Source organism: Urocitellus parryii, chromosome 10, assembly GCF_045843805.1.
Source record: "Urocitellus parryii isolate mUroPar1 chromosome 10, mUroPar1.hap1, whole genome shotgun sequence".
In the NCBI taxonomy this organism is placed as follows: domain Eukaryota; kingdom Metazoa; phylum Chordata; class Mammalia; order Rodentia; family Sciuridae; genus Urocitellus; species Urocitellus parryii.
Genome location: NC_135540.1, coordinates 104,134,394 through 104,206,482, shown reverse-complemented (window position 1 = coordinate 104,206,482; position 72,089 = coordinate 104,134,394). Strand labels below are relative to the sequence as shown.

Here is a 72,089-nt window from a genome sequence, read left to right as displayed (position 1 = left end):
AAATAAGTACAAATATTACATGTTAATTAAAATTAATTTTTAAAAAACTTTAGTTCCCTAATTATCTTCCCTGGCCCACTTTGCTCTTTAGGGGAGTCATCACCTAGCAAAGTCCTATATTAAGGAACACATGATCCAATTATTCTGTACCTAGGCAAGCAAACCATGTGAGGCAGGAATAGAAAAGAGGGATAAGGCATGAATGGATGACATAGATGAATTGGAGAATAAATGGATGTATAGATGGATGGATGCATGGGTGAATGGGTGGATGGATGCATGGATGGATGGATGGATGGATGGGTGGGTGGGTGGATGTGGTCCTATCTCCCAGTTTTACATTTAAACATCAGAGCAGGTGTCATGACTCCAGAAGCTTTTCCCCCTGGCACCTTAGAGGAAGTTGAGCAGGACTTTTCCTGTTGTCCTGAAACAGGAACTAGGGCTCTGGCTGAGGACAAAGAGGACCTAGCTACACCACACTATAAGAGGAGCCGCAACAAAGGCCCCTCCCCTAGGGCTTCCTAATCATCACCGCCACTCCAACCTCCCCCCACAAACACATGCAAACCCTTTTACAGTGTAATCTATGAAGAAAGGAGAGGGGATAGAACTTGCGGGTCCTTGGTGAGGGACATTCCTATACAAGATGAGAGAGGGATGAATGACATGCTTAGAACCACATGATCTATACAGAGACTACCACCCAGCAGCAGAGAGAGCCAAATGAAACCAGACCCAACCAAAAGACAATCAGAGATTTCTTCCTCCCACTGACTCAGACCCAGAAATCTCAGGCCTTGCCCCTCCAGCCCGCCTCTCTGAACCAACCCAGGAAGATTCCAATGGATCTCAACCAGGGCAGAATGCCCCTATCCCAGGAGGCAAATGGAAAAGTGGAGGGTGCTGGGAAAAGACTGAAGAGTAATATGGGGCTGTGTATAGGGAGTAGAGGGGGAAGAAATATTAAATATTCTGAATTATGCAAAACAGCTCACCCAAAATGACATTGGCTAAAGAAACATATTGTTAGATCCAAGAGAGGGAGGAGGTGTGTATCTCAGGGCAGACTATTTCTCCATATCCCAACCCTGACTCTTATCTTCCACCACCTTCTCTATCCCCACCTGGCAGATTGCAGGAAGAGTGAAAAATCAGTTTTGACACTTGTGCCCCAAATCTTCCAGGCCTCAGCTCCCACCTGCAGTGGAAGAAGGCGATTAGTCTCAAATTGAATCTTGAGATTGATGCTATAAACCAAAATGGATTGAATTCTTTATAACTGAAAAAAAGAGCAAAAAGATATGGAATCTGCCAAAGACATTAAAGAGAGGGAAGGGGCATTCAACTGAACGTGATAGAAGTTAATAATGGAAAAAATATGAACTTTTCATGTTTCTACCCCACTGAGTTAAAACCCGGTTTGCTCCCCCATAAAAGGGAGCAGGGTCATGGTTTTCAAAACACAGAGGAAGGAAGGTCACCCAGAATGTTTCTGTCTGCCTTACTGACCACTGGCAGATAAGCAGCTGCTCCTCACCCCACTTGGAAACTACATCCTGTTGCCACTGAGGGCCCTGGGTGGAGCCCCCGTGCCTGCAGCCCTGGGGCTCTGACAGTTGGATGGAAAGCTCACAGGAGCCTTATACTGTGTCCCTGCTAAAGGATGACAATGGGAAAGTGACAATCAATCGTGAGGTGAGTTTTTCCCCTTCCACAGACAGGTGCTTGATAACAACGCCCAATGTCAAATGACCACAAAGGGAAACTGCCCAGCTCAGAGTAAGCTGGGCTGGGATGAGGCAGCCTGGACAGCATCCACTTCTGATACAGATCAGAATTTCTTCTGAGACTCCATGTCTCCACCCCGCTCAGGGCTGCCTCGGTTCACACAAACTGTATAACTTTGAATCATGTCTTACCTTAGTATTTTTCCTATCTGCCTCTCTTCCATTCCCTACATCCACACTTAGAGAAAAAAGTGATGGAAAGTGCCCCTATGAACACCATGTCAAAATGCCCCTCCAAGAGAAAATGCCAACTGGCACAGACTTTTGGAGAATAATTTGACAATATCTATTAAAATTTTAAAAATGCTTGTCCTCGGACTAAGCAATTCTCCTGAGCAGCTTAATTCATAATTATCAAACTTGGAAGCCATCAAGGTGTCTTTAAGTAGACAAATGGATAAATAAACTTGGTACCTAGACATTGAAATGCTATTTAAATATATAGTGAGAAAAAGAAATGAGCTATCAAGCCATGGAAGAAAGTTACTGCATATTACTAAATGAAAGAAGCTAATCTGAAAAGACTGTGTACTGTACGATTTAAAATATATGGCACTCTGGAAAAGGAAAAACTATGGAGACAGTAGGAAGATCGGTGTTTGCCAGGAGCTGAGGGAGAGAAGGGAAAAGTACAGAGGATTTTTTGGGCAGTGAAAACAATTCATTTGATATTATAATGGTGGATATAAGTCATAACTATTTCCAGTGCCTAGAGTCCTGAAATTTCACCAGGTATCTAGAGGGTGCCCAAAAACAAATATTACAAACTTAAATTACCAAATATATATTTTTAAAAGATAAATCAGCAAGCAAATCAACACATGAGTTATGATTTCATCTAGGCTTATAAAAAGCATGAATTATATTTTTCTGCTATTAGAAAACATATTTCAAGTCAGGCATGGTGGTGCATGCTTATAATCCCAGCTACTCAGGAGGCTGAGGAAGGAGAATCCCAAGTTCAAGGGCAGCCTCAGAATGTTAGTGAGACCCTCAGTAACCACATGAGACCCTGTCTCAAATTTAAAAAATAAAATAAAATAAAAAGGGTTGGGGATATAGCTCAGTGGTAAAGCACCCTAAGGTTCAATCCCCAGTATGGGGTGAGGGGATACTCTACATGATAAACCTTTTCAGTTCTCAGCACATTATTGTAGATACAGAAGTCAGCATGCTGGCTACGCAAGGCCCCTCTCTTTTCTTATTTTATTCTATTGTACCTCCCTTTCCCTTTCATATCCTGCATATCCTCACTTCCATTTCCTGCCCCATTCTGATTTTTAATAACATGTATCCTTGCATCTGTATGTAATATTGAAAGGTAAATGTTTATGCATTTTTACTTTATATCAGTAATATTGCATAAAATTTCATGGCTTTGCTCTTTCCACTATTTTTTTTTTGTAAGATCAATCTGGGTTAAACTGTGAATATGTCTAGTCTAGTTTATTGAATTTTGATTGCTGTGTACTATTCTAATGAGATGATCACATGATTTACTTGGCCATTCTCATTGTGATGAACAAATTTCTTTCTTTTCTTTTTTTTTTTTTTTTTCTTTTTTTGTACCCAGGATTGAACCCAGGGGCACTTAACCACTAAGCCACATCCCCAGTCCTTTTTATATTTTATTTTGAAACAGGGTCTTTCTTGGTAAGTTTCTTAGGACCTTGCTAAGTTGCTGAGGCTGCTTTTGAACTTGCAATCCTCCTGCATTAGCCTCTCGAGTCTCTGGGATTGCAGCCATGCACCATTCTGCCCAGCTGTGATGAAGAAGTTTCTTGCAACTCTCTGTCACCACAAATGATGCCACACACACACAAAAAAAATTATTCTAAGTGATCTCTTATACAGCTCTGCAAAAATGTCTCTGGGCCATGTTACTAGGAAAGGGATATGGGTCAGAAGGAATATTCATTCCTCCTCACTTCCCTAAGAAACGTCAGGTTGCTCAATGGGTTGTGCCAGCACACAGGTTCACCAGAAGGACATGGGGTTTCTCATTCCCCATGAAATAAATTCTAAACACAACCAAATACAGTGATCTCCCCAGAATTTTGTTAATGCAAACTAAGCGTATTCTCTCTTCTGAGTAGCAGGAGTCATCTAATCAACCCATAACAACAACAACAACAAAAGTATTTGACCCAAGCTTGGACTTATTTGGCCAACACTTACAAATATTGACCCTTGTGATTTTTTGTTAATCATCATAAAGTGGTATCTCATTGCCTAATGCGCAGTTGATTTCAACATTATTCATGTTTATTGTATGTATTCTGATTTTTCTTTCTGGATATTTTAAAACTTTCTAATCTTTGTCTTAAGAATCCCTATTTTTATCCCAGTATATCTAATTTATAAGTGTCCTAATCTCAGGGCCTTGAAGAATGGGTAAATGGCCAATATTGTCCATGTATTTATAATGGCGAATAGATTGAGAAGTCATTTGTCTTCTACTCAAATCTTTCATTAATGCTAAAATCTTTCCTACAATATCTCTCTACAGCATTAATTCAGTCTGCTTTAAAATACCCACTTCTTTATTATATGAGAAAATTTATAATATTAATGGGCATTTCCACTTGTTAATATCCCTATGTTAAGAGCACTTAAATTGTCCTTGCCACACCAATTGACACACAGTAGGTCTTGATAAATAAGTGGATTTTCCCTTCCTATTCATTCCAGTTCCACTGTCTTGGGCTATAAATCCTCATTTGCTCATTAAATACCTGAAAGTAACCATTATACTTCTCTCAGTGTTCCCTTCCTCTGGCTTAGTATCTCAGGTCCACAATTCACCCCATACCCCAGATTTTCCAAACCCACTCAATTTCCAATTGGTCCTTTCAGCAAACACTCTGATCTGACAGTCCAGTAGTGTCCCTTAAAATATGGTGAACAAAAGTGGACCTCCAGATGAATTCCAAACAGAACAAAGCTCAGTGGGCCCATTACATCTGTGTCTCTCCATAATTCTATTAATGAAGACTGAGGATGCTTCACCTCCTTAGCAGAAGCCACCACCTGACAGCTCACTGAACTTGTGGCCAACTAAATACCCAGGGCCTTTTCCACACAAATGGTTGCTTATACCTGTGGAACTAATCTTGGGGACTGGTTAGACAGTTCAGAGTGCAAAATTAAATTAAAAATTTTGGCTCAATCTGCCTTTCAAATGTTCTCCTCTAGTTAATTAACATTATTTTTCTCCCTTCTTCCCACATTCTGTTGCTATGTGATCAGTTGAACTTTGGAACTGAGTAGACCCGAATTCAAATCCCACCTCTGCCTCTGTCACCCGGGAAAAATTATTTATTCTTTCTGTACTTGCATTGCTTTGGAAATAGTAGTTTTTACTTTATAGTAATGTGAAGTAAACGTATCGAAGATTAAATGAAATGTAACTTTATGAAATGCCCAACATGCAGGAAGAAGCCCCTGAGCATGCTAGTTCTCTTCTCCTGATTCTTTTCCTTTTCTGCCTAGATCTCAGAAGGGAAAAGAAAATAATTCCTCCCAGGTATGACTAGACTCCTAACTCTCACAATAAAGTCTACCCATCTGCTCTCATATTTCCTCAATTTGGTGCTCTCTTTTATAAAACACATCAACTGATCCAAGGCAGTGCAGGAATAAGTCACAGTGGATCAAGGTGTTCCTCTCCCGGGCAACATCTTCAGCTTCCCAAAAGTTTCCCAGACTCTCCGTGCCTCCATGCTTTAGGATCAAAGTCAGAGTGTATGATACACAGATAAAAGGGATTCTCCTCGCCTTAATGGTTTGATGTTAGCACGGTGTGGCTGTGATATGCATCAGTAGGAATGGCAGAGATGATCATCAGAGAGAGAAAGCCACACTACTCTGACGGCACCATGGCAGTGAGGAGTTTTATAGGACCAGAAGGGTCCCAGAGTCTTTAGCATCAGACACAGTTGCACAGAGCTGCAGCCACATGTTTACAATCACCTGAGATCCCTTTGCACATTTGCAAAACTTATTGAAGGAAAGATGAGGTCTGCATCAAACAGTTTTTGTGCCCCTGCCCATTCCCATCAGCCCTCCTGATTTCATTCAGCACAGCCATGGTGCGCAGCTTTGTGTGCTGTACTGGATTCCAACTCAAGTTCCTCACAAAGTCCAGCAATCCTTCTACAAGGAATATGTTCCAAGGCCCACCCACTCGGGTGCCTGGAACTATGGGTAGGTCTGAACTCTATAGATGCTATATGTTTTCCTACACATACATCCTTGTGACAAACTTTCTCCTTTTCACCTAAAGAAAGCATTTCATAGGGGCTGAGGATGTAGCTTGGAGGTGGAGCACTTGCCTAGCATATGCAAGGGCCTGGATTCAATCCCCGGCAATACAAGAGGGAAGGGAGAGAGAGAGAGAGAAATAACTTTATGGCTTCTCTTTGGCATATCTGAATTCCCAGCATCACTACTCTTGCACTCCGGGGCCATCGTTAAGTAAAACAAGAGACACATGAACACAAGCACTGTGATACCATGACTATCAACCCAATAATCAATATGGCTACTAAGTGACTAATAGGCAGGTAGCAGATACAGCATGGATACAGTGGACAAAAAGCTATTTCATGTCCCTGGAGGGATGGAGTGGAATAACATTTCTTCATATTACTCAGGCTTACAATTTGAAATTTATGAATTGTTTGTTTCTGGAGCTTTCCATCTAATATTTTTGGACCAGAGTTGATCGAGATAAATAAAATTGCAGAAAATAAACAATGGGTGAGGGTTATTACTGTATCTCCAGCTTTTCTGCTGGGGTATTTTCTCTGAAGGCAAGGAAGGCCACTGAGCCCATATGTAGCCACAGTCTTAAAGAGGATAATTAACATCCCCCCATAGGTGACTATCAACCAATGGAACATGAAAGTATGTAGGTAAATACCCCAGCTGCCTGCCCATTAGAAGAATAATCCTGAGGTATCTTCTACAAAGTTCTTCAAAACATTTCTAGTGGGATCAAGTCCCAGTTGCCCACTGAGGCAACCAGTTCAATGGTGTACCTTTACTGAATTTTCTTACTTCCTTGTCTCCTCCTCCCTAATCCCTCATTGTGCTCCCTGGAATGATCTTCCCACTACTACTTGCACCTGGTACATATCCCAGACTCTACCTCTATCAGCTAGAGAAATTAGAGGGTTCTTTTGTCTCTATTCATATGACACTACTTTATCTTCAGATAGCTATGGCTTGAGAAAGAGAATTCTTAAATGTTACCTGGGAAAAACACTTGGTTATTTTCCAACACCCCCACACATACTTCTACTGCCAAAAGAATTAATTGTTCTTTCTTCTGTCATCCTTTAGCGTCTCGTACATGCTCATATTTCATCATTTCTAACATTGCAATCCAATTATTTGTTAAACATCTGTCTCCCGCTAGATCATAAAAAGCTATGACTAATTCAATTTTGTATCTTCACTTCAATAGACCCAGTAATAGTATTCAGTGAGCACTGGTGAATAAGTCAATTCCAAACGATAGTGAATTGACTGCCAGTTCATGCTGACAGACTGAAAATATTTATTTCCTTTTACTTCTAAACTCCACTCAAACCATAGAAAAACAAAATGATATGAACTCACAATAACCAAGGAAACATTTCAGGGATCACACATGCCCAAGAAAGTCTGACATATTTTTGGAAGATGAAAAACATATGAAAGTCCAGTGACTGATGAAAGAGAAAAAGAAGCCACTTCTTGGGATTTAACTTTAGCGAGGGTTAGATATCATAGACTGAAGCAAAAGGAAATAAATATACTCAGCCAATCAGCCTGAACTGGAAATTGCTTCACCACCTTTTGGGATTTACTGATCCACCAATATTTATTGAATATGTACTATATACAAGGTGCTGGAGTAGGCAGTGGAGCTACAAAATCAAATTCAGTTTGATAGTATTGGGTTGAGAATTTCTGTTCATCAAGAACATTGGCCTGAAATTTTCTTTTCTTGTAGTGGCCTTGTCTGGCTCTGGCATAAGTATAATGCTGGCCTCATAAAGTCAGTTTGGAAGTGTTAACTTCTCTTCATAACTTTGGGAAAATTTTGAGAAATATTGGTATTAGTTCTTCTTTATGTTTGATAGAATTCACCAGTGAAACCATTGGGTCCTGAACTTTTCTTTATTGGGAGGTTATTGATTACCGATTCAATCATTGGTTGTTCGAAAGTGCATTGTTTTGTTTCCATGTTCATCACTTTCTAATTTTTTCTTTTTACTCATTTCTAATTTCATACTATTGTGGTGGGAAGAAAATGACTGATATGATTTCAATCAAAAAGAAACCAAAATGTCCAGGAATACAAATCATATTTCAATAATAACCCTGAATGTGAATGGCCTGAACTCATCAATTAAAAGCCATAGGCTGGCAGATTGGATTTAAAAAAAAAAAAAGACCCAACAATACGTTGCCTTCAAGAGACTCATTTCACAGGAAAAGACATCCACAGAGTGAAGGTGAAAAGGTGGGAAAAAAACTTTCCACTCACATGGACCATGTAAACAAGCAGGGGTTTCCATCCTCATATCAGATAAAGTGGACTTCAAATCAAAGCTAGTGAAAAGGGATAAAGAAGGACATTTCATACTGCTAAGGGATTCCTACATCAGTAAGACATAACAATCATAAATATCTATGACCCAAACAATGGGGCTTCTATGTTATGCCAAACAAACCTTCTCAACTAAAAGAACCAAATAGAACACAATACAATAATACTGGATGACTTTAATATAACTCTTTTATTAAGTGCTGTTTTGTGGTCCAGAGTATGATCTAGTAACATTTTGTTTGTACTTGAGGAGAATGAGTGTTTTGCTGCTGTTAAATGGAATGCTCTATATATGTCTGTTTGGTCCATTTGGTCTACAGGTTCATTCAAGTGCACTGTTTCTTTATTGGTTTTCTGTCTGGATGATCTGTCCATCACTCAACATGGGGTATTGAAGTTCCTACTGCTATTGTTTTACTCTCTATTTCTCCCCACAGATTTGTGAATATTTGCTATATATATATATATAGTATGTGCTCCAATGTTGGGTTCATATATATTTTCAATTATTATGTCCTCTTAAAGAACTGAACCTTTTAGGCAACTAAAGGCAGGGAAGGGGGCTGGGAAGGGGGGAAGAAAAAGGGGAGGATAAGAATGGATAGCAGAAGGAAAGGTAGAAATGAGGAATGTCCAATATACATGCATGTATATATATGAAGCACATTAATTTGTACAGTTAATGTATGTGTTCATAAATAATAAAAAGAAAAAAGAATTGACCCCTTTATCATTATAATACAATAAAATTGCTTCTTTCTTATGATGGTGTTTTATTTAAAGTACATTCTCTCTGATTTAAGTATAGCCACTCATGTTGTCTTTTGGTTTTCATTTGCATAGAATATCTTTTTCTACCCCTTTTCATCTTATGTGTTTTCAAAGCTAAAGAATATCTCTTACAGACAGCATAGTGTTAAATCTTGTTTTTTTTAATTTATTAATTCATTCAACCACTCTTATGTCCTTTACTGGATAATTTAAACTATTTACATTTAAAATAATTACTGACAGGTAAGGACATACTCTTACTCTTGCCATGATGTTAATTGTTTTCTGACTGTTTGTAGCTCCTTTGTTTCTTTTCTCAACTCTGGCTATTTGTCTTCATGGTCTTCTTTTTTTATAGCACCATACTTTGACTCCTATCTCTTTCTTATGTGTACTCGAGGTTTTTTCTTTGTGGTTATCCTAAGGCTTTTATAAAACATTTTATAGTTATAACAGTCTATTCTAAGTTCATAGCAACTTAACCTCCATTATACACAAACTCTACATTTTTACTTCCCCACATATTAGTTATGTTAGAGATTCATGATTTACACCTTATAGTATGTATCTATTAACTAATTATTTTACCTATACAATCATCTATCACACAACAATAGGGATATATTCTGAGAAACGTGTCATTAGGCAATTTTATTGTGCTAGATAAATTTTTTTCTTGTGAAAACATCATAAAGTGTTCTCATATAAGCTGAGATGGCTACAACATCACTAGACAATATAATTTTATGGAACCACTGTTGTATATGCAGTCTATCAGTGACTATATAATGATGTATAGTCATGTACATCATTATATCGTACATGACTGTGATTATTTTTAATATTTTTTTCTTTCAATTTTAGTACTATAATTAAAAGTGACTTATACACCACCATTAAAATATTTGAGAATTCTGAATCTGGCTATATATTTACTTCTAACAATAGATTTATGCTTTTGTTTCTTTTCATGTCACTAATTAACATATTTTGGTTTCAACTTGAAGTATTCACTTTAACCTTTCTTGTAAGAAAGAAAGATTAATGGGGATGAAATCCCTCAGCTTTTCACTGTCTGGGAAAGCCTTTATTTCTTCTCCATTTCTAAAGGGCAACTTTGCCAGTCATAGTATTCTTCGTTGGCAATTTTTGCTTCTTTTTTTCAACATTTGAACATAGCATTCCATTTTCTCTTGTCCTGAAAGTTTTCTGCTGAGAAATTCATGTAAAGATTGATGGAGGGAAGTTCCCTCATATAGTACAAGTTTCTTTCTCTTCCTTCTTTCAAAATTCTGTCTTAACTTTTGATGATTTGCTTATAATACATCTCAGTGTGATCTTTTGGGGGATCATCCTACTTAGGGTTATTTGAGCTTAGTGTGCCATTTCATCTCTATGAGAAATTCATGCCTCTTTCAAAATCTGAGACATTTTCATTCATTATTTTTTGAAATAGGATTTCTTCTCTCTCTCTCTCTCTCTCTCTCTCTTTCTCCTTCTTTTGAGACTCTCATAATGTATATATTAGTTCACTTCATAAATCCCATAGAATTTCTTCACTTTTTTCATTATTTATTATTGTTCTCCTCTGATTATGTTATTTTAGTCAGCTTTTTTACTTCTGTGACCAAAAGTTCTGACAAGAACAATTGAGAAGAGGAAAAGTTTTATTTGGTGCTCATGGTTTCAGAGGTCTCACTCCACAGTTGGCCAACACCATTGCTCTGTGTTTGGAGTAAGGCAGAACATCAGGGCAAAAGGGCATGACAAAGGAAAGCAGCTCAAGACAGGACAGTCAAGAACCAGAAAGAGAGAGCTCCACTTACCCGGAACAAACTATATACCTCCAAGGCACACCCCCAGCAACCCATCTCCTCCAACCGTATCCTACCTGCCTACAGTTATCACACCGTGAATCCCTATTAGTAGATTAATGTACTAAATAGGTTAAAGTTCTCATAACTCAATCATTTTACTTCTGAACCTTTTTGCATTGTCTCACACATGAACTTTTGGGGGACAACTTATATCTAAACTATAATACTATGATTTTAAATACTCCACAAATTCTTTCTCTGCTTAATCAGTTCTACTTTTGAAGACTTCTATTACATTTTTTATATCACTCATTTCATTTTCCAGTATCAGATTCTGTTTGATTATTTTTGGTGATTTCTGTCTCTTGGTTGATCTTTTAGTTTTGTTTAGGAACTCTTTTCCTGGTTTTGATGAGTTTTCTTCATCCTCTTATAGCTTACTGATCTTTTTTAAAAATATTTTTTTATTCTTTGCCATGTAATATGTAGATCTCCATTTCTTTCAGGTTGATTACTAGAAAATTATTGTGTTCTTTCAATAATGTCATGTCTTCTTGATTTTTTTTTTTTGTGTGTGTGTGCTCCCTAAAAAAATTGCATTGCTGTCTTTGCATTTGAAGAAGCAGCCACCTCGTCTAATCTTTATTAACTGGCTTCAAGAAAGACGGGTCTTCACCAGCCAGCCCAGCTAGGTATTCTGAGGGTCTCTCAGATCTTTTCTTTAGGTACATCTGCCCCATTCCTCTTGTTCCTTCTTCAGAGGCATCTTAGGATTGTATACGTTCTTTCAATTGCTCAAAACTAGGCTAGGTCCTGTGAGACTCCTGTTTATTTTCTATAGGACAGTGCCCTGAAATGTTCAAGATTAAATGGCTTCTCCCAATCCTGCAGAGTTGACCCCTGTCTGCGTATTCTTTCACATGATCTACAAAAGCTTGCACACATTATCTGTTGGGACACAAAAGGGATGCCAGCTTTAGCAAGAAGGAAGTATAGCGTGCTTGGGTACATGGTGGCCAGTTGAGAAGGGGCTTCATGATGCATCCTATGAGGTTTGAGGCAAAACCTCTTGGTGGATTTCATGAGGCAAATAGTAGAAACAATGGCCTTTTGTTGAATTCCACTCCTTGTTTGCTCTGAGACCCAACCCTTTTCCCTGCTCCTAGCTACTTCCAGATATTCAGCTATGCTGATTCTCTCAGTGATCTGGGTGAAAAAAAAGATAAAGTGGGGGGCCCCTAGGGCAGCACCCTGCATGCTTGGGAAGCCAGGTGCTCACTTTACTCTCACTTTCCCCTATAGGAGAAATTGCAGTCCTGGGGGTCTCTTGGCACTAAAGTGTGCTGCCTTAGTGTAGGGGTGATGTGGGTACAATGAGACTTGGTTTTGTTTGTTTGTTTTCCACCCTCTTCAATATGTCTACTCATGGGTTTTGTGCCACAGAATGTGCTAGAATCTTACCACTGTATTCTCTGGGCTCCCACAAAGGTTCTCTAATGCACGGGTGGTTGTCAAAATATGTGTATGGGAGGTGAGGGCTAAAAATCCTATTTCTATATTGCAAACATCACCTTATGCCTTCAAATTTGAGAAGGAAGATCATTTTCAGTGTAGAATTTGATAGCATGTAAGCAATTACAAAAGAACTACAAAAGTCATCTAAAGATACATCAAAGAGAAGGTATGCTTAAGAAGTTACATGAGCATATACTTAAGCAAAAAAGGGAATAAAAAAAAGAAATGGAAGTTTAAATTCATTTTTAAGGTTAGATATAGAGATGTAACTATGTTGAGAGGAGAATCACAAATAAGTTAAGGATGTAAGTGAACTAAATTAATGTTGACATCAATAGCAAATTTCTAAATTGGATATATTAAGAGCAATTTCTATTAAGTACATTTTCTAGATTAAGACAGGTCCCTCAAAAGAATCCAAAGTGGAAAATGTCCAAAGTGGTTTCTTCTGGAGAGGGGATTCTGAGTATGAAGCAGTGGATCCAAGAGCTGTGTCTTCTAATCACAAGCCCCTTGTACTACTTTATTCATTTAGCATGTGCATCAATCACTTTAATTAATTTTATGTTTAAATATTTGACAAGATTTAAGAATGCCTCAGATTATGAGCATTATTTACCAACGCACTGATACATAGCTGAAGTACAAGTTAATGAGTCATTCAGATAATTAGAGTGCCTCAGTCTTTCATCTCTAAAGTGGAGACATTCTGGCCTGCTTCAGGGAGGCTGTGGGTTAATGTGTGAACCACACTTACCATGTTGCCTGTCTGTCCTCAGCTCCCGTGAGTGGAAGCTCTTGTTCCCAGAAGACAGAAGATAGAATTGTTGATATGAATCTTAGCTCTGCCACTTACTACCTCCTGTTCAGGCTTAAATAAGTCCTATTTTTCTCATCTGTAACTTGGAAATAATATTAAACCTGCCTTTAAGTTAAAGCACATAAATGCTTATCACAATACACATTCTTAGTAGAATCTTAATAAAGGGTGAATACTAATCATCCATAAATCTTTATGTGATTATTTTATTTTGATATTTTCTTGATTAGATATGTCTTAGATGACAGGGCATTTCCAGATTCATTCAGATCCACGAGAAGTACCTCCTCTCTACATTTCCTTATGTTCTATATACTTCTTAGAATTATCACCACACTTAATATTCATTTATCAGTGTTTCCTGTTCCAAATTTAACAATGAACTAAAATGAAAACTAAAATTCTCTCCTGTGAAACTCAGGAGTGAGGAAGATAAGAAGAAAGGAAGAAAAAAGAAACTATATTACTTCTGTTATCAAGGATGAGAAAAGGGGACCAACTGGTATAAAATGACATTTCTAAATATACACTGCTGTGGGAAATACTGCTGTAATGCATGTGACATATTTGATAAATGATTTCATACAATATATTAAAAGGCCCTGATAACATGCAACAGACATTCATGAACGTTTTCCTCAGCTTCTGAGCAGGATTTTTGCTCGTTCTGATTGTTCCCGAATGAGCAAGATCCATTCTCTGTCAGAGAGAGTACCATGTGGTTACTAACCAGAGCAGGAGGCAGGGAGCATAGACGTTTCTTGGGTGCCCTGTGCCAGACACTTATAATTAACTCATTTAAAGCTCACAACAAACTTTTGATAGACTGTGCTTGTCCAATGAGGTCAACAGTCTCAGACATCAATCATAGCACTTGTCTAAGTTCAGGCAGTTAGTAAGGGGCAGAGCCCAGATTTGAACTCATGACTCTAAAGTCAATGCTCCTTCTACCAGACCTCCCAGGATGTCAGCAAGATCTCTAACACCTCCCAGGGTGCCCCGGTCTGGTCGGGGAGTCTGGAGACAAGGCTTTAATTCCTGGTTTTCCCACTGAGTAATTTAGGCCAATTTACCCTTTTAAGGGTTTTACTGACTCCACTCAAAATATAACTCTACTTTGCATAGCATCACAAGAACCAGAAAGAATGAACTCATGTTTATAAACGACTATGTAAAGCCTAAATATACTTTTATTTTTTAAATATCCTTAGATACAGATAAAAGTTAGACTCTCCAAAAGGCGTTCTAGAATCCCAAATTAAGATCAGATTTCAATGTTTCCATTTCTTAACTCACCAGACACCAAATGATGTCTTTCCAAACAGCATAGATAATGTTTTCTTGGAGACTAGAAAATAAATGTTCATACTTGTGGTAGTTTCTGAGGATTTAAAAGTGCTAGTCCCAAATAATATATACTGGGGTGAAAGGCAATACGGCCCAGACCAATAAATATTCATCAAAAATCTTCACATAGAAAACATGTGGGAATATAAGTGTGTTGAGTCAGAAGGAAGAAAGTAACCTGATGCTAAGATGGAGCTGTGCTGTAACTCCAACTTGGGGCTCTCCTGGCTGCCTGGGATGTTCATGACTCCCGGAGAAGCCGGGGTCAGGCGGAGCACACATGCTCCCAGGGGGACCGACCCTCACTCCACACATCTACCTTTTACTACCATGATACATTGAGAACTGGCTGCATGAATACAGATGCTTCAACTACACTTATTTCTATATTCCTAGAAATATTAAATAGACCCAGAAATTATAATTTTAATCCATAGGTTCTCCCACCAAAATGACGCAGCATCAAACCTTTACTAGATGTCTAGAGACGGTCAGTGTGGGTAATGCAAGCAAACACTTTTTAAATCTCCAAGCTGTGATCCAGGCTTCGATCTTACTTCAGCCAGGGTGACTGCAGTGTAGGCTCAGTTCCTGCCTCAATTCCTGTTTTCTGAGCCCTAGTATGATGGTTAAATAATTTTATGTGTCAACTTGACTAGGTCATTGTACCCAGTTATTTGGTCACACATTATTCCAGATGTTTCTGTGAACGCATTTTTTTTTTTTAGATGAGTTTAACATTTCAGTCAGTAGACTCAGGAAAGCAGATTGACCTCCGCAACAGAGGTGGGCCTTGTCCAATCCGTTGAAGGCCTTAGCAGAAAAAGACTTGGAAATAGAGGGGATTCTTCCTGGGCCTCTGGCCCGCCAAGCTCACCCTGCAGATATGAGGCTTGACAGTCCCCACAGGGACATAAGTCAGATCCTTAAAATTGATCTCTCTCTCCCTCTCTCCCCTCTAACCTATAATACCTAATGTCACACAGACCTATAAACGTATCCTGTACATACAGATGACCCTCAACCTAGAATAGTTGGACTTATACGATTATTTTTATGATGGTGTAAAAGTGACAAAAAGTTTAGTGTAAACTTTGCTTTGAATGTTGAACTCTGATCTTTTCCTGGGCTGGCAATATTGAAAGGATACTTCCTGGTGACGCTGGGCAGTGGCAGTGAGCCTCAGCTCCCAAACAGCCACATGACCACGAGGAAAAACAACCAGTCCCCTGCCGCGTGCTGTGTTGATAAGCTGTGGTGGTAGTAGGTTAGGTGTATGGAATGCATTTTCAACTTGCCGCACCCTAAACTGAGGAGCACCTGTATTTATATTTTGTTCTGTTTCTCTGGAAACCCTGACTAATATACCTAGTTGGAACTACAGAGCTGAAAGAGAAACCAGAGGACCTAGAGCATCTGCAAAACAGCAGGTGACTGCCTCCCCAGGCCACTTGACTGCAGGTACTTCACAATATGTCAAACACAACAGATCCCAAACCAAGAGGCAAGGGTTCCAATTTTAATGGTGCCACATGTTAGCTGTGTGACATCAGAAAGTTATATGACCCTCCTCTGCCTCCGTGTTCTCATCTGTCAAAGAACAATACTACCTAGTGCATAAGGTTATCATATGGGTAAAATAAACAACTATGCATGAAGTATTTAGAATCACACCCGGTGTAGAGCAAGTTGGAAGTTGGCACACTTGTCTCTCAAATGCCACCACTTTAGCTTTCCTCTGTGCTCCTGTACACACAGTACTCCAAACCTCCCCTCATCTTCATCTTCTTGCTTGCTCTCACTAACCCCCAGGCTTGGGACCCACAGTCCCCAAGGTCTTCTCTATCTCCTTTATTTACCCAGTCACTCTGCTTACTTACCACTTATTCTGGGCATGACACTGGGTTTAGACATAAAATTAAGTAAGCCAAGGCCAAGTGCGGCTCAGGGATGAGGTGGGGTGGGGGGTGCCTTGCAGTCCATTGTTCTGCCTTTGGACATCCTCAACTCTCCCCCTGGATTATTGATGGGGCTTCCTAAGTAATTTTCTCCCTCTCCCCCTTGAGCCCCATCCTTCACAGTGACACTTCCCTGAACTCAGGTCAAGTTACTTTGATGTCAGACAGATGAGGCTGGACACCCAAAGAATTTTCAGAAAGCAGGTTTATTTAGGCTATAGCGGTTCAGAGGGGCTAATACCTTAAAAATCTCTGGACCCTGAGTCTGGACATTTTTTATACTCAGTGGGGTGGTTCCATGTCAGTGTCTGTGTATGTGACAGTTACTCTTTGTCCCATCTTCTTAGTCTAGACAGAGGTTTGACAAGTTTTCACCAAGAAAACAAAGTTACTATCTTTTGCATAGTAGCAAGCTCTCTTTGAAATCCACTCTATCACACCTTTTTCCTGCAAACCTGGCACTTACAAGAAAGAAGAAGCTTCAAACCACCGTGCCCTCTGCAGAAACCCTGCTGACCTTCTGTTGACACTCTTTGTAAAATCTTGATGACAAGAAGCATAAATATGGGGAGGGTCTTTGGAGAAGTTTTAATTATGGTAAGGATCTTTTTGGTGGGGGTACCTGGTCTGCTTCAGTTTCTCTTGGCCTCTAGATTAAAGTCCACAATTGGTCCCCAAGCCATCTTTATTCTGTGGTCTCCCAATATCGTTCTCCCCAGTGGGCGTCTGACCCCTCTCCTGGAGCTCTGCACCCCTGTCTTCCTGCAGCTCCTCCCTCACTCTCTCACCTGCCTGATGGCTTCCTTGACTTTCTCAGTCAGAAGAAAGTGTTCTTCCCTCTCCTAGCTCTTGCCCTTGTGTTTGACATTCAAGCTGTCCCTGGCTTGAGCCCAGGCCATCTTCACTCCAGACAGGACCGAGGCAAGCCTGGAGGATAACTGGGGTGGGCCTGCCAAGGTTCTACTCACATGAGGGTCTGAGAAGCCTCCTGGGAGATGAACTCATCCTGAGGCGGGAGAGGGCCAAGTCACACAAACGTGTTCCAAGGACAGTCAGTCAATGTCAAAGGAAGGGATAATTTTGAGTATAGTTTGGTGTCTGCCACTCAGCTTGTCCTTGGCCAAGCTCACAGGGACACAGCCTGAATCATGCAGTCCTGGTTTGCTTTCTACAAGACATTTGTTGACTGCCTACAATCGGGTCAGGCTCTGTACTGGGCACTGGGGATAGGAGAATAAGCAAGACCCGTTTTCTGAAACTGAGGAACTTAAAATCTAGTGGGAGTTCTCAAAGGATAGGAGTTGCAATCCTAAAAGTGAGTTCTGTTTCCTTTGATTATTTATTTACTTTTTTACTATTTTGATCATTTTAAATTGTACAATTTGAAACACTCCTATAAGATATGGAGAAGTCAAGGTAACTCTGCTTTGTGGTCTATAGATGAAAGGGTAATGGGATTAGGAATAAAGAGGCTTTTCTGTCCTGATGTAAAAGTTGACAGTAACTGAGGCAAAAAAAAATAGATCAACCATGTGAGCAGTGAGCTGGACCAGATGGAAGAGGAACAGGAGCTGGTATCAGGGTCCATAGTCAGGATTCAGATGAGCAGCAACCGGGGCCGGGGCGGCTGGGCACCCCAGGGGCTGGTGGGGCACTCCAGCTCTGGGTGTTAGGACCTAATTCTGCCTCAGTAGAATGTCTTGGGGAAGCCGGCATTTTTCATTTGCCCTCACCAATTTGACAGGTATTCTGAGGGTAGGCGCTTTGTCTTATAGTTTCCGGAACCAAATCAGGAACAAGGCAAAAGTTGGCAGACAACAAAGTTTCGTTGAATCAAAGTAAATATAAAGGACTTCTTTTCTTTTAAGTAAAACAGCCAGAGTATACCAATGCATAAAAGAAGAAGTGTAAAGAATCTTTAGGTGGTTTTTTCCTCTCTCCTTCAAAGCAAATTTCATCATTCACTCTTCATTCTGCTTTAGAGGCTTCAGTTAGAATTAAAGCAGACTCAGTCTGTTGCTGGCCATTTTATGTAAGAAAAATATATCCCCATGATGAGAAAAAAAATGAAGTCTGGGGAAGGATAGAAAGGGGAAAGGAAGAGAAGATACCCCACAAACACATGATGCAATGTGCAATGGTGAGATGGAATGCAGCTGCATCCTTTGGAAGTTCTAGAACATTCTTTCTCCTCCTCCTTTCTTCTATTTCAAATATAAGTAATGCCCCCATCACCTGGACAGAGATGGGCATGGGAATTAAGCAATAAGGTGACTGTCATAGTCGCACAAGCCAATTGGCTTCAATAATCCAGACCGACAGGAGAGCCCGATCTCCAGTCAAAATGATTCAATAATTGGTTCAGCACCAGAAGCCTTGACCCCACTGGAGTCCTGCGTCACTATCACCAGCCCTGACACACTGGAATCTGTCAGCAAAAGGGACAACACAAGCAAATGGTAAACAGGGACCGTCAAGTTTCATTTTTTATTGGTTGTTTTCTGGGGAAGCCACAAAAGTAACATTGAACTGAGGAAGGCAGAGGATGCTAGTTACTATTCGTCATCTGCTCACACAGTCAGAGAGGACCCCAGAACTCTGGGGAAATGGAAGAAGAAGCGGCAAACCCACTTCCCTGTTCAGTGACAGGGAGACCTACAAGACATCATTTCACTTTCTGAGCTTCTGTTTTCTCTTCAGCAAAAAAAGAAGCAACACTTCTTACTGTGCCTGACTCACAAAGCTGTGGTAAAGCTAAAAGAGTTCCTATTTTCATAAATTTTAAAGAACAAGAGTAACAGAAGTGGAAAATCTGAGCACTACACACTCCAGTGTTAGAGCAGAAAGGCTCGGGCTTTTTCTCCCTGTATTTCTTCCCATGGACTCTTCCAGGCAGCACCCTCACCTAACCCTCCTACTCTCCATCATCCTCCCTCTAGAAGGATTCTCTTATTACTGGGAAGAGTGCGCAGTATCCAAGCATCACGCAGCACAAGGTCAAGAGCTGACTGTCAGCAAGAATGAAGGGCAGACTAAAGGAATGAAGATGGTGAAAGGGAAACATTTTGCTTTCATGACTCTGCCTATGAGGACTCTGTAAAGGTGGGTGTACCTTAAAAACCCTCGGGCAGCCAGAATGGCAGAGGATTGGAGATATCTGCTAAAGTATCACACAGAGAAGGAAGTTATCCCAAGAAAAATCCAGGTGGGTGCAATGAATTGGAGCTGGATTACAGAGGTCAATTGGTAGTAATGGAACTCTGAGCAAATGGGAGACATTTCCTCATCTGCAACAAGAAGATTATGATGACACCTACTTCCTAGGTGGATGTGAGGATCCAGCGAATGAAGAGGGAGGGAGTACTTAGCTCAGTAGCTGAAGCTGCAAAGTGCCATGGAACACTGACGGCCATGATGGTGACTTTGACTACACCTTCCACTGCTCCCAGATAAAGCTAAGAAACCAAACAGAGTAGTGAAAGGCCCTTTGAAGAAAACCAAGCTTCTTCAAGTTCAGACTCTGCACAGTTCTTTCAATCACAAATTTGAACAGTTAAGAGCCTGGGTTATCAAAATAGGGTCATCTCTTGCCAATTCACAATAAGGCGGGGGGGGGGCACCAGAGAAGAATAGCATTACCTTAGATTAGGTAGAGGGAAGTGAAGGGAGGGGAAAGGTAAGGATATGGGGATAGGAAAGATAGTAGAACGAAACAGACATTCTTACTTTATATATGTATATGACTGCATGATCAATGTGATTCTACAACATGTACACTCAGAAAAATGAGAAATTAAATCCCATCTATGTATGATATATCAAAGTGCATAAAAGCATTCTACTGTCATATATAACTAATTAAAATAAATTTAAATTAGGATCATCTTTAGACTAGGAACTTTGTGCAATTTTTTTTCAGATAGACTGAGAAGTTCTAGGAATTTCCAGAGAAACCCTGATCAAGGGAGGAACCTGTTCTGGTGTAAACAAACATAGGGCTCAGAGAACTGTGGCACAAAACCAGAGCCAAGAAAGAAAATGAGGCAGGGCAGAGTGAATTCCCCTCCCCTCCTTCCACTGACCGGGTTGCTAATTTCATAGTAAAGAAAGACCAGTTAATACCAGACCCAGACCGACTCTCCATAAACTTAATATTTGGGCTTTTGTTTTTTAAGGCATTTCCTTAAACTGTTTAGTAAAGTGGGTATACCTCATTCCAGGGCTTGGTTCATCAATAAATTCTTTTTTTTGCACATTGATCCATTCATCAGATATTTATAGATTGCCACCAAATACCATCCTCTGTGCTCAGGAATGGGTCCAGAGGATCCATTCTTAGTGGAGGAAACAGAACGGTAAACAAATGGTACTGCAAACTCTACATGACTGGTAAGTACCCAGGACTAGAGGAACACCAGAGTGGTTATCAGGATGGACCATAAGGGCCTTAAAATCTTGTTAAAGGGTTTGACTTTTACTCTGAAGTCAGAGGGAGCTATTGAAGGAGAGACCCTCTTAAATGCTCCACCAGTATGGTTACAAATGCTTACTCCAGGCGAACCCCCAAACTCATCCAGAGTACGGCACCCAGAATGAACCAAATTAAAAGCTCCCTTGAAAAATCATCACCCACAAGGATTCTTCCTTTTGAGGGCAGCTCTGGGTTACACTTTCTCCTCCAGACAGCAGCACAATCAGGCAATGGCTTCCCTGGGACCCAGAAACCTCTCTGTTGTTAAAAATACACAAATCATATTCAGGCAAGCAGCTCTTTCATTTACTGTAACATTTCATATGTTATCCAAGTCATAAGATTGAGGATGCCCAAAGCCAGGGCTTTGTCAGTCCACTATTAAAATCTTAAAGTTAGAAAGGAAGGAATTTGAGTCATTCTAGTGGTTAAAAGAGTCTGCTGGATGGGGGGCAGTCACCCATCGTAATACCCAGGACACTACTCTTGCTATGTTTAAGGAATAATGTCAAAATCCATACTAGGAATGTTCAATTTCTAAAACTTTTGTGAGGTTTCTCAATGGACCTACAGAGTTTCTGCAAGGAGAGGCTTAAACTAGCAGTAGCCTGGTTGGAAGCAATTTCTCATGAACCTCTGTTTGTATAACTAGTACACATCCAGGTGGGATGCACTTAGAGATTAAAGAGAGGGGATTAAAATTCTCCTAAACTACCCTTTTCTCATGCCACCACTGTCCCAACAACAAATGTGATATATATCACTGAGGGAAATTAACCTACAAATACAGCTGATGAGGAAATGGAGTCCCAGTTGCTAGAAGAAATGTAATTATACCTAAGTCATTTTGTCCATTGACAACTTCTTGCCCTTCAATGGAGATAGATAATCTCTGCAACTGGGAATGAAATGAAAGAATAAATGTCTTTACCTGTGGGCATGTGACACTTGTCTACACTGAATGCCAGGTCTCGTTTAAGGAGCATTGGGAGCTGGCTTCATTTCTCTCCACCTCCAAGCCCTGCCAGAGTACTGAAAATTCCCACATTTTAAAATTCTTTTAGTTAAGACTTAAACTATGCTACTATGAATTGCACATTTTATCTTGGAGGGGTAGCACACTGAGTCATTTATAACAACAATTACTGAAATGACTTCATCAAGTTATCAGGCCGGTCACTGGGCAGTTTCCAGAGTAGGAGGAAAGATGCTTTTGATCCTGGGGAGAAAGCCAAGGATATCTGAAGGCAAATTCTGGGTGTGGGTCCAGGAAGATACTAAAAAGAGCCTTACTACTTCCCCATTTTTCTGGGACTAGCCTGGTCTTATTGTTTGCGTGATTTGGCCTGAGATCATGGGAATTATTCTGGCTGAAGTTAATTGCTTTATTATAAAGTTCAAGCCATGCATATAGAGTAGGTTGACAGCCTGCATTACACACTCCCCAACTATGTGAATTTGCATATTTCACTTAAACTCTTGAAACCTCAACTTTGCTTCTGTTTCTGTAAAGTGGGAATAATAACACATGCCTCACTTATCTCAGAGAGCTCCTGTGAAAGTCAATTACTGAAAGTGAAAGTGCTCTACAGATAAAATAGGGATATTCCAGGGACCATACTTGATCCAGCAACTACAGCTTCTAGAATTTATCCAAAAGAAATGAAAGGCGATGTTCACACAAAAACCTGCACACATATATTTAGAGCAACTTTGTTCATAATTTCCAATACATGGAAGCAAACAAGATGTCTTTCAATAAATAGATTGATAAACAAACCCCAGTACATCCACACAATGGAATACTATTGATGATTGATTGATTGATTGATTGGATGTCCATAAAAAGACACAGAGGAAACATAAATGCATATGGCTAAGTGAAAGAAGCCAATCTAAAAAGGCTAATATAATATGGGATTCCCACTATATGACATTGGGGAAGAAGCAAAACTAGGAAGAAAGTTAAAAGACCAGTGGTTGCTAGAGGTTTGGAGGGAGGGACAGATGAATAAGTGGATTTTAGGGGTTTTAGGGCAGAGAAGCTATTCTGTACGATACTGTAGCAGTGGATATGTGACATCATCCATTTATTAAAACCCATACAATGTGCAACACAGAATGAAACCCAAACTGTGTACTTCAGTTAATAATAGTATGTCAAAGAGTCATGTTACCCTATTAAGGCCCTTCAGTGACACTCTGTAAAATCCACCAAATAAGTTTACACTCTACATAGTAGCGTCCAAATCTTTCCATCTTCTAGTTTTTTGCTCTACTTCTTGTATTACTAGCAGTTCTCTAAATAAACTATCCTTCTCTGCTAATATCACCCATTTTCCTTCAGGAAGTATCATCCAATCGACCTTCAGTTTATGTGGATGGCTTGGAGGTGTCCTTTGGACCCACGTTCATGGTCAGGCATGTGATTTATGCCAGTCCAATCGGAGGTAATCTAGAAACTCTAACTGGAACCATTAGGAAGAATAAACTCTTTCTATTTTGTATCTCAGAGACTGTATTTAAACTTGAGGGTCTGTGGCCATCTCTTTCACCTACTGAAATGAAACTCACAGAGAAGAAGACAGGAAGCCAGGGCCTACACATTGAATGCCTGTGTCAGGCTGACTCTGAAGCTGGACTGCACTTCCCAGCCCTCAGACTTTTCAATAACGTGACCCACAAATCTGTTCTTCATGTGTAAGCCAGTCGAAATTGCCCTACTGTTATCTGATGGCCACGCTCCACACAAGGAAGATGATTTTCCATATTTCCTTCTGTCTCTCCTCCTTACCACCCCCTGTCAATCTCATAAACACCTCCTCATTCTTCAAGATTTAGTCTAGTACCTCCCTCTATATGAAAGAGGTCCTCTCTGGACCCTTCCTCAGCTCCATGCTACTTAGAAAAGGCCCGTCCTTCACTGGAGCTCCCACAAGACTCCCAGCAGAGCATGAATGTACTGACACTACGCCATTGTTCATGTGTCTGTCTCAGCACTCACTCTGTGCCTCCCAGCCACTCAGTGAGAGGACCCATCACTTGGCATCTCCAGCACTTTCTGAATGTTTGCTGAGTGAAAAGGGTATTATCAAAACAGAGGGACTTTGTGAGTCGAGGAGTGATACCAAGGAGGGGGCAAGAAAGAGCAGGAGACACTATGCTAACTAGCTAGGTTAGAGCATAAGCTAAAGATGGCGGAGGGTAGACACACAGTGTTGGTGTAATGGGTACTCCACATGCTCCTGTTGTTCTGGCAGCAGTACTTTCTCAGAGCCTATTACCCACCCCTGTGGATTATCCCAGGTTTCCTTTTTATATTAAAAATCTTCTGTGGCAGAGAAAGCAAGTTGACCCTCAGGATCCGTTCTCCTCTCCTCCTAGGGAATTAGAACTCTTGATTTTTTTTTTTTCTGGTTACAAGGATTCCCAGAATTAAAACTGCATCTCCCAGTCTCCCTTGCAGCTTGGTGTGGTCATGATTCATTTCTAGCCAATGAAACAGGAACTGAAGTGTTTTCTGCAGCTTCTTAAGAGGTTGACAACTGCTTTCTTCCCCATTTTCCTCTTCCCACCAGCCAGGTGGGTGAGCCATCTGGACTAGGTGGGAGGACAAGATGAAAGGAGGCTGGGTCTCCAAAGCCACCACACCAGCCCTGAACTATTGTAGCAGAGCTGTCACATGAAAGGAAAGTAATGATCTAATTTATTTCGGCTGCTGTGATTTGGAACCTCTGTTTCATCAGGCAAACTCACATACTTACAGAACTAAGGCACCCTCTGCTTCTTGGTCTCACTTCTCCCCTCACCTTGTCACTTTGAGTTGAAACTACTAGAATTTGGGAGTTTCCAAGAAGCAAAAGAAGTCCCAGGTAAAATTCATGATGGTTTTCCATCTTCCAGAACTATCTTCAAGAAATCGCATATAGCCACTACAAAAATCCCCCTACCCTACATAGATTTTTATGTAGCATATATTTCACCTAAAATATGTTAACGGAACCATCTGATTTGAGTGCTAAGAAACCAGCAAATCCAACCTTGTTTATGAGAACACTCATTTTTAATAGTTAAAAATTGAAGATATGCTCAATATCCAAGAATTCCCAAGTAAATGAGTGTATCCCCTGTATTTGATATAATGTAACTATTGAAACAAAATTTTCAATGAGTATGTAATATGGGAATTATTACATAGGAATGGTTGGAATTAGAAAACAATAATGTGACAAAGCATTATCATTTATTAAGCACTTACTGAATACTGGACACTGTGCTAAGCACTTAATCTTCAAGAACCTTATGATGTAAATACAATTGGTTATTTGTTTTGTTGTGGTTTTTTTTGTTGTTTATTTGTTTGTTTTTGGCAGTACTGGGGATTGAACCCACTGCCACGAGCGTGCTAGGTAAGCAGTTTACCCTTGACCTACATCCCACGCCTTTATTTTTTTCCTTCACTTTTTAAAATTTTAACACAGGGGCTTGCTAAATGGCCAAGACTGGCCACAACTTGAGATTCTCCTTCCTCGGCCTCCCATATGGCTAGGATTACAGGTGTCAGTCATCACACCCAGTTTATTATCTCAATTTTTTTAATGAGAAGACAGACTTAAAAAGATTAATCAACTTTCCCTAAATTTCCCAGAACACCAGCTCAGATGTATCTGAAATCAAAGCCTGAATTCAATATACTATGCTGCCAGTGAACTCTTTCCTAAGGTTTTTTAATGATTTTTTTTAAACATCTTTCTATTTTTCTTTAGTTTCTAGCTTTTCTAAAAGCAGTGTGATCATCTTTCTAATTTAAAACATACATAAAAAATAAGCTGTATGTTTTTAATAAAGGAACAAGTACTACCACTCAAACTATGCATTTTGCTTCTTTCTAAAATGTAAATGTTAGAACAGCCCAACAGAGCCTCGGAGATAAGCTAGTGCAGTGAGCTAACAACTGAGTGGGGTTAGAATTCTCCAGTTTCCTCATGCACCTTTCAGCAAAGTCCCATCATTTCAAACACTGTAAGTCAGTAATACTGAACCTTTAGGATGGTTATCCCCTAGAGAATCTGTGGAACGCCATAGATTCTTTTCCCAGAACAATATGAGAAGCACAACATGCACATAAACACACACACACACACACACTACACACTCACTCACTCACTTTGTGTACAATTTCAGAACAGATGCAACATGTCTATCAATGTGTCCCAGGCAAAAGGGCCCTGATGTAAGGTAACGTAAGAAGTCCATTTTTGTCTAACTTGTTGAAGCTCAACGACATCTCCTGCATCATTGTCTACACGATAACCACAGATGGCAGCACTGTTTGCCAAGATTCCTTGCCATCAGCAGGGACATGCTCTGCAGTCTTTGATGGCGGGAAGATGGGTTCAGCAGATTCATCTACACTCTTGACTGATTCCCTGATGATCAGTAGCATCTGGGGATGATGCACAGGGGAAACCCACATGCATATGAATTCACAAAGAGAGTCCTGAAAACAACACTAGGGCAACTCCCAGGGGAGTATCCCTCCCACAAAGAATTCTCAAATCCTTGATCCTAGTTGACCCTCCTGGCCCTATGAAGACAGACCCATCTCCCTTATTGTACATGTAACCCAGACTCATCTACAAAAACTGATACGATTTTGGCTAAGCCCCAAACATGATGCAAGCAATGAGAAGTCCAACTGACTTAATTAAGCATGTTGTCATTTTTCTAGTTTTATTGAATATGCATGGAGTCCCATGGAGGGATCACCTCAAACAAAACACAGCTCCCCAAATCCCATCAGACCTCTCCAAGCCTCCCCTCCTGCCCCACTCACCAGCTCCCCTCCCCACCACAACCCTCCTGGATTACCTAGTGGCTTTCTTCTGTATCATATGAGCAGATGTCTTATCCACAAAGCCCATAAACTAGACATCTATAAATTTGTTTTCTGATTTGTTTCTCTTGCTTTGTCACCCACATTCCAGTTCCCTTTCTAGAACACTCCTCAAGGTTCTGAGGGAGTCATTCCTCCCTCATTCCTAGTCCATTGATGAACTTTTAGTGGACATGTGAGAGAAACAAGCATCTCATGCCCTATTATACAGTAGATGATAAAGTGCACATACCAAATGTAATTTTATATTATAAAATTTATATTATAAATAATGATTTATATTATTTCAGTCATATTCTTGAATTCCCATATGTTAGATACACCACTATATTGATATGGTTACTACCTTATGCCGTCGTGAGTGTCTGTGCTTATGAGGAAGTTTGCTACTATTGACACAACTTTAAAGATCTGATTCCTCCCAAAAGATAAGACCAAGACTACACAGTTTTTAAAGGGCCTCCAAACATGCCTTTAAGCTTTGTTTTAATCCTCATATTTCCCACTTTCAGGCAATGAAGATGAAACTCAGAAAGTATAAGGAAGCTATCCAACCCTCCTACTAGGACACAATCCAAGTTTTCTGGAGCTAGAAGCTCATTGGATAGGTTGACCATAAGTCTTGATCCAGAGGCCCAGAATGTAATATTTGCTGTTTAAGAGGTCCTTCCATATCCCTTCAGGTGTGATGACCCTCAATTCAAGTGTCCGTGTGTTTGCTTCATTACCTGTGATAGAAAAATAGATCTTCTCTGAGCTCTGGCCACTTTCTGGTTCCATGAAGGGACTCTGTAATGAAATCCTCAGAGTCCACTTTTAGCGGGTCGGGGCCCCTCCCACCAGTACTATGCCAGCACAGGTGGCACTTCTTGGAGAATTAGGAAAGCTCTTAGGGAGTGTGTTTGCCCCGTGTCTTGGTGAGTTGGTGAGTGAAAACAGGCAACTTCAGAGCCCACTTGTCCCAGCCAGAGGACTTTGCTGGTGTTCCCACGGTACAGCCCAAGAGGCAGCCCCACCCCATAGCTCTAAGGCTTAGGCAGCCTCCCTTGGGCAGGAAGCCAGCCATTGATGTTGACCTTCCCCACCCTGAGCCCCTTTCTTTCTCTTCCTCCTCCCTGTGAGACCCCTTCCTCCTTTCTCCTCTCATTGTTTCTCCTCTCTTATGTCCACAGCTGCCTAAGGACAGCCGTTCCACGGCCACAGCCAGGAGTGGCCTCCAGGCAGACACTAACTTTCCCACCCTGCTAACCTCTCACCTAGAACTTGGAGTGTCCTTCTGAAGGCCGGAATCCCAGCATGAGCATTTCAGACCAGAACATTTCGTCCTCCCTCGAGAACACCATAAACATTATAAGCAAGGTAAGAACCTTCACCAATGTTGCCAAGAGCCAGCTCCTAACCTGTACAACCAACCTCCATTCTTGATGGCATGAATTAGGTCTAAACCAGCCAAGGGACACTACTCTGAGCCAAGCAATCCAGCAATGGAATGGCACTTTTAAACATCCATCAGCCTTGGGAAATCAGTCTTTATTGTTAAAATATGTGAAGTGAAATAAGGCAATTACAGAAGGGCAATGACATGATTCTACTTATAGGAAATATCTAAAACAGTGAAATTCATAGAAGCAGATGGTAAAATCGTGATTGCCAGGGACTGGTAAGAGAGGGAAATGGTGAATTGCTAATCAACGTACATAAAGTTTCAGTTATACAACATGAATAAATTCTAGCGATCTGCTGTGAAACACTGTGCCTATGGTTAACAATATTGTATTTTACACTTAAGAATGTGTTAAGGGGGCAGATCTCATGTTAAGTGTTCCTACCACCATGAAAAAAAAAAAAAATAGGACTTCCAGAAATCCCAGGACGATCTCACAAAGCAGGGGATGTCAGAAAGTACTTCCTGCAGAATACTATGAAACCATCTGCTCTGAAGCAAACCATTTCAATCACTGCTTAATGTTCAGAGTCAATGAAATAAACTGTGGAGCAGAAAAGAAAATCAGTAGTAAGCAACAAACAATTTTCACAGTAGAACTGGAATGATCCAAAACATTTCATTCAACATTCCTCCTAACTAATTGTGGAAAATTATGCAGCTTTGTGTATTTATTTTGGCCATGGAAAATAATATCCTCTTGTGCTTATGAAAAAAAAAAAACTTTTTCCAAGAAGGTAGTGTGCAAAATCAACAGTGATTGATTTGGGCTGCATTAGAGATGTGGGAGGCAAAAAGGTACCTTTGTCTCCTCAGCTGGATGACCCAGGACCTCAAGACTAGAGCTAGATGCTGAGCAGACACAGGCTCACATGCAGCCTACAGCCAGTCTACCCACACTGTAGACCTTCCTGAGCACCTGAGGAAGAACTAGTTCCCAACATCGACTGTAAAGAGGGCTTATGTTCTTTCCTGGTTCCTAGGCCTTATGCAAATTCCAGGGTGGCCCTGAGCATGATCTGAGACAATTATGAAGTTATACTGTCCCTCCAAGGTAGTTTAAGAGGCTTGTCTACCTGGGAAGACTCAGCACCTCAGAATCTGAAGTCTTCTTCATAGCTCTGCGGATTAATAAAGCCAATGAAGTTTTAGTAGACGTGTAAGAAAAGCAACCATCTCGACTAGGTTTAAACAGTAAAATGAGTATCAGATATATTCCAAGTGAGCAATGCTCAAACACATAAAATATGCAATAAATTTTTAAAATGGCCTTTTTGTGTGTACAAAATGTATATAGCAGACACTTGTAAAGTGGGGAGAGCAGGCAGATACGCCTGTACCTGCAAATGCATTTCTTCAAAACATCTATTTGTATCTCAACAATGGTCGCCTCTAAATAGAAGATAATTTTCTCCTTTTTTATACTTCTTTCAGCTTTGCAAGTTTTGAATAATATACATGTAGTACTTTCATAATCACAAGACATGAATATATTTTTAGGTTGTTATGGTTCAGATATGAGGTGTCCCCCAAAAGCTCATGTGTGAAACATTACAAGAGGGTTTAGAGGTGAGATGATTGGATTATGAGAGTCTTAATCACTGCATGAATCTGATGTTGGGGATTAACTGAGTGGTGACTATAGGCAGGTAGGATGTGTCTGGAGGAGGTGGGTTCCTGAGGGTATCCTTTGGGGCTGATATTTTGTCCTTGTTAAGCAGAAATCTCTATCTCTATCCCTCTCTCTCTCTCCCTCCTCCCCCACTCTCTCTCTTTCTCTCCTGTCCCTGGTGCCAAGTTCCCAACTGCCTTCTTCTTTTCCTCTGCTTCACCCACGTCTCAAATAATGTAGGTGGTTTTCCGTAGACTAAGACCTCTGAAACCATGAGCCCCAAAGTAAGCTTTTCCTCCTCTAATGGTTCTTATCAAGTCTTTTGTTCACTGCAGCAAAAAAGGCTAACTAAACATAAGCGTAAAATATAACGCTTATACTTAGGAAAACAACAAAGGGAAAAGGAGCATATGGATCATTTTCCAGCATCTCTGAAGAATTTCTAAATGTAACCCAAAGGTCTAGAGCTGGATCGTAGAAAGGCATGCTCTGAGAATGTCCAAAACAGGCCCAGGCCTGGGAGCTGTGCTAGTGGTGCTCTACACACAACATACTCTTGCTACATCATGGTCTTCTCGCCCAAGCTGGGAGTGCTGGAATGGAACAGATCTGGCAAAGGGACTCCCCACTACTCAATGAGGACATAAGAACTCCCAATGGAGCACATTTTTGCCATAGAAGAAGAAAATCAGGATAAAATACCCATTAAAACAGCCATGAAATGTCACCTTCCCCATCCCATCCGATGGGAAAAGTGTTTTGTGTTTGAAAACATCAGGTGTTGGCGGGGGTTTGAGGGAATGTGTTCTCACAGACAGTGGTGACAGGAGCATAAATTAGCATGCCACTTAGGAGGGCAATTCAGATGGCACTATTAATCCACTAACTACACGCCTACTTCAACCATGTCAAGTGCAGGGTTGATTATTGCAAGAGTAGCAGGAACCATATTTTTTATTCAGTTTGTACTGTCACAAAAGCACAAAAATAAAGATCATGAAAATTATAATGTATACACTAACAATTTGTTGAAATGAGAAAACCCCAAGTGATTATCAGAAGAGATCTTTAGCTAACTGTCCTTTGAGAGTAGGGGTTAAGTGGAGGATGGGAGCCAATCAACTGATTTCATTGCATCCAGGTTCACAAGACCATAGCATCTACCCTTGACAGACAGGGGTAGAAGAATGTTCATTGATGGGCTGGGGGTGGAGCTCAGTGCATGCACAGGCCATGGGTTCAATCCCCACACCTCAAAATAAAACAATACCCTCCAAAAAAGATTGCTTATTGGAGCACTGTTTGCAATAGAACGAAACCACCCAAAAGTTCATCAACAGGACCAATACAGAATGCTTAAGTCACAACGGCTTCACTCAAAACAGCAAAGAGTGAGTCCAGGTGTGCATGTCCACATATAGGAATATCTCCTGTCCAGTAATGAGACAGGTCATTGAATAAAAATTTTAAAACCAACTACAGAATGATAAGTGCAATCGATATCATCCATATAAAAATTAAATATATTTACTTATCTTGCTTTAGATAAATGTGTATAAATTAATTTTTAAAGTGCCAGAAAAATACATACCAAAGTGATAGCAATAGCTATCTCTGGGGAAAGGACTGAGATAAGAGGGTCATGAAGGACTCCAATTTCATCTATAGTGTTCAATTTTTAAAATTTTACAGGGGAAATGCATTTGGGTGTTTCCTGTGCAATTAGAACATTAAAAACTTTTTTCTTTAATTTTATAACAAAGGGAGAGACGTATAAACTCATATGGGCTTTCAACGTTTGCTCATTGTGTTTTCATTCCCTTTTCAATTTCCCCTGATTCTCTAGTAAAGAAAGCTTCAAACCTTAAGGAGAGGAAAGAAGGGAGGAAGAGAGGGAGTATGGAGGGGGGCAAGGAGGATAAAGGTCGTGTGGGGAGAACCAGGGAGAGACGCACTCAGCCCTACACCCTGTTCGGGAAAAGACCCCCACCTTGGAATCCTGACCTCACTCCTTAACAGTGGCGGTGAACTTGAACTTGTTCGTTTTTGGATCCCCCAAGTCGAGATAAGTTGTTAGGCTTGGTGAGAAGAGCAGAGTGGGGAGTAATTTCAATGAGGCTCTGATCAGGGCTACTGGGAACCCAGGCGCCCAGGGCATGGCGCTGGCTCTTCTATGTTGGAATGTGATTAACTCCATCAAATGGAGGCTGAGCAAGTCTTCCCATAAGTTCTATAACAAAGAGAAGGAAAGGCCGTCTCAGCAGCAAACCAAAGTCCACAGAAGCAAGATTCATCCACTCACAAGGTTATCATCATCATTAGACTTCACATTTGCTGCACCCAACAGTTTGCAAAGTGTGGCCCTCCCTGGCCATCCCCTAAGGTGATTCTCACTACATCTTTGCTAGGTTATCGAGGCAGATCATATTTGTATTTCTAGAGGAGGAATCCAAGCTGAGAATTGCCAGGGTCACTTAGAAGTTCAGCAGGGATTCATTCAGTTTCCTGTGGTTGCAAAGCCTGCTCTTTCCACCCTAGCTCTGGGCTGTACCTACCACAGGTCACTTCAAATGACTCCAGGTGGAGCAGGATGGGACAGGATAGAGCCCCCAACCAAGGAAGAGGGCAAGGACAGTCTTTGCTGATTTCCACACTCACTACCAGCTTTAACACAATACAGTCCATTTTGTATCTGTTCCGTAGAAAGGGCAACAAATTCGAACTTTTGATAAAGCTCTCTCTTAATCCAACCTTGTATATAGTCCAAAACCAGCACGCTTGAAGGGCTCTTACCACTGAGTTTAGATATCACTCTTGTCAAGCCTCTGTCTGATGTTCTTCTTGATGAAATTGTCCCTCTTTTTCCAACTCTCCACTTCTTTTTCAAACACATGATCCAGGGAAATTGTTATACTCTATATGTTTTGGGGCTTCTCCAAGTCCTGGGAGAATATTGCGAGATCATATTCTCCCCCACGAAAATAGATTTTCCTTCTTCTTCTGTGTGAAGTGAACCGTGATCTCTTGGCCTAGGTGGCTTTGTCCGGAGCCAACAACAAATGAGGGGATTTGATAAGGAAAAATCATTTGGACTGGTTTTCAAGAACCTGGTGAAAACAGGATCAAAAGTTGCCTGTTCTCAGATGTCGTCACACATGACTAAAAAAAAGGAGGAGGAGGAAGAAGAGGAGAAAAAGGAAGTGAGGATATTTTTTTAAACAATGTGTTTTTTTCCACCTGTGACCCTCAAGCAATGCATCCAAATCAGGACCCATAAAAATCAGCCCATAGTCACATTTCCTTAGTGTCTTTTGCTTCAATAATATGCTAAAGTCATTATAAAGCCTTTGTCTGAAAGATAGAATGAAAAATTTTCATCCAGGCAACTTGGATAAAATAGGGAGCCAAATACTACATCTTCAAGAAGCCTTTTTCTAATGAGATTATCATAAAAATGACTTTCACTGCCCAGCAAAGAAAGAACTGAGGCAGTTTGCTGCAGAATTTGGATGCACTTGGCCCAAATTCATCAAGATACTAAGAATTTAGGGGAAAGGAAAGAGTTTGCTTTCTTTGCCTGGGTAGTAGCCTCACCTTTCACCTTCCTTTGTTACTAGTTGTCAAGTTCTCAAAAAGCTCAAGTACTGAGGTACAGAAGTAGCTTATTGAGATGTCTATACCATTGCCCTCCAAAATTAACATTTATTAACCACGTCCTACACTAAGTGCTAGAGATTTTGCATATATCATCTCATTTAATTTTTATACCACATCCTCAGAAAAAATGTGTATCAACCCTGACTTTTCAGTTAAGGACACTTATCTTTCAAAATTCTATATACTGCCAAGGCAACAGATCCAGTGGGTAACAACAGATTTAAGCTCAGTTTCAGCCCATAACACACACTATTTTGTATTGCATGCATCAAAAAGGAGTACATAAAAACTTCTAGGAAACCTATGTGTGATAAAATATAATGAGAATGCTTTTACAATTGTTATGCAGGAGGAATATATATTTGTCAAGTGAAATGTCATGAAATCATGTCACGAATTCAACCTATCCAATCATGAAAGAGATTTCCTGTTCACTCTTTTTTGTAGACAGAGTAGAAAATAGAGTTTCATCTAGATAGGGCAGAGGGGTGCGAGGGGAAGGGAGGGGGCAGGGGTTTAGAAATGATAGTAGAATGTGATAAACATTATCCAAAGTACAGGTATGAAGACACAAATTGGTGTAAATATACTTTATATAAAACCAGATATATGAAAAAATGTGCTCTATATGTATAATATGAATTGGAATGCATTCCACTGTCATATATGAAAAAAATCTATAAAAAATAGAAAATAGAGTTTCAGAAATTTGGCTTATAGCAACTTAATTTCCCTTTAATAAAATGAGAACTAAAATCCAAAGATAACCAAGCTTTCAGGCCTCAGGCCTTGTTTTAAGCCAGTTACACCTTATCATTATAAAAGACATCTTTGCCCCATCATGGACATCATGTATGGATTGTACTTTTTGTTGACTATTTTATTGGCTGGTTAGCAAATTCAACTTAAAGAGAGGGAGGGAGGGAGAGATTCCTCAATGTAGTGCAGTAGATAAGAGAATGAACTCCAGGGTCAAACAGATGGGGTGTGAATTCATGTTCTACCTCTTAATGGCCATGTGTCCAGGACAAGTTAGTTATCTCTAGAACATCCATTTCCTCATTTGAAATGTGGAGATAATAAAATTATCTACTGCGTTGTTTTACTCTAGGGGTGAATTAACTCATATAAGCCAATTTTTCACATTAGCAGACATATTTTAGCTATCATTAATATATCATTAATAGGGCTGGGGATGTGGCTCAAGCGGTAACGCGCTCATCTAGAATGTGCAGGGCGCTGGGTTCGATCCTCAGCACCGCATTAAAAAAAATAAAGATGTTGGGTCCACGGAAAACTGAAAAATAAATATTAAAAAATTCTCTCTTCTCTCTCTCTTTAAAAAATATATATATATATCATTAATAACACATTTTAGTTATTTCTCAGACAAAAGAAATAATGTCAAGTTTTTTTTAAAAAAAATAGTAATTAGGTCTGCTTTCTTAAACTTAAGTCTGAGTATTAAATATGATTTTTTCCAAAACATGTAATGTCTTGGATACAGAATAGCTCAGATATAGTTTGGCTAGAGTCTAGATAAAACCACAGAGTTGAAATGAAAGTTAATTTTTATATTCATAATTGCCCTTTCAGAAATTGGACACATTAAGTGGCCAATGAGAAGTACCAGCCATCTCATATTAGATAAAACAGAAGAAGAAATATTTGCCTCCTCTTCATAAAGTGTCACAAACTTATTCAAATCTGATGTATACTCTTCAGTGATTCTTCTGTTCCACTGTTTTTCCACCCACTTTGTCTAAAACTATATAAACAGGAATGGAAAGCAATGACTTTTTTAAGTATTCTTTCTCTAGCTTACTTTGCATAATTAACAATAACTTGATTGGGCTTTAGTTATTGAATAAGTTTCTAGAGAACATAATATCCTTACTCTCAATAGAATTTGAAATGAACAAAAAATATGAAATGAACGAATGAAGAAGGGAGTTTACTGAGTAAATAAAGCAGCCCTTTCCACGGCTCTCAACCATCCGAAAACATGTTTTCAGGATGAAACACAGAACATTAGCGCCACCTAGAGGGAGAAGTGTTTGAAATGTAAGGTATCATGAATGTTTGGAGAGATGTCATGAGTACCAAAGGTGGCCAGAGACTGTCCAGCCCTGTGTGGCTCTAAATGGTAGCTCACGTATGATTATTGAGCACTTGAAATGTGACCACTGCAAACTGAGAGTGTAAAATACACACCAGATTTAGAGGACTTAAAGTGGAAAAAATACTGCAAAATATCTCATTCCTGTTTATATTGATGATGTTGAAATATTTTTGATTAGTCTATATAAGTAATTGGCCAAAAAATATGAGGTTAAATTTAATATTTATTATTACTGTTATTATTTTGCATATTTATTGTCACTACCAGAAATTTAAAATTATATACGGAGCTTACATTATCTTTTTATGAATAATGCTGCTCTTAACTGCTACTCAGAATACAGCGGGTGGATCAGCAGCATGGGCATTCATTACCGGGAGCTGATTGGAAATGCAGAATCCCAGGCCCTATCTCCAGCCTACTGGATCAGAATGTGCATTTTAGCAAAATCCACAGGTGACTCATGTGTGTGTTAAGTTTGAGACTGACTAATGTAATCCAGTGTTCTTTTTTATAAGTGGGCAAATTTACAGAGTGAGGGCCTGGCTGGTTCATAGATATTTGGCCAGATACCCCAAAGTCTGACTCCCTGATCTTGAGGGTACTGAACACCCCACCCCACACTATCTTATCCTAAGGACACTTTCATCTTTTACAATAAAAACAAAATAAGATGGATGCTTCAGTGACAAAAAGAAAAAGAAGAAACAAAGCATAATTTAAATATGTAAGAAAATGTGATGTCCTTAGAATATTTATCATAGAATTCTAGGGTTTTTTAAATATTTTTCTAGCTGTAGATGGACACAATATCTTTATTTATTTATATGTGGTGCTGAGGATCAAACCCAATGCCTCACACATGCGAGGCAAGCGCTGTACCACTGAGCTACAACCCCAGCCCTAGAATCCAGCATGTGTACAAGTTGGTCATACTCTTAGATAATCAACCTGCATTTTCTAAGCCATTTTTACAAATAGTATGCATTAATGGAGAAAAAAGGTCAGAATTTTAAAGTGATAATGTGCATTCCAATCACTGAATAAATAAAAATGATTTTTAGAAGACTGGTTCCTTTATGCTAAATAAGAAATGACATGAGAATTGCAGTTTTATAGTGGAGCCACTTACTGTAGGGTCTCCCTCATTCTTTGAATGTCCCTCTTCTCACAATAGTTTAGTACATACAAGCTTTGAATAAGGACTTGTTGGATGCAAAGATTTGTCCTGCTGATTAGGTTCTATACCTCAGGAAACATCCCTACTTACATTGTCTGGCAACAATGTAAAGAAATTCAGGAAAACACGATAGCTAAAATTAGTAGTGTTTTTATGCCATAAGCCCCTTTTAAAGAGCACATTGTTAAGAGAAAATTCAAAAAGACACTATCCCTTAATTGTGAAAACATTATCTGTGGCATAGAAATATGAGATTTCAATTAAAATGAAATAATATTGGCAGATAGTGCCAAGGAACAAAAGCTACTGAAAACATTTATTTTTGTGATCATTTTTATAATACATTAATCAGGCCTAATCAATCCCCAGTGTACAATGTACATGACCCACATGTTTTCTCTGATAAATGATCAATTTTTGTATTCCAAATGGAAAATATAGATTTAACTTTGTAAATGGATGTCTGAGTTATATAAATTGAATACACTAAGGAGAAAAGGAAGCATATTAATGAAATGATTTTTTTAAATGATGTAAGTCATATGGGAAGGAAACTTTAACTCCCACTCTCTTCCTTTCAATTGTCCCATTTCCTCATGTTTTATCCATTACTCATGTCATGTTTTGTCATTAACCTAAATAAAATCATGGGATTTCAATCCTGCATACCATATACTGCAAAGAAGGGATGACTGTAACTATTTAAATGGCAATAATAATATAAGAAATAGACCAAAATGTTAATTTATGCATTCTTAATTCAGAATAAACATTACAAGTCAAATTGCAACATTTTCTCTATTGATGTCTCAAATTAAAATGGAATGACTTATTCACTCAATAATAGTTCATTGAGAACCTATATGCCAGGCACTGTTACAGGCACTGGAGTATACAGCAGGGAATAAAACAGTCCCTGTCCTCCTGGGTCATTTGTTCCAGGAAGACAAACAGTAAACACATAGTGATAAATTGCGTGGTGGGACAGAATCTAACAAGTGATGTGGGGAACACAGGGAGATGCAGAGAAGATGGGAAGACTATCTTATGTAGGGTGGTCTCAGGTAGAGCAGTGAGGGAGGAAGGCTTGCAGACACATGGGGGAGAGCAGCTGGGTCCACTGGCACAGAGTAGAAAAGCCCAAGGCAGGCACATGCTCAGCAGCCTTGAGAACACAGAGGGAGTGGATGCAGGCAAGAGCCAAAAAATGACATCAGGGAGGCAGCCGGGCCCTGATCCTGCAGGAACCTTACATCATCGTAAGGACTGTGGGGTTTTCTCTAAGAGGGAAAGCCAATGGAGGGTTTAGCAGATTCATCCGTGATCTGACTTCACCTTTGGAAGGCTGCTGTGTTGGAAATAGACTTTAGGGACCAAGGCAGGAGGGAGAGACAAACTAGAGGATTGTTGTAATAATCCCAGCAGGAGATGATGGTAGCTCGGACCAGGATGATGGTGGTGGAGGTAATAAAATGGTATCAAATTCTAAACATGTGTTAAAGGTAAAGCCACAGGATTTTTAGGTGAATTCAATGTGTGTGAGAAGAGGAGATGTGGGGTGTTAAGCAATTTGAAGAATATCAATACTAGTTTCTAAGAAAACAGACATGAGTAGATTTGGGTGGTGGTGGGCGGGGGGGAGATGGCTCCAGAGATTTCTTTTAGAAATTGATTTGGTATAGCTTTTAAGCATTCATTTTTTTAAAATTGGATAAGTGAGAACAGAGTGTGAGGAGAGATGAGGCGGAGTCCTTGGCATTATTTCAGTCCCTGAGACTGCATGAGATCAGCAAAGGAGTGGTATAGATGGAGCAAAAAGGAGTTGGGGGGACTGAACCTCAGAAGATCCAACACGGAGAGGGGCTGGCTGTTTCTTAACTGTTCAGATGTTTAGTGTTCTCGTCCCCCAGGTAAAATGCCAGCTCCTTGAGACTCCAGTCAGATCTGTGCACTTCTCACTGTGACCTTGGGCAATGCTCAATAAATATTTGGTGAATGAATCAATGGGTGACTGGACATATACCAGGCAATGTTTGGAAGAGTTAACAAGATAAAAGAAGGAAGAATATAAGAACTGTATTCGGCATCTTTATCTAGTGTCCATCACCCACTCTACCTGCTTAAGGAATAAATGTGGGACAGGACGGCAAAGCTGCAAAGCTCAACAGATTCTGGGATCTTGCTTTTCCAGACACAGACCTTGAGCTCAAGACTTTCATTTGAAAAGCTAGACACAGTGGTGCAGGCCTATAATCCCAGGCACTTGGGAAACTAAAGCAAAAGGATTGTGTTTTAGGCAGCTTTTTCACAGCTGTGACTAAAAGACCCAGACAGAACAATTTTAGAGGAGGAAAAGTTTATTTGAGGGCTCACAGTTTTAGAGTGGTCAGTCCATATGCAGCAAGCTCCATTCCCCAGGGCTCCAGTGAAGCTGAACATCATGGCGGAAGAGTGCAGAAGAGGGAAGCAGCTCACATCATGATCAGGAAGGAGGGAGAGAGAGAGAGAGAGAGACTACACCACTTGCCAGATACAAATATATACCCCAATGCCCCACCTCCTCCAACACCCCCTACCTGCTTTCTGTTACCACTCAGTTAATCCCATCAGGTGATTAAGTCACTGATTACATTAAGGCTCTCACAACCCAATCCTTTCACCTCTTAACCCTCTCATATTGTCTCACATGTGAACTTTTAGGGAAACTCACATCCGAACCATAAGATTGCTGAACCATAAGTTCAAAGTCAGCTTCAGCAACTTAGTGAGATCCTGTCTCAAAAGTAAAAAAAAAAAAAAAAAAAAAAAAAAAAAAAAAAAAAATTAAAGGACTGAGGAAGTAACTGCGCTGTCCTGGGTTCAATCCCCAGTTACCTGTCACTCCCCCCTAAAAAAAATGGGGCCTGGGAGGGAGGCAAGGGAGTGGTGAATTATCTCCCTCGGACCTCAATATATTGTTACATGGTTTTTTAAAACTGGCTTCATTCACCTATCATGTTTTTCAGAAACATCCATGTTGTGGCATGTATTGGTCCTTCCTGCTTATGGCTGAATATTCCATTGCATGGATATACCCCATGTCGTTTATCCATTCATCAGTTAATGGGCATTTGGAATCTTGGCTATCATGAATGAATAATGTTGCTGTGAACATTTGTGCACAAGTTCTTGCACGGGCATATGTTCTCAATTCTCTTGGGTGTATACTTAGAAGTGGAATTTCTCAGATCAAATGGCACTTCTGTTTAACAATTTTAAGAACTCCAGAATGTTGTCCAATTTTACATTCCCACCAGCAATATATGAGGTTTCAGATTTTCCACGTCCTAGCCAGTACTTGTTATTTTTTAATTTAGTGGGTGTGAAGAAGATTGTGGATACCTCCTGGATTTGATTCGATTTCTCTTTTGATTTGATTTCCCTGATGGACAGTAATTGTGAACATCTTTTGATCTACGTTTTGGCATTTGCGCATTTTTCCTTATCCCTTCCACTACCACACACAGACTTGTTGAGATATTATTTCTATTGCACTGGTTGACCTTATATTTTTAAAACTAACTTGAAACTTTCAATCAAACATGATAGTTCTTATCCTTCTCCCAAGTACAAAGATCTTTAAAGAATTTAATACCTCATACCAACTTAGCTGTTAACTAGTATTTTATACCAGCTTTATTTTTTGTACCTTATACATTTGCCATTATAATTGTTTTACTTAGATTACTTAGTAATCTAAGTAAATACACATATTTGCCAATTATGTTGTTTATAATTGCTCTCTGAATCTCACTCTTTCTTTCTGAATTCAATTTTCTTCTTCCTGAAGGACATGCTCAATACTTTTTTTTTCAAGACCCTATAAGGGATTAACTAAATTTCATCCATTTTTTTAAATTCCATTCTCATTCTTGAATGATACTTGCTTTTGTATAGAGTCTAATTAACAGCTACTTTGCTTTAGGATTTTGAAATGTCGTTCCACTGATTTCTAGCTTCTATTGTTGCTGTTCTAATTACTATTCCTCTAGGTAATTTGTCTTCCTTCTCTGGCTGCATTTAGGCTTTTGTGTATATGTGTTGTCTCTAACGTTAATTTCATTTCTGTATCCAGATGCTTCTTTTTAATTTAATTGGCTCAAGTTTCCTTATGTTTCTTAAACATGAAGAGTCACATTTTTAATCAGTTTGGAAAAATTCTCAGACACTATCTTCTCAAACTTTATCCATTCCATGTTCTTTTTTCTTTCCTATCCCAGTGATTGACTCAGACTCACTGGTGCATGTGTGCTCTCCTCTCCCTCTCTCCTTCTCTCTCTCTCTCCTTCTCTCTCTCTCTCCTTCTCTCTCTCTCTCTCTCTCTCTCTCTCTCTCTCTCTCTCTCTCACACACACACACACACACACACACACACACACACACACCCTCCCTTCACCCCCATGTTTCTTCTCTCATTTTCTATCCCTGTCAATTTGTGCTATTTCTTGACACTATCTGCACTAACTTCAAGACACTATCTTTCTTTTCTACTCTAATTGTCGATTCAATCACCTTTTTTTTTTCTTTTCTAGACATTCTATTTGACATTATAAAACTTGCCTGGTCTTTTCCTAATAGTGCATTCTTTCCTAGGATTTTCATCCTACCTACCGCATCTCTGATCATCTTGAACAGGCTGGTTTCCTATTCTTTCAGTCTTCCATTCTATTATCTGTTCCTCATATCACATCTTCCTGATTTGGTCTTTCATAGCAGGTTGCTTCACTGTGAGTTCTGTGACCTGTTAGACCCAGTTCTGTACCTTTTTAAGTTCTGTACCATCAATCTCTTCCAAGTAGTTTGGCATTTTCTTGTGCCAGGCAGACATCTCAAAAGCTTAAACCAATTATTTTTTTCACCTGAGAAAGATGGCTAAAGCTAGGACCAGCAACGATGACCCAGGACAGTTGGTTGTACTGGACAGAACCCATACAACGAAGAATATCTCCCTACCTCTCGTATCAGTTTGTTACTCACTCTCCACTGAATAACTGCCCCTGCCCGTGGCTGGGGAAAAAAAAAAAAGAATTCTATGACCACAGTGATGACTGAAAAAAAATAAATGGTGTGAAAATAAGGTGGAGCAAGAGGAAAGCAGAAAGGAGAGTGTTTTAGAATGCATTTACCATGGTGGGTTTCTACAGTGGTTAGTGCAAGTGTCCAGGTCATAAGTCAAGACAGATACAAGACCTTCAGCCAAATAAGAGTGTGGCCTTCTGAAACCTTAAAAGACTGACGCTAACTTGCCATAGTGATGTACAAACTGTGTAGCTGAGAATGAAAAGGCACCATTTCCCATGTAGATAGCTCTCATCTAGGATGAGAAATAAAGTGTCAAGACAAAAAGATATGGAGGAATTTTAAATGCATGTTCCTAAGTGAAAGAATCCAATTTGAAAAGGCCATGCTCTGTATGGAAAAGGCAAAACTACTGGAGGCAGTAAAAAGATCCGTGGTTGACAGAGGTTAGCAGAGAGAAAGAATGGGCAGACCACAGAGGATTTTTAAGGTAGTGAAACTATTGTATGTGATACTGTAGTGGTGTCGGCAGGGCAATATGCATTTGTCCAAATCCACAGAGTGCACACTGCGAGTTCACGACTATGTAAACTACGGACTGTAAGTAGTATGTTAATTATAACATTATGGAAGCTCTTTATATTTTGTGCTCATTTTTCCATAAACTTAAGACTGTTCTTAAAAAAAATTAAATCTATTGGCTGGCTATCGTGGCACAGGCCTATAATCCCATCTACTCCAGAGGTTGAGGCAGGAGGATCACAAGTTCAAGGTCAGCCTTAGCAACTTAGCAAGACCCTGTCTCAAAATTTAAAAAATTGAAAAGGGGGCTGGAATATAGCTCAATTGTAGAGTCCGTGCCTTGCAGGCTGGACTCAATCCCTGATACCAAAGGAAAAATTTAAGTCTATTAACTTGAAAAATAATAAAGGAACAAACCCTGAGACATCTTCTGTTGGCAGGGATGAGAGTAGGACCGTGGGGAGAAGCAGATCATTCTCAATGGATGGGGGTTGGGACATAGAGTTTTGCTTACATGATTTATTGAGTGAATATAAATTTTTCTTCCTTCAGACTTCATCCTTCTAAAGAAGTCATCTTAGTGAAATAGTCCACAGCACATGTGCCTTGTCCCTGTGTTCAGAACCACAGGAATCTGCATCTATCACAGAATGCTGAGAAAGGACATACCTTAATTAACACTATTGGATACAGCTTTCCTTTCCCAGTCTGATCGGCTCTTTGAAGGATGCCAAGGGCTCCATTGGCTCTCTTCAACACCTACAAATTCAGTTTGCCCCTTATTCATTATTTTACTGCATGCTTTTGTTGTTGTCTTGCTTCTGGGGCTTGAACCCAGGACTTCACGCACACTAAGCACACGCCCTGCCACTGAGCTACACACCCAGCCCATGTGTTCTCTTTCTGATAGGAGTCTGGCATTCACTAGTGGTAAGATCTTAAACCACTTGAGTTCTCTATAAATGTTCCCTCTAAAAAATGGGCAAAATGAGTACCTTCCTCCAGAAGGTTAAGGCTTAAATCAATCAATATAAAAAGCAGGTAGACTAGGACATGGAAATTAGAAGGTATTATATACATAGAGTGTTTTATATGTATATACCTATAAACATTTATATGTATGTATAAGTGTATACATATACACTCTATTATCTATAAGTTGCAAATTGCCTTTCTATATTTGAATTCAAGCATCTACTCAACTCGTGCATGCAAGAAGGGAAGATGATTCAGGGCACAGGAGACAATTCCCTGCCGATAAGAAGCAAGCAATCCCCTCACCATTCTTACCATTTTTAAGAGGAGGATACCCTGGTAAGGAGTCTGGGTTTCATGCTGGCTATAACAGAAAGTCCCTGAAGCTAGTAGCATAGGAAGAGGAGTCACCCTGCTGACTCTGGCTACTGCAAAGAAAACGAGGCCAAAGAGAGGGAGAGGAGAGAAGAGAGGAAAAATCTAAGAAATAAAGGGTGCGATTGAAAAAAAGAACGAGAGTAAGAAGAAGTCAAGGGGAAATAGACTGAATATATTTTTGTTACTTTTGAAATCCACTGTGCTCCATCTACAGGGTGATGACATTCTATGATGAATACTTGAAAATAATAAATGAACAAAATGTAGAGAGTGAGACACCATCCACCTGCAGAACTTTTCAGGACTAGTAGCTACTACTATTCCTCTAACCCTCAACATGACTGCCTCCCCCAGAGAAGTAGGTTTCTGTTCTTCAGCTTCTGCCTGGTGAGGTAGGGTGCCCATCAGGTACTCCCTAGTACTAACAGGCATTGGAATCACAAAGCCCAGTTCCTGCCTATGGGCTGCACTAGTTTTCTAGGGCTGTCATAGCAAAGTACTAGGTGGCTTAAACAACAAAAAAAAGGGTTGTTTACAGTTCTGGAGGTAAAAAGTCCAAATTCAAAGTATTAGCAGAATAGATCCCCTCTGAAGCTTGGAGGGAAAGATCTTCCCCAGGGCTCTCTCTTATCTTCTGTTCCTTGCTTTGCAGCATGACTCAGTCTTGCTGTAACATTCTCCCTCTGCCCTTGTCTGTCTCCAACTTCCCCATTTTCATAAGAACACTGGTCATACTGAATTAGGGCCCCCCAGAATGACCTCATTGTAACTTCACTACCTCTGTAAAGATCTTGTCTTCAATTAAAGTTACATTCTGAGGTACTGGGGGCTAGGACTTCAATAGGTGAATTTGACAGGATGGGGGCAAAATTCAGTCTATAATATGGGCAAAGGGGTGGAAGACATATAGCACAGTTGGACCTAAAAAGAAGAAGAAGAAGCATTGACCTAGGGCAGCTCAGGCCCAGGGAAGTGAGCAGAAGCCGTGGGCCAGTTCCAGCTATGGAGAAAGAACATCAAAGGTAAAACTCAAAAGCCTCAGGCGCCTGTTAATGAGGGCTAGCCCGGGGAGCAGTGCCAAAGGCTGTACTGATCTGCATGCTGGAGGCAGGCAGGCAGATGAAAGTCATCTCCCCAGACTCCACCAGCAGAACAGAGATCAGGACAGGTGCAGCCATCGGTGTGTCAAGTTCACCCTTAATAGTCTTGCCAGGAATGAATGAATGAATGACTGCAAGGTGCTTGGACATTTGGGTGGAAGACGTTGTGAAGTCCCAGGGCAGAGGGATGTGTTGAGAGCCACAGCCAAAGGGGCCCCAGCAAACTTCCAGCTGCCAGCAAACTTCCAGCTGCCGGCTGATGATTGGCTCACAGTGGCCCCAGCAACATCTAGCTGATTGGCTCCTCTGCGGTGATGTTCATTGGGCTGTTTCCCTGCCCTTCAAGCTGCCAGCTGATGATTGGCTCACAGCGGCCCTAGCAACATCTAGCTGATTGGCTCCTCTGCGGTGATGTTCATTGGGCTGTTTCCCTGCCCTTCAGACTACGGAACTGCTCATTGGGGGACTTCTTTGGCTCCGCCCACGCGACCCAGCCAATCAGCCTCAAGAGCAGGAGGATTGTGGGAGGTGGTGTGGTTTGTGTGGTGAGAGGCGTGTGGAAGCCGGTGGTGGCAGTTGGGCTCTGAGGGTTTTTCCTGAGGAGCTGTTTTGTTTGGCGTTTGTAGTTTTAAAAATAAAGTTTGTTTCTTTTGACAAGTGGCTCCTGAATTGTGCCCAGCCAGACTGTGGCATTTGGTGGCTCCCACGGGGAGCGACTGAGGGTAAGTAAACTGCTCGCTCCTGAGGGAAGGGTGAGAGGATGGGTAGCCATTCTAAGATTCCTCTTTTGTTTTGCTTCATTTTTTTTTTAAGTTGCCTGTCCCTGGAGATGAGTGAGAGGGAAGAAAAACCGCTCACATCTGAGGAAAAACTATTTGCATCTGAGGAACAGATAGGGAGAAAGGACGAATGCACACGTCAGGAGGATAGAAAGGCTATAATGAATTTTTGTGGTTCCATTTTTATTTCATTCTGTCTCGGGTTTTTTTGGCATTATCTTGTTGGGTTGTATTATAGTAGAAATAGGGGATCAGAAATTAGTAAAAAACAAACCGAAAGAGTGTTAAGTAAATTGTTAGAGGAAGGAGGCATGCCAGTAAAATCAAGAACACTCAGGGCATACATTGATACAATACAAAAATATAGCCCATGGCTTTTTAAGGAGGAGTTGTTAGATATATCACAATGGAACCATCATGGTGAAGATTTAAAAAGAATAGAAAAGAACAACCCAGGGACTCTGCCAGTTGGCACATTGACATTGTGGACGTTCGTATCTGGTTTGCTTAGTCCAAAGCCTTCAATTCAGACAAAGGTAGGGGAAGGAGAAGACATATTGATTCAAGTAAAAGAGAAGGTCTCTCAAGTTAGTCAGAAAGAGGAAAAGATTCAAGTAAAAGAGAAGGTCTTTCGAACTAGTCAGACAGAGGAAGAAAGTGTAAAGCAGAAAAAGCCATCAGGGGAAAAGTTACAACAGGACACTGCTACTAACACCTTTCTATCAGAGGGCGTAAGTGTCCAACCAACATCACCACCTCCATATGCTAGGAGGCTCCCAACCTCCGCAGTTGATAGTTGGGATCCAGATATTTGGATATTTGGATTCCAGAGAGATTAACCAAGGTCCTGACCCAGTAATTGTCTGGAGTTGGGGGTCTGTTTGTGTGTTTCCACAGGAAGAACAGTAGCCGATTTGGATTCCAGAGAGATTAACTAAAGTCCTGACCCAGTGATTGTCTGGAGTCGGGGGTCTGTTTGTGTGTTTCCGCAGGGAGAACAGCAGCCAATTTGGATTCCAGAGAGATTAACTAAAGCGAATTCTACAGACCAAAAAGAAGATGATTTGGCTCAAATCAATAATAGCTGATATCCAAAACTCCAATTTGGCTATCCTTACATCTGCGACAGAACCAGGATGCTTTTTTCAATATCTGTTTTATTATTGCCTTTTCCCATATCATGAAGTTCTATTTTGTTTTTTGAGCTCATACAGACCTAGGTTAATGTTTTGCTGATCAGTTCTATTTGTTTTCTTTTTTGACTATTGAGTTTTTAAACATTGCAATGGAGATTTCACCTGTAAAAAGTTATAAGGCCTTTACTATTATGTTATGTGTTGTATGTATTATATTATGTGTGCACACTTGTGTTTTGTGTTATATGTTTGAATGTACATATGTCCATACATCATATATGATGAGCGCTCATAAAAAAAAAAATGGATCCAAAAATTTTTTTTATTCACGTGATTTAAATGGTTTAATTTAAATTGGGTAAATAACTGTTAAGAATTATTTTAATATGTAAACAAAAAAGAAGGTTAACAGATCTGTTTGTTTACTTTCACCTATCCTTTTCATTATATTTAATAATTCTTTTCAAGATAATGTAAATTGTTAAGAAAATTGTTTTCGTTTAGTGCCTTCTGGAATGTTACACAATGTTTTCTTTAGCCATTATTGCCAGAATTTCTATCTTCATCCCAGTGCCAGTGAAGAATTGTTAAGAAAATTGTTTTCTTTTAGTACCTTCTAGAATGTTATATAATTTTTTCTTTAGCCTTTATTGCCAGAATTCCTATCTTCATCCCTGTGTCGGTGAAGACAAAGATAAAACTAATCTACAGTTTCTGCAATAGCCATCACTGAACTGCTTACAGAACTTGCCTTGTAATGATCGTTCAGCTATTTGGGGGCCAACAGAGGTGAGGCAAAGAACCTCACCCCCCCGCTGGTACCTCTCCACAGGTGTGGCTGTATACTGGACCGGTAGTCAATGACAGGTAAGATCCAATTACAATGGTACCAACCTAAGACAGGAGGCTGACGCCCTGAGGTCAGCTCATCCGAAGACAGGTAAGGACCATATGTAGTATTGGACAACCTAAGGCAGGCACGGTCCCTAAGCCACATGCTTGTTGTTTAAACAGAGAGGGGGAGATGTTGAGAGCCACGCCAAAGGGGCCCCAGCAAACTTCCAGCTGCCAGCAAACTTCCAGCTGCCGGCTGATGATTGGCTCACAGTGGCCCCAGCAACATCTAGCTGATTGGCTCCTCTGCGGTGATGTTCATTGGGCTGTTTCCCTGCCCTTCAAGCTGCCAGCTGATGATTGGCTCACAGCGGCCCTAGCAACATCTAGCTGATTGGCTCCTCTGCGGTGATGTTCATTGGGCTGTTTCCCTGCCCTTCAGACTACGGAACTGCTCATTGGGGGACTTCTTTGGCTCCGCCCACGCGACCCAGCCAATCAGCCTCAAGAGCAGGAGGATTGTGGGAGGTGGTGTGGTTTGTGTGGTGAGAGGCGTGTGGAAGCCGGTGGTGGCAGTTGGGCTCTGAGGGTTTTTCCTGAGGAGCTGTTTTGTTTGGCATTTGTAGTTTTAAAAATAAAGTTTGTTTCTTTTGACAAGTGGCTCCTGAATTGTGCCCAGCCAGACTGCGGCAGGGATGGGCTTGGATTTGGGGAGGCAATTCAAGAATTTCAGGTAATTGGATTTTCAGTTAAGAGGTCAGAATCCTATCATGAGCCAGTCCTGCTTGGTGGCTCTGATAGAAGCATAGAAGGCAAGCAGTTGGATTCACACCAGGCTGAGGGTTTGCAGGGCTGCTGCAAGAGAAGGAAAGGAATGATGACTGACGTGTGTGGGATGGAAATTTCAGGAAAGTCATGAACAAACATAGACTTGGGCTGGGAAGGGGAGCAGCAAAGTCCACATCTCTAAAAATCACTCGCACCTCACCCTCTTCTACCACAGAACTATTCAGGGCCACGGCTTGACTTTCTAAATTCCCATCTGCTCTCCTGCCTCCATCTTGCCCACCCTTGCCCACCTGCCACTTCCGTTCTGCATACTACTCCAGAGTAAGCTGGAAGATTCAAATCTCTCTGGAGGATGGTTCAGTTGCTGTCCACCTGCCACTGGCTAGGCATAGAAGACACAGTCGGCTGCCCACCCAGCTCTTCTGTTCTGCAGGGGAAGCCAAGTCACATGGGAAAAGGAGCAGTGGTGTCAAAGCGGAAATGCTGGCGGCTGGTGCCAACACTCCACCTGCTGACAAAAGGTGAGCAAAGCCACTTCCTTCCCAGGGGGATCTGATGGACCACCACCAAAACAGGACTTAGTGGAGAAGGTGTTTTCCCCTTGGTTTCCTCACCTGTCAGGAACACCTCTCATCCTTCAAGATCCGAAGGAAGCCAGCCACACCAGTTAGCAATAACCCCTCTTGCCTCCACTTAGCCCTTATTCTCCTCTTTGTTGTGATTAACACTTCAAATGTCCATAGAATTAACATTTTTGGATACTGATGTGACAGGTGGTACATACGTTGCTTTCATTTAAATTATTCTTATAAGACGTGATACTAATCCTCTAATAGATAAGAAGAATGCAAACAAAGCCATCATGTTCTGAGCAAAGACCTTTAAGCACTTGACTTCCCTCAACTAGCTCAGCAGCTCTGAGATGGGTTCTAAGTTACAGGTGAGATAAGCCAACACATGGTAGTCAGCTCATTGTCAGTGATAGAGCTGTTAGTCTAACCCAAGGGCATCTGCCTCCAGAGCCCACAGCCTTTTCCTTGACATTCTGCTCAAAGAGCCCATGATCTTGGTCATTATAACCTCTCCCCATAGCTCACGTTATAAAGCCTTATACACAGTAGATGCCCAGTAAATTTGTTCACTTATTCCTCAGGTATTTATTGAGCGTCTCCTATGTTCCCAGCACTGTTTAGCTGCTGAGGATATAATAACAAACAAGATAGGCAAAAATCTTTGCCCTCATAGTGTTTATATTCTAATGGGGACAATAAAAACATAAAAAAAATACTATGTAAGAGATTGCACGAATTGGAAAGGAATTTGGAGAAAAATGAGAGTGTGGAGAGTCAGGGGAGGTTGCTGTTTAAAATGGTGAGATTGGGAACACTGCCTCTTACACTAGTGAAGAGGCAAGATATTCAATGACCTCAATAAAGAACATTCCTGGAAGAGGGAACATTTCAGACAAAAGGCACTGGGGTTTGGTGTGCTTGAGTAACCACTAGACCAGTGTCATGGATAGAACAGATAGGCCCTCCAAAATTCATTTGTTGAGACCCTAATTCCCATGTGGCTGTGTTTAGAGTAAGAGACAAGCAAGGAAAAGAGTAGCAGATAAACTCCCAGATGCAGATTGGATGGGGGTGTGATCTGGTTTGGTAGGCCATGTAACAGAGGTGTGTAGGTCATTAGAAACACTGGGCTTTTACGCCAAGTGAAATGGAAGCCCACTGGAGGATTTTGAGCAAAAGAATGATACAATTTATTTTATTAATCTGATTACTGTTTTGAGAATAAATTTAAGAGGGACGGTAGAGAAAGCAAAGACTAATTAGGAGTCTGTTGCACTAATACATATCCAGAGGAAAGTAGCCTCGACCAAGTTAGTGGCATGAAGTGATCAGATTAGGAATATAGTTTTCTAACATTTTATTGTGAAATGATAGAAAGATACATAAAATTTCATGAAGCATAGACTGTATAATAATACTATCAATGGCCCTGTAGCCACACATATTGAACCCCAAAATTCCTCATATATAATCCCTTCCCAATAAAACTCCTGTCCCTTGTGATTTGTCTCTTATCATTTCCTTGTTTTTCTTCAGTTTTTGAACTTTATGTAAATAGAAATATACAGTGTGCCCTTGGGTGTCTTGACTTGTCTCATGTAATGTCGTATTTGTGAGATTCATCCATGATTACATGTAGTTACATCAGGTTCCTTTTAAGTGTGTTTTCATTTCTGCAGTAATCACCCAGGAATGGAATTTGGGGTCATAGCATATGGTGTCTTTAACTTCACTAGATAATGCCAAAGTGTTTTCCAAAGTGGTTGCTACAATATACTACTCCAGCAGTTCAGCTGTTCCAAAACTTGAACTTTCCTTTCAGCAATTCTGAAGTAGGATTGTATTTCATCATGTAATTTCCTCTTATTAATGTGATTTGTCACCTTTTCAGATTTACTGGTTATTTGAATACCTCGCTGGGGAAATGCCCATTAGGACTTCAGCATGTTTCCTTTTGCACATCTGTCATTTTAAAAATGAATTTGTAAGATACTAATCAATCCTGGTAATATGTGTAGCAAGTACCATTTCCTACTCTTGCCTTGTGTTTATTTCACTCTGTGGCACCTTTTCATGCAGAGATTTTAATTTTAATGTTTCAGAATATATTGATATTTTCCTCTAGTTGCTTTTTATATCTTGACTAAGATAACTTTCCTTACCATGAAAATGGTCTCCTGTATTACCTTCTAGAAGATTCATTTTGCCTTTGACAGTCTGTAATCCTATTGGAACTGATTTTTATTAATGGAGTTAGAAAAAGATCTCATTTCTATCTTTATATCTATCCCTGTGGTTTACTCATTTGTCGAGGCCCCATATATTGTAAAGTTATTCTTTCTCCATTGGTAAAACATACAACCTCAAACATATATCAAGTGTTCATAGACATGGGGGTCTTTTTCTGGACTCTTCGTTACATTCCATTGTTTCTGTCTCTGCTTCTGTGTACCAGACTAATGCTGTCACTATACTAGTCTTGATACCTCACCAAGCAAATCTTCTAATGTTTTTTTCTCCATTCTATATTTAGCCCTTCCTGCTTCAATATAAAGTTTATAATCAGTTTAAGGTTTAACAAAAAGTTGGAGTTGGATTAGTATTATATTTATTTCATAAATCAGTTTGGGGAGAGTTGTCATCTTAACCACATTGAATCTGCCAGTTTATAAGCTTAGTATACCCCTCGTTTTAAATATATTTTCTTTAATATCATAATGCTTTATTATGTTCTTTGAAGACATCTTTTTTGTCTTTTATTAGATTTATCCCTAGGCACAGGATCTTTTATGCCACTGGAAATTCTATCATTAAAACATTTCTTTCCTGTTTGCTAGGAAATAAAAACAACCAATATGTGTTGATTATTTTCTTCAGCAACCTCACCAAACTCTTCTACTAGTCCAAACAGCTCATCTGTAGACCCTTACTGGAGTTCTATTATTGAAGTTTCATATTGCCTTCAAACAGTGACAGTTTTAGTTCTTTCTTTGTAGTCCTTACGACTTTTATTTATTTGTTTATTTATTTATTTATTTAGTGGAACATACAGTGCTGCTGATTAAATGAAGAAAGACTAAAATGTTGACTGATTCTTGCTGGCAATAATCTTTCTCACAAACTTTAGCCTGGTTTCCACTTTTGAAATAACTCACTTGAGCAGGTATTTAAACATTTACAAATGCTCCCAACAGGGTGGACTATGCATTCCTATTCAGCCACTCCCTCCACAGAGAGCTTCTCTGTGTATTCTGATTAAATCCAAACCCCAAAATATGGGACATTTTCCCCCAGTCTCAGATTTTTTCTATTTCCAATACACACACACACACACACACACACAAAACACACACACACACACACACACACATCCCTATCTTATTACGACTCCTTCCCCAGGTCAGATAACCATAAGAAAACCTCCTGCCCAGGAAACTTGGTCCCATTATGTACTTATAAGAGACTTCTTTGGAAAGATGCCATAGGAAGGCCAGCTGCATCTCTATGGAATTAACCCAAGAACAATAAAGAAACAACGAAGGGTGACTCCTGCAGAAAGGATCCTAGGTCACACAAAAAGGCCTCATTGTCCTAGCTGGAATGTCCATTTGCCCAACCCTTATCTTTCTTGCACAAAGAAGCAAAACTTTAAACATCCAAAGAATAATTAAAATCCTACTCACCTGCCCACCTACTTCAACCCACATCATTTAGGTTACCTCACTAGGGAAAAGGGGATGAGCAAACTACCTCTCCCTTCTTCAATCCCTTACCCACCCCAGAATGTAAGATCCAAATAGGAAGCAGCACTCCTCTTACCAACCTCTCTGTCCTCAGTGTACAAAAGAGTGCCTGCCACACAGTAGGCATACAGTAATATTTCTCTGAATTAACATTTTAAAGGCTTTTTAAGTACTCAAAAGAGGTAAATTTCCATTTTCAGAAACAGAAAAAGCTATGTTGTTTTAAAATTGATGAATCGAGAAGTAGCATGGTCACTACATGGAGGTAAATATCAGAAGCAGCGGCTGATGGAGCTAAAAACTTTTCTTCTAGGGACTGGAACTCTAGTGGGTAGGGTTCTGCTGTTTTTTAAATACAATGTTTTCCTCCCTACACTTTTTATTATGTGCCATTACTTTGATGACTTTGTACTTTATATATTTACATTATACACATTCCCAACACTCTAATACAACTATTCATTTTTTGTGCATGACCTGCATTCTTAATCCACATATACACATGTTCATATTAATAAAGTTGTTTGCAATCCTATGTATTTTATAGACGGCTTTTCTGTTTTAACTTAGCATATCATTAAAGCTGTCACAGACGATTTTCTGCGTTTCTAGTCTCCATAATTGTCATGCCAGTGCGTCTAACGATAGCTAAATACACCAAAGTGGAACACTGAGGAGTGATTCCGCTTTTCCATTGGAAACAATGCTGCGGTGAAGACTTGCAGCCACGTGGTCTCGTATCCTGCTTAATGACTCTCTGGAGTTCCATCGAGGAATCCCCAGTGTCAGAGGAGGGACCGCGAGTGCGCAGCTGCAGCCTGGAGAACCGCGGCCCCTGAACGCGCGCCGCTGGGCGGTGAGTCCGGGGAGGGGCCCAGCGAGTCCCCGCCCCGCGCCACGTCATCGACGTCCAGCCCCGCGGGGCCGGCGCGCGGCGGGAGTGGCCGCTCCTCCGGGGCGGTGGCGGTGGCGCGGGTTCGTGGACGCCGGGAGCGCGGGCCATGGCTCCCTGGGCGGGGTCCGAGGCCTCGTCGCTGAACCCGCTGCGCGCGCTGTGGCTGGCGCTGGCCGCCGCCTTCCTGCTGACCTTGCTGCTGCAGCTCGTGCCGCCCAGCCTGCTCCCGGGCTGCGCGCTCTTCCAGGACCTGATCCGCTATGGGAAAACCAAGCTGGGGGGGCCGCGGCGCCCGGCTGTGTGCCGGGCCTTTGATGTCCCCAAGAGGTAACCGCGGTTGCCCAGGCGCAGACGGCCCGGGGCGCCCTGCTCGCGGGCAGCCGGCAGGGGGCAGCAGAGGCGACCTGGGCTGCGGGCCCGGCGGGTTCCGGGCGCGGCTGGGCTCTGTTCTGTAACGCTTGGTGGCCCCGGGGGCGCAGTGCCCCAGGTGTCTCCGGACACCCAGGAGCAGAACCGCGCGCAGTGTCGCGGGCGCTGGAATGTGAACTTGTGGCCGCTCGGAGCCTTTCTTTCCCGGAAATGAAAGGACATCCGAATTTAGGCCCGGCCATGCGGCGAACTAGTCTCCTTTGTCCCAAATTCTCTTCGTTCCTCTCTCCTGCACTCAAGGGGCTCACAGCCTTTCTTGAGGTCGCCGGAATTTATGGAAATGAAGGCAGACCTGCCCGTGGCACCCCAGCCCCTCGCAGTCAGATAAGACTGAGAGATGGTCATCGCAGGGATGCCACCTCCTCAGGCCGTTCCTCGGCAGATGCCCCTGGAGAAGGTTGTTCAGGGTGACACATTTTAGGCCAGTCTCTTCCTAAGCTCCATTTGACTTTCAACAGATTTCATAATTAAGTTCCGTGAAGGATTAGATCATTAGGACTGAAATAGAATTCATTCAAAAATTATGGAGACATACAGCAGATTTTCTTTCATTCATTCATTCCTTCTTTCTTCACTTTGAATTCATTCTCTCCCTCCTCCCTCCCTCCCTCCCTCCCTCCCTCCCTCCCTCCCTCTCTCTCTCTCTCTCTCTCTCTCTCTCTCTCTCTCTCTCTCTCTCTCTCTCCCCCACGTTGAACTCTTTCTTTGGCCACTTTGAATTCAGGACATACATAGGAAGAGTCAGACACTAAACAGTAGAATAGAGTAGAAATGTTTTCTACCTTTGAGTTGAATCTTAAATTAACGTTTAGAAATGAAACGGAAAGAATTACGATATGGTTTCTGATGGTTTAAACTTATGGGTTATCCTGCCCAACACCCGCGGGTGGTGCCCCAGGTCCACAGACCACAAAAGGGCCAAGTATAGAACAGTCGGTTCCTGAAACTATCCCCCACTCTTCAGTGTGGGAGAAAGATCTAGCCAGGTGTTAACACTGAGAAAGAAGGTCATCCTGAACAACAGTAATGAGGCCCTTGGAAGAAGGAGTATGCAAGGCATTGGCCAAAGACCTTTTTTTTTTTTCAAGCAAAAAATTGACATCCTCTCTTAATCAGGTTTGATTACACAATGTCCTTTTCTAATTGGTGGCAATTTATTTTCTAAATTTTGGAAAATGTACTAGTGTCCCTGAATCAAAGAGCGCACTTAAAAATCATTACCAGCCTTTACTTATTTCTCTGGATCAGGCGCCCCAGGTGTTAGTGCTCATACCTGTCACTGAATGACAGCCAAGAGGCTTGGGGCCTTTCCCTTATTCATTCCTATAACAATTGGTACTCTTTGGGGTTCTTGTAATTTGTAATATATTGTGAAATAATTTATTCCATTTTCTTCCAGAATTCTTGAGTACAACCTTCCATGGTGTTCAAGTGCCTGTGTGTGTTGGGGGGTGGGGTGGGGATGTTGTTCCCTATATTTAAACAACTCCTATAGCACTACAGAAGGGACAACAAATCCAGGCCAGTAATAAAAGGCATTTTTATTGGCACAAGAAAAGAAAAAATAGAACACTTGCATCAAAATTGGCAATGTCTCCAAAAAAATCTATATTAATCTTTTAAATTTTGTACCCCTATTTTTATGAAAAGGGGGAATTATTAGAGTAGGTAGACTATAGCCTCTGTTATACTCATCCATATTTTCCATGTTTTATTAACAATGTGCTTATAACTTTTATAATGAGAAAAAATAGTGTATTAACATTCAGGGAGCACAGAGGAGAGATTTTACTGGTATCTTAACAGTAACCGAACTTGACTGAGGGTCAGCATTTTATATATTGACTACTACATGCATCGTATGACTTTCCCCATTAAATCCTCATTGTTGACCTGTGAGGGAAATTTGTTGTCATTTTTCACATTCACAGATATGACTCAGGCTTAGAAGGGGTTACTTGCCCCATGGTGCAGTGCTAGCAAGTAGCATGAGTGGTACTTGAACCCTGGAATTAAAATCCCAATTCTGTGTAACATGAGTCTTAGCCTGTGGTATGCCCGATGGGGAAAGTCTAGCACAGTGCAAAGCTGAGCCATGGGTGAGAGAAAAGCTGAGAATGAACTTATCCCCAGATGGTGACATTTAGTAATATCTTGGTTAATCCGAATTTGAAACTATTTGATAATCTTAGCCTGCCTGCTTATATTTAAATATTTTTCCTTGTACAACAGTGAATAGCACTCCTAAAGATGAAAACAAGCCTATAATTTCTATAGTTACAAATAGATCTAGGAGGGTTAATTGATCATGTACAAATAGACAGCTGTCAATCACATTTCCACATGTAAGGTGTACTTAGGTAATTTTGTTTGTTTTTCTTTTCCTAAGAAAACAGGAATAAAACTTTAAATCATTTTCCAGAATATTCGTTTCCATTACCCTGTCTGGTAATTTTTTTAAATGAGAGTGACGGTTGTTTTTCTTGTTCTCCTTTAGTTCCTAGAGTTTCGATTTCCCAAAAAGGCTGAATAAATAGGTGATCTGGAACATGAGTCACAGTGCTCTTGACTTCCATAGTATGTATGGAAGTACTGCTGTTTCTAATATTTCCAAATGGTTCTGACTAATATGGAAGCATTGCAATTGAACTAGGCTCTGGAGGCAGAGGGAGCTGCCCAGATTTTCTCCACTGGAGTTCAGAGGGTCTTCAACAGGTTCAGGGGGTCTGTGGATAGAATGCAGCACAAACTTGAATTGAAAGCAAGTCACAGATGTATTTTCACTAACTTCTAGCTGAAATTTAGCATATCCTTAATAAATGTCATCAACAGATCATAGTAGAATTAGCAGAATCTGCAACTTTGTAATAGTTGTTTTCATATCATATAGAAGATACCTCAAAACATTTTCTTTTTTTTTTTTTATTGGTCGTTCATAACATTACATAGTTCTTAATACATCATAGTACATGGTTTGATTCAAGTGGATTATGAACTCCCGCTTTTACCCCGTATACAAATTGCTGTATCACATCAGTTACCCTTCCATTGATTGACATATTGCCTTTCTAGTGTCTGATGTATTCTGCTGTCTGTCCTATTCTCTACTATCCCCCCTCCCCTCCCCTCCCCTCCCCTCCCCTCCCCTTTTCTCTCTCTACCCCTTCTACTGTAAATCATTTCTTCCATTTGTATTATCTTGTCTTACCCCTCCTTTCCTCTTTTATGTCATTTTGTATAACCCTGAGGATCACCTTCCATTTCCCTGCGATTTCCCTTCTCACTCCCTTTCCCTCCCACCTCTCATCCCTGTTTAATGTAAATCTTCTTCTCAAGCTCTTCGTCCCTACCCTGTCCTTGTTTACTCCCCTTATATCAAAGGAGTCATTTGGTATTTGTTTTTTAAAGATTGACTAGCTTCACTTAGCATAATCTGCTCTAATGCCATCCACCTCAAAACATTTTCATCATCAGTAGAACTGTCATTATTCACCACTAGATCTTGTTATTTGATACATAAGAAGTACACGTATCGTTACAAATTTGATTTCTGGTAGTTACATTAGGTATATGTTAGTATAATCGGTTTCCTTGGTGATCCCTCTGTCCCATAATGACATTTTGAGAAGGGCTTATAGCCTTTGCTAGACTGATAAAGGGGTCCATGGCAGAGAAGTGATAAGAATCCATGCTCAGGACTGGAAACTTCCCAGGTATTTACGTTTGTCTTGTTAGTCTGTTGCCATATCCTAGGCTCAGAACCTTGCCGGTAATAAGACCCTCTCTCCATCGGTATGTCTTGAATGAATGTCAAAAAAGAGGTTTGAGGTTTAAGATTCATTGCTTTGTTAATTAACTTGACTCCTTACTGAGAGTCACTTTGGATGAGCTACTTACCTTCTTTTCCATTCGCTTATTTAACTGGTGTTCATAGAGTACCTGTGACGTGCCCCAGAGCTATTCTAGGCTACTTGGAGCTTATAGACAGACAGAAAATATGCACGCAGATCTTGTTCAGCAAGCAGGAGGGTTGCAGATGGTGGTAAGTGCTTACCCCCAGCAGGGTTATTTGATCTTGTGCAAGATCTTGTGTGTGAGTCACAACCTGGAAAGGAGGGGAAGGCTGGGAAGAAAACTGGTCCCCAGGGCCTCCAAGGCCACAGTGGGTTTGGACTATATTCTGAGTGGGTGGAAGGCAGGTGAAGGGTTTGTGTGGAGGGAGGAAGGATTGTGTAACATGAGTTATGTTTTAAAAGGATGCCTTAGGGTGCTGTGGAGAGGACTAGATAAGAGGCTCCTGTGGTGGTCCAGGCAAAAGGTGGTGGTGCTGCTGTGGTTAGGGCAGTCACAGGGCAGCACCTGTGGGGCTCATAGGTAGTGATGGTGGTAAGGCAGCTAGCACAGGGCCAGGCACCTGGGCAGAGCCCAGTAAACACTAGTTCCCTTCCTTAGTGATCCTGTGACTCCTAACTGGGACCTGGGATCAGTTCCAGCAATCAGCAAATATATATTCAGTGAGATCATATCTCCTGGGCTCAAAACGATCCACCATAGAATCAGTAGTACCTGCAACTTTGTGATAGTTCTTCTTACATTGCATTGCAAACATTAAAGATACCTCAAAATGTTACTGTTTTCATTCCCATGAGACCACAGTAATTAGATCTTGTAGATACATGAGAAATACACATTACTATATGAAAAAATTTGCTTTTTGGTAGTTGTATTACCCATGTCAGTATAGCTGATTTCCTTTGTAATCCCTATGTACTTTATGCTTTATAATGACAGTTCCAACTACTGTGAAAATAGTTCCAGCCCACTTACAATAGAAGCTCAAGAACCTACAGAGGCCCCCCTCCACCACCGTGTGGATTTAGTCTCCTATAGTTTACCCTTACTGGCTCTATTCCTGTTTGAGGGCCTCTCTACTAGTCCTTTATCCCACCTCAGGGCCTTTGCACTGCCTGTGCCCTCTCCCTGGAAAGTTCTCCCCCACTTGGCCACCTTGTGTATGCCCTCACTTCCTGCAGTTGTAGTTAGATATTACCTCTTTAGCAAGGCACTCTTTATCCATCTCATTTAAAATTATAGTTCTGCCCTCCCCAGCATTTCTTCTTCCTCTTCCTGCTTTAGTGAATAGCAGCTATTGCCTGCCGCCATGCTGTGTAATTTGTGTGTGGGTGTGTGCAAACCATGATAGCAAGAATTGTCTCCTGTGTTCACTGCTGTGTCCCCAGACTCCAGAGCCACCCTGGTTCATAGCAATCATGCAGGTGGTCATTCATGGAAGGAGTGCCCACGCAGAGCCCTGTGTGATCATAAGGCTCACTGGAGCCCTGCTCTCCGGGGCTTGGACAGCAGTGCTCCCAGGAAGCAGAGTGCCAGAGTGGAGAGGAAAGAGCACAGAGAGACAGGAGGCCGTGGGGTTTTTACACCAGCGTTCTGAGGCTCAAGCTAGCTCTTTGAAAACAAGCAAGCACTAGGACTTGCCATAGGGGACATAGTGGGACATGTTTTCTATACAGGGAAACTAGGAAGGCACAACAAAATGTGGGAATAATAGTAATTTAAAAAAAAAAAGTATGCCTTGGCATCCGAAGCACCATGGCACAAGAGGAGCACACAGGTTGTGGCTTAGCAACTTATGCAAATCGTGCTTGAGAGATTTGCTTGACATGTGGCTTGGGCACGTGTACTGTTGGGCAGAACCGGGTTCGGGCAAGCCGAGGCTGTGTGAATGAGAAGGCAGCAATGACTTGAACTGTGGAGTCATCAGGTTTGAGTCTGGAGCCAAATGCTCCCACTTACTGTGTGACCTTGGATAAGCAAAGTGACCTCTTTGAACCTTAGTTTTCTTATCTACCACATGAAGAAAACAACATTTACTTCATAGGATTATTGTGAAGATGAGATTTAGTAATCTCAACTGTTATCCCAGGCGCTATTCTGCATCCCCTATCCACAACTAGACTTCTCTACCTGGTCAGCAGGTGACTAGGTATGAAGTGAATGAGTAATGCCCCTTTAAAAATGTCTTTTTTTTAAATTGTGTTAAAATATACATGTCATAAATTTTGTCACGTTAGCCCATTTTGAGTGTACAGTTCAGGGGCTCCAAGAACATGCTCCTTGTTATGCCACCATCCCCACTCTCCATTTCTAGAAATTTTCCATCAGCCAGAGGGATCTTTAAAACATGAATTATTACCTGGGTCCCTCCTCTGCTTAAACGGCTCCCACTACAAAAGCCAACATCCACCAAGCGCTGTGGTCTCTGCCCCTCCCATTCCACCTTCTGCTTCTCTCCCCCCTTGATCCAGACACAGCCATACACAGGTGCCCTTTTGTGTTCTTGAACACACCCAGTATACACCCACCCCCGCGCCTTTACAGTTCTTCCCCCAGAGTCCACAAGGCCTACTCACTGTAGCTGAATGTCACTTCCAGAGATGCCATCCTGAACCACTCATCCAGAGTAGCCTGCCACCTGCACCCTCTCTGTTCTCTTGCCCAACAATATGCTAAAATGCCATGGCCTTCTCGTCAGTCTCTGAGCCACGGCCATTAATTCAGGGAAGAACACCAGACGAGAGGCAATGGGGAATGAAGAAAAGACAAACGATGCACAGAAAGATGCTCTTCAGAAAAAGCTGGGGCCAAGTGGGCAGTCAAATTCTGATGGAGCTTGACTGACCCAGAGCTAGCTCAGCATGTTTATTATATAGGTTTCATCAAAAGGTTATTTGTGGGAAAGTTTCAGCAAAGCAGGCACTCTGAAGGACACAGGACTGGGGTGACTTGAGAATTCTCTATCCCTGGGAGCTCAGGGTCCCAAATTGTAACTCTGAGCCTTTGCACAGTTTCCTCAAGCCAGTGTCACCATAGCAACTGGGCCATCTCTCCCTACACTTTTGCACAGGCAGTTCCCAGAGTAAAGGCAGCCATGAGGGAGTCAGAAAGACCATGATTCAGATCACTGTTCTCCACACTAAATGTCTCCAGGTTTAGTTTTTGGCCGAGTCTCCACTGAAAGCTTAAGTTCCATTAAGGTAGGACCGGATTGTTTGCTCCCTGCTGAGTCCTCACTCCTAGAGCATTATCCAGCACAATCTAAGCGATCCATAAATGCTTTGGGGAAAATGAAGCAGCTCAAGTGGCTGGCCTAGAAGTTGCTCTTCAGAAGCCCGCCCTCCCCTTCCCACAGGACCCTGCAGAGCAAAGCCTTTTTGACCCTGCACTGCACATGCGTAGCCCACCCCGGGACTCAATTCTGGGAGGTGTGCCTTGTCTAACAATCAGGACCCAGGGGTGGCAACTGACCCTGATGATGAACTTTTGAGAAAATTGGGCTCTTGAGCCAGGAGGAGAAAGTGGCTCTCTTCAAATAGTTTCAGAGCTCTTCTGTGGAATTAGATTCGTGCTGCTCTGTGTGGCCAGAGCGAGCAGAGCCAGGGGTGGGATTGGCTGTCAGTAATGGGAAGAATGGAGTGAGTTTTCCATGGAATGATCATCTTAGATCAGCATTCGGCCCACCGGGTTTATGGGCCTGCTCTGGGGGCTGTGAGTCTCTAACAAGCATATCGTGGCTCATGTGGAGAGGAATCTGAGTTTATATCTAACTTCCCTTTGGCCCCGGGTTGCCTTTCATTGTCACAGACTAAAGAGAAATGGAGGGAGCCTATGGTAAACCAGGGAAGGTCTAGTGATCGCCAGGCTCCCAGTAGAGCCAGAAAGGTTTTGAACTGATCTCAATAGAGGAAAAATACAAGTTGAGCATTCCTAATCCAAAAATCCAAAATGCTCCAGCTGACATAATGCCCCAGATGGAAAGATTCCATACCTGACCTCACATGATGGGTCCGCTCAAAACTCAGGTGCACTAAAAAGTATTGTATAAGATTATCCCCAGTGTGTATGTATTAGACATATGGGAAACAAAAGTGAATTCTGTGTTTAGACTTGAATTCTCACCTATCTACAGATGACCATACAAATATTCCAAAATTTTAAAAATATTCAAAATCCAAAATACTGCTGGTCCTAAGCATTTTGGATAAGGGATACTCAACTTTAGGTAGGATAGCCTCAACAGAACCTTATGCCATATTGGGTGATTTTATGAGTTACAGCACAATCTAGATTGTCTTTGTAAGGCCCATGGCCCCCTTATTTGAAAGGTAGGCCAAGTTCTGTTACCCAGAAATGAAAGAAATCACTAACTGACCCTCAGTCTACTCTAACAAAGTCAACTGTGTTCTTGTGAAACTCTTTTTCTATCAGTTAACTAGTCTTATTATTTGAAAGGGAATTTTAAAAATCTGAACACCTGTGGGATTCAGATTCTGTTAAAAGAAAGCAAAACTCTACTTTGGGCTTTAGGAAGAAAGAACAACTAGAAATACTTCCTGCTTAAGGGCTTTACACAGATCTACCCCAATTGTTACCTAACTCCTTTTCCTTTTGCAGGTATTTTTCTCACTTCTACGTCATCTCCGTGCTGTGGAATGGCTTCCTGCTTTGGTTCCTTACCCAGTCTCTGTTCCTGGGAGTACCTCTTCCACAGTGGCTTCACCGTTTGCTCAGAATTCTTGGGGCAGCGCAGTTCCAAGGTAAAATCTGCCAGCCTCTTCATAACACTACATCCTGCCCCTGCCCTCCTGTCTGCAGGGAGCTATGCTGCATTTCCTGCCTCTCTTGCAGGGCCTGGGAAGTAGAGAGCCAGGGCAAGAAGGGTTTTGCATGGTTCCTTGCTAGTTGGCCAAGGGGATGTCCCAAAGTCCTCCTCCCTGAGATCATGGCAGAGCTCAGCATTAGCGCTGTGACTCCCAATGTCCCCCAAGCACAGTTGTGCACAGGACTGGCTGTTCTCCCTCTGATATGTTTAGTTCTGTTGATAAAGTCATAAAGAAGTCTTTACAGAAAGGGGAAGCTGTGAGGATCCCTCAGGTTTGCCTTGCAACATTTATCACTGATAGAGTTCCGGACAGAATCACATCTTAGAACACACAGAAACTTGCTTTTTTTTTTTTTTTAATTGCTTTTTGGTAAACGTGAAAAGGTATATGCTGTGAGGCTTTAGTTACGGGATAAAATTGTCTGCAAGTAGATGTTGGTCAGATAATCACAAACTAGCCTTTAAGTTTGCCACACTCAGCAGGAGATGAGGATATGTAGAAAAGTTTTTAAAGTTAGCAAATGAATCTATGTACTATGGTTCCTGCCTGTGGTCGTAGCTACTCAGGAGGAAACAGGCAGGAGGATTGCTTAACCTGAGGAATTGGAGACCGGCCTGGACAGCATAATGAGGTCTCTGCCCACATCTCAAATAAATACATAAATAAAATGAATTGATGATGAAAGCTGTGAAGTGGCCTCAGTTAAGGTCAGACAGAGGACGAGGGGCAAAATTCAAAACAAATTGTCCTCTTTCCTTGTCTCTGATCTTTGATCCACCAGCCAAACCACTGGGCCCCTAGAAACAATCTTTTTCTATATAACCCCTGGGACTTGTTGCAAAAGATGACAGTCAGAGGAGAAAACCCAGCCACGTCCTATTTGGGAGAGGCAGCTACTCAGCAAATCCCACTTCATTCTAAATCTTTGTCCCTGATTTGTTTGCTGTGTTACTGGCTGGTGTTTTGGTATCTGGAGGGTTGGTTTTGAGGAGTTTTATCTGGAAGTTTGTTCGAACCTATTCCTAAAGAGTTTTTAAAAAAAACACCAAGTTTAAAATTCATTTAAAAACACAAAAATAGCTGGTGCTGATACGAATCTATGCTGATAGAAGTCAGGACAGGGGTGGGTACCTTGGGTGGTGGAAGGAACAGGTAGTTCCTGGAAGGGAACACTAGGGGGTGCTGGTTGAGCTCTCTTTTTTGGTTTAGGTGCTGGTTACTATCGCCTTGTGGGTTGATTTCGTTTGTAAAAATTTAAGCTGTACCTTATAGGGGGTGTGTATGTATTACTCATTTTAAAAAAAGAAAAATTACTTCTTAATGTTATTTTAAAAATCAGCTTTTCTTCAGACTGGGAGCAGAGGAATAAGAGGCAGGCAGGAAGGTAGATCTCAGAGCTCACTATCCACTAAAAATATAACTCCTTTTTTTAAAATTTTTTGAAATGCTGGGGATCAAACCTAGGGCCTCATGCATCTTAGGCAAGCACTCTACTACGGAGCTCCATCCCCAGACCTTCTTTGTCATTAATATGGAAAGAAATGCATGATTCTTTCTATTCCTGTCTCCATCTCTGCCTCCGCAGTGCCTGTGACCCTGGAGATCCCACCAGGCAGGATAGTTCAGGGCCTTTTCCCAGCTCGCATCTGTTTTGAGACCCTGTTGAACAGTAGGGAAAAACAAAACCTTTGGTTTAGTCCCAGAAGAGAGGCCCTGAACTGTCGCCTTCTGGATTGCAGGGGGTGAGCTGGCACTGTCTGCCTTCTTAGTGCTCGTGTTCCTGTGGCTGCACAGCGTGCGGAGGCTCTTCGAGTGCTTCTACGTCAGTGTCTTCTCCAACGCCGTGATTCACCTTGTGCAGTATTGTTTTGGACTCGTCTACTATGTCCTGGTCGGCCTGACCGTGCTGAGCCAGGTGCCACTGGATGGCAGGAATGGTGAGTGAGGCCTGCGCCCACAAAGCACTCTGAGGTGTTGGGAGGTGGAGGATGGCCCCACCGCATTGCATTCCAGGAGGTTAGGCCCTGAGGGTAGGTTTCTAGAAGTGAGCCTGTCCGGAGGCCTGTAATAGAAGTTAACCTGAAGGACGCCCACAGAAGCAGTGGCAAAAAGTGTTCAGGAGGCTCAGTTTAAGGAGGATGCGATGGGCGTGGGGTTCCCTGGAGGGACTGAAGTCAGTGAAGCCATGTGGGCGTGGTCTGTGGAGGAGGGGGGACTGTGCCAAGTGCCTTGTGGGAAGCAGGAGAAAGGGCAGCACAGCAGGTAACCTCAGGAGGCCTCCTCAACCTGGGGGGCAGGGGGCAGGGGCTGTGGTGCCCGGTAAATCCTAGAAAATTCGAGAGGAGGTGTGCTCCTGGTGGACATTCCTGTTGGAAGAGGAAGCCGGAACCTTCTTGTTGCATTAGTTCTGGGGATGACTCCTCTTGTAAGAACGCTTCTCCCCCTGCGAGGCAGCCCAGCCCGAGGGAAGGGGGCAAGAGTGTCATGGTAAGTGAAGTTTGCCTTAAGGTTCTAAACTCCCTCCAGCCAGGAAGAAATGACAAAAATCTCTGTCAGAAGGAAATATGGGTTTTTGTTTTTGGTAGGAAGTGGGGCTCACCTAACATATATGAAAATTAGTATTTGTAAAAAAACAAAATGAAGCAGTCAGGTCATTTTGGGTGACTGAAATGAGCTTTTAGTGCTGAGGTCCGCCTGACTTGCAGCTTGTCCTTCAGCCCAGACACTGTGGCTCTTTCATGACCATTTTCTCTCTTAAGTCCTAGGCTCCAGGTATCCTAAAGCTGCCCTGTCCATCCTCATAAATTGAGACCGAAGTCTAGATATTTCCAGTACTTAATGAGTGAGGTCTGACTTCTGTGTCAGCTAGGACCCTGAGGTCCTCTGTTGCTGTAGCCCATCTCTGTGGCTAGGGGAATGATCCTAAAGCAGGGCTTACTGACCACCTTTCTCAATTCCTGAAGTTTTCATTGGCTCCAGCCACTCTGCCAGCAAATCCCTCTCCAGCTGATTCCTCTGAACTCAGATCAAGTCAGTTCTTCTTCCCTAGTGGTTCAGCTGCAGCGTTCACCACGCTACCAGAATGCAGCCAGTACCAGTGTACGAGCTATCATTCCTGGTGTTCCATCCAGAGAACTTTCGAGAGCTCTCTCGAAACCCGCTGGCTTCCTGTGTGTCAGCTCTGTTGGCGTTACTAGCTCTTCTGCAGTTTCCTCCCGGCTGGAGCCCAGCTTCTGCTTTCCCTCTCATGGAGTTGAGGCACCCACAAAAGTAGCTTTCTGAACATTCTTTTCTGAAGCTGTTTTCTGTTTCATCTATTTATCCTTCACCAGGTCATCTGGGGCCATTTGGGATAACATGGGAGGGTTGTTTTCACGGAGAGAGAACACATTAGGGCATTCTAGAGGCGTCAGCTAGAAACCGTATGGGCGTGGGAGTCTGCTGGGCGTAGCTCAGCCTCACTGAACCTCTCTGGGCCTCAAAGCCCCCGTCCAGAATTAGGGGCACAGACCGACTTCACAGGTCCTTGTGGAAGTGAAAAGATCTGCAAGCCAGAATGTCGCTCCAGGAAAACTAGGGTCTGGCCTGACTTTCTCTTGCTTTATCCCTTGTGCCTACTGCAGTGCCAGCTTCAAGGACACTCAATAAATAACTAATGGATGCATGAATAATAAGACACTACATAATTTATACTGTCAGTAAGAAGGCGCCTTCCACCTGCCTCCCCTTTCCTGCATTATAATTCCTGCTTACTCTTACAAATCCTCGTCTCTGCATTTAGAGCAGGGAACGCAATATAGAGATCTGAACTTCTGGGTACGTGCTTTAACTTTTAATTCTACAGTGACTGATTTGCTCTTAAACCCTGTCAGATTGAAACTGTACTTTTCATATTTTGTTTATTTTTAACTTATAAAAATATAACCTTTGTAAATGACTAAGCCTAATGGACATTTAAAGGGCTATAAAGATTTGATAGGAAACAAGGTCTTAATGGAAATTGGCACAGGGGAACCTGGGTGGATTGCCATTAGTCAGAAGCTGTCCTCAATTGACTCCCACCTGTGAGTACCATGTGGAGTAGCATGACCCATGGTTCTCTTACTTGATCAGTGTTTTAGGAGTCCCTTCTTGGCTCTAGAGCCCAGGCTTTCGTCCATAACCAGTGGACACCTTTTGTTTCTTCTGTCAAGACTCATAAGCCAGCTCTGTCCTGTTACCTATAGAGAGGCCTTCTTTTGTCCTTCCAGTGCCCAGGGGCTTGCTCTTCGTGTCCTTCGCTGGTTTGCCTTCTTCCTTCCTCCCTCCTTGGTAGCCAGAGAGAAAGAAGATGAAGTTGTGAGTGTTTCTACTCTTGAAACAATCTCTTTCACAGGTTTTTTTTTGATCCAGAAGGGGACACCTTTACATTGATTGTCTTGCAGTTTTAGCTTTCTCCCCTCTGTGAGGAGTCCACCCTCAGCCTTTACCTCCAGTGATTTTCTTTACTGGCCAGAGCCAGTCAACTCAGTATTTTGCATTCAGGATGTCTCTGGCAATGGCTCAGAGATTTCTTTAGAAAGTGTTTTCCTGACCATAAAATGCAAGCGAGAAGTCTACAAAAAGTAGACTCACCACCTAAAGGTATATCACACAAGGGGAGATAGAGCTTAGTGTGTGCCTGAAACCTTTGGAGAAGGAGCAAGAGAAAGCATCAGTATGGACTTCCTTGCCAGCGGCCATTGAAGCTGCCCACAGCTGAGCATGGCTCCCTAGTGCAGAGGAAATTAGACCAGGATAACTTGATTTCTTAATTCCCAGAGTCTCTGAAACTTTGCAGACTTGGCTAATAAGATGACTCTTTTTTCTGTAGTCTATGTAATAGGGAAAAATCTGTTGATGCAAGCACGCTGGTTTCACATCCTGGGAATGATGATGTTCTTCTGGTCATCTGCCCATCAGTATAAATGCCACGTCATTCTCGGCAATCTCAGAAAAAATAAAGCAGGTGAGATCTCTTGGAGCCACTCCGTGTGGATTTTAACCCTCAGAAGTCAGTTCTCTGTGTTCCTTTATTCTTTTCATTGCTGCCCTAGTTTGCTGATATCTATGCCAAATACCCAGTCTTGACAAGATACCTCCTAAGGGTTGATCTCCCTGCCTATAAAACAAGGCTCCCCTTGACAATCTTTCCAGCCTCATAAGTTCTGACAGTCTGTGATTTATGTTGTGCCCACATTCTGGGGACTGCAGTGCACAGAAATATCGATCCACACATGGTAGCTCATATTGCGATGCAGTGAGTATCATCCCAGCCAAAAAAAAAAAAAAACCTGACCTTCCACTTAGCTTGTATCACCATACAGTTTTCATTAGGCTACTTGAAGTACTAAAAATGGAGTAGTATTTTTTAGTATTTATCCAGTGCTTACCCTATATGAGGCCCTATTTCATGTGTTCACATGTACAAATCTCACGTGAAATGAGTACAATCTAAACCTCACTTCACACCTGAGGAAACAGAGGCACAATGAGATTAAGCACCCCTCTTAGGTTACACCACTAGTAAGCTGGAGAGCCAGGATAGGGACACATGTGATCTGACTCCAGGGTCTGAGCTCTCGGTGACCACTGTGGAAGGTTGCTGAAGGAATCTGCTTTCCTTTGTGCTTATGATTGGCAAAGTAACCTGAGAGTACCCGTGAATGATTTGGAAATTAAAGTGGTTAACACTTGATTTGGATAACATTTGAGATGCTCATGAAGTCGTCTTTTCCATTTCAGGAGTGGTCATTCACTGCAACCATCGGATCCCATTTGGAGACTGGTTTGAATATGTTTCTTCCCCTAACTACTTAGCAGAGCTGATGATCTACATTTCCATGGCTGTCACCTTTGGGTTCCACAATTTAACTTGGTGGCTAGTGGTGACATATGTCTTCTTCAGCCAGGCCCTGTCTGCTTTCCTCAGCCACAAATTCTACAAAAGCAAATTTGTCTCCTACCCAAAGCATAGGAAAGCTTTCCTACCATTTTTGTTTTGAGAGAACCTCAGTCATGAAGAAAGCAAGTTAGGTGGCAAGTTCAATGCCTAGAGACTGTGAGACCAAAGTGCACTTTCGGCAGAACTGTTTAAAATTCTTTGTTCCATAAATGCTTTACCAAGTGAACAAAGCAATACCCTGGAGCAGATAAATCTTCAGAGTGTCTTCAAAGAAGAAATACTTCTGGCAGACTTAGGGTTACCACCTCTGCTTTCTGCCAAGCTTTACAAAGCCAACCAACAAATTAAAAAGTAGACAAGATTTTTCCAAGCTGCTTCACAAGCACACTAACCAAGTCCAGACAGCTTCACACACATACACATGTACACCAAGAGGAGACAAGACCATCTGCAGCTGGAAAGCTTGTTAGGGAACAATGGACTGCACTAGATAGTGAGGGATATAGTAGGGGTTCAATAAATATTTGTAAAGTTCAATTATAGCAGATGTAACATTTGAAAATAACATTAACATATAATTTGACACCAACCGTTTCAAAGAAAGATGAGTCGTTGGGGTTAATCTATACTGTCACATATTGCACAAGAATCTCCAGTTATGAAACCATTTGAAAAGTTACGAAATTTGAAAAGTTATGAAATGAAGCCATTTCCACTCATCTTCCCTGCAAGTCAGCCTAATAGAAAGTTTTAAAACTTACTTAATTCTTCTTTGACACTCCTTTCAAGAGAGTCCTTTAAAAGCAAAAGCATTGAAAAATAAAATATTTTTATATTTATGCATAAAAAACCTTCTTTGAACTGATATGCTCTGAACCAGGTACTACTGAGGCCTCCTTCAGCAGTAGTTATTCAAATTGGATAATGTCACCTGAGTGCATTTCAACTAACAGAATGAATTTGGAGATATCTAGGAATAAAGTTTACACTTTAAATTGCTTATGCTAAAGACAATATCCATGCTTAAGTCAAAGGGAAATAAATGCATAGCATGAAAGGAAAACTAAATCTTAAACAATAATACTACAGCCTGAGCACATTCACACAGCATAGGACTTTCTAGCTCCTGGGTGAGATATTAACTTACTCCTTTTATGCAAATGTTGCATTATAGTCCACTAAGTGCACTTATTTGTGCCTTGCTAAGGGGGAAAGAATCTCATTATTAATCAGACACATCAAAAGCACAGTCTAATAGTATGTTCCCCAGCTTCATCCTGGGTAGTAAGCCTAGATTAAAACCAGTTCCTTTAAATCTCACTTTAAATACATGCATAGCAAAACACATCCTGAAATTCTTTCATTCATTCTGATGTCACATTTTCTCTCCCATCAATCAAATACCACTTACTGAGCCCATTGGTCAGTCTGTTCAAATACATGACATATTCATTCCATTTGTCAGTTGGAATTTGCTGTTCTCCAAATCAGGACCCTGGAACAAAAGCATTTCTACTTTGGAAATATAAAGCATATTTTAGGTTGGTTTTAATCTCCACACAAATAGGCTGTGTAATTTTAAATAAATTATTGAGGGAAAAGTTGTATTTTACTTTAGCATGCAATTTTATGCCTAGGATCTGACTGATGTTCTGGAGTCTTACTGTACTTGGAAGTAAAATAGTGAGCAGATGCCCACAACGTATTCTGTCGGGAACTATGAGAAAGCATTGCCGTTTCCTGTTCCTGTCCTTGCTGTCCCTTGCACACTGTCCCCTGTCTCTTACTTTCCCTTCTCTTCTGTGCCCAAACAATGCATTTCTAGTTGGAAATTAAAAAGGAAATAGTGATGTCTTCAAAGGAGTTTCAGACAAACTAGCATGGCTTTTGGTGAAAGCTTAACTGATGGTGCATGATTGAGAATTGTGAGCAGCTAGAGACGTGGCTCACTGGTAGAGCAGAAGGCCCTGGGTCATCTCCAGCACTGAAAAAAAATAAAAAGAAAGAAAGGAATGGGGGGGAAAAAATGTGCTGTGCTTCTAAGGGCAGAATTAGCACTGTTTTGTGCAAGTGAAAATAATTCTGTGCCTCTAAGGGGAGAGCCCACAAAGACTCACAAATTCTTCACAAGAATGACCCAGAAAATGCGTGGAGGTGGAGATTCTTGACTTTCCTGTGTGAATAGCCTTGACCTTTTATTCTAGGCTGCCATCAAGGTAAGGAAATGATACTGAACTACCTCAAAGCAGCAGTCTCTGGATTCACTACTGACTATTCAAAGTATGTTGAAAGTTTGTTTTTTGACGAGTCTCCAAGTTCTAGCTCATCCCACATACTAACATTTGCTTACAGTAAGCATGAATTACTTTGTCTCCATAAAGCTGTGTTCTGTATTATATTTTTAACTCAATGAGTAGTTACTGCTAGAATTCCTACCTAAAAAAAAAAAAAAGAAAGCCTTTGCAGATATTTTTGTATGAATTTAATGGATACTCAATTTAAGGAAACTGTAAATATATGCAAGACTGAAGAAATCTGGAAACTCCAGAACCACTGACAGATCATGTGTCTCAAAATGAACTGATACATTAAAGAAGATCTTAAAATAGTAAGAAGGCAAGTAGAATGTTTTTACTCCTTTAACCTATCTACAACAGTTTCTTCCATCTCTTTTATGTTACTTATCAGGGGGAAAAACATTCAGCTGGTTTTTATAAATATAATTGTGTAACCTAGGATTTTTCTGATATACAACAAATAGTGGAAGGGGCAACAGTCCATAAATAATGCATGTGACATATTCATCATTGTTCCCAAATTGCAAAGCTCTCCTAAGAGAGGCATGTATTGGTTTAGGGGAAGACAAAATTAAATTATTCAAATGTAAACTGTATTATAAAAAGTTACTCTATGCACATAATTGAAAAGGTATAACATTAGGCCTCTTCCTTCAAAAAGACTGAACACTTGAAGCACTTAGGGGACACCAGTGCATAAGGGATTTCTCAACAGAAGGACAGATTTCCTTCTCTTATGTCCAGCCCTCAGGGTAAAAGCTCATCTTGTCAGGGCTCCTTGGCCTCTCTATGGGTTAGGAAAAGCATCACTTTAGAACATCCCCAGTGTAGCAGCATGAGACTTGTGGGCACAAAAAGCAGCTGGGCTTGGGGCTGCAGCTGGATGAGCAGAGCTCAGGTTGGCTGTCAGCCCCACTTGCTCCCTCAGCCTGGTGTCCTTTGTGCAGTGTACAAACTGCACAACCTTCCATAAAGAACTT

The 72,089-nt window shown here is 41.3% G+C and overlaps 1 protein-coding gene across 1 annotated transcript; it reads left to right on the top strand.

Moving 5' to 3' along the window:
• Nucleotides 1-53,817: 53,817 nt before the first annotated feature.
• On the top strand, nt 53,818-71,668 carry Srd5a3 (steroid 5 alpha-reductase 3). The gene is made up of 5 exons (XM_026386699.2): nt 53,818-54,109; nt 62,681-62,823; nt 64,629-64,826; nt 67,742-67,876; nt 68,653-71,668. The coding sequence occupies exons 1-5, from the start codon at nt 53,889-53,891 to the stop codon at nt 68,910-68,912; spliced, it is 957 nt and encodes a 318-aa protein (XP_026242484.2). The 5' UTR covers nt 53,818-53,888; the 3' UTR covers nt 68,913-71,668.
• The last annotated feature ends 421 nt before the right edge of the window (nt 71,669-72,089 follow it).

Excerpts from the sequence above, each read along its gene's own strand:
- Srd5a3 (XM_026386699.2), top strand. The coding sequence starts at position 53,889 with ATGGCTCCCTGGGCGGGGTCCGAGGCCTCGTCGCTGAACCCGCTGCGC. Across the intron at positions 64,827-67,741 it reads GCCACTGGATGGCAGGAATG|TCTATGTAATAGGGAAAAAT; the intron begins GTGAGTGAGGCC and ends TTTTTTCTGTAG. Across the intron at positions 67,877-68,652 it reads TCTCAGAAAAAATAAAGCAG|GAGTGGTCATTCACTGCAAC; the intron begins GTGAGATCTCTT and ends TTTCCATTTCAG.